The sequence below is a fragment of the Triticum aestivum genome, chromosome 5B (assembly GCF_018294505.1).
Source record: "Triticum aestivum cultivar Chinese Spring chromosome 5B, IWGSC CS RefSeq v2.1, whole genome shotgun sequence".
In the NCBI taxonomy this organism is placed as follows: Eukaryota; Viridiplantae; Streptophyta; class Magnoliopsida; order Poales; family Poaceae; genus Triticum; species Triticum aestivum.
In genome coordinates, this window is record NC_057807.1 from 219,610,569 (window position 1) to 219,682,657 (window position 72,089).

General features: G+C 44.4%; 3 protein-coding genes across 6 annotated transcripts; 2 read left to right on the plus strand and 1 right to left on the minus strand.

Moving 5' to 3' along the window:
* Positions 1-21,688: 21,688 nt before the first annotated feature.
* LOC123111078 (uncharacterized) lies at positions 21,689-22,452 on the plus strand. Its single transcript, XM_044531760.1, has one exon. It carries the CDS (start codon positions 21,829-21,831, stop codon positions 22,324-22,326), a length of 498 nt encoding a protein of 165 aa, XP_044387695.1. The 5' UTR covers positions 21,689-21,828; the 3' UTR covers positions 22,327-22,452.
* A 1,037-nt stretch (positions 22,453-23,489) lies between these two features.
* Positions 23,490-28,537, minus strand: LOC123111079 (cx9C motif-containing protein 4). Of its 3 annotated transcripts, XR_006454075.1 has the most exons (5): positions 28,377-28,537; positions 28,153-28,289; positions 25,802-25,933; positions 23,893-23,949; positions 23,490-23,732 (listed from the first exon to the last, which is right to left on the minus strand). XR_006454075.1 is itself a non-coding variant. In XM_044531761.1 (3 exons), exons 1-2 carry the CDS (start codon positions 28,236-28,238, stop codon positions 25,828-25,830), a joined length of 192 nt encoding a protein of 63 aa, XP_044387696.1. In that variant the 5' UTR covers positions 28,239-28,367; the 3' UTR covers positions 23,490-23,732; positions 25,802-25,827. The 3 variants fall into 3 exon arrangements, 1 of the variants encoding a protein (XP_044387696.1); XR_006454074.1 differs by lacking the exon at positions 28,377-28,537 and having other exon boundaries at positions 28,153-28,365; XM_044531761.1 differs by lacking the exons at positions 23,893-23,949; positions 28,377-28,537 and having other exon boundaries at positions 28,153-28,367.
* Positions 28,507-33,194, plus strand: LOC123111077 (histone deacetylase 14). 2 transcript variants are annotated; one of them, XM_044531757.1, is made up of 9 exons: positions 28,507-28,666; positions 28,866-29,143; positions 29,549-29,623; positions 30,051-30,152; positions 30,340-30,411; positions 31,672-31,728; positions 31,847-32,098; positions 32,190-32,371; positions 32,581-33,194. In XM_044531757.1, the coding sequence occupies exons 1-9, from the start codon at positions 28,624-28,626 to the stop codon at positions 32,879-32,881; spliced, it is 1,362 nt and encodes a 453-aa protein (XP_044387692.1). In that variant the 5' UTR covers positions 28,507-28,623; the 3' UTR covers positions 32,882-33,194. The 2 variants fall into 2 exon arrangements, with proteins under 2 accessions (XP_044387692.1, XP_044387694.1); XM_044531759.1 differs by having other exon boundaries at positions 28,538-28,666; positions 28,890-29,143.
* The last annotated feature ends 38,895 nt before the right edge of the window (positions 33,195-72,089 follow it).

Below are 72,089 nucleotides of genomic sequence, written 5' to 3' on the forward strand. Positions count from 1 at the left end.
ATTGGTTTTGGGTCTATCCACAGGTTGCTACCATCACTCTAGATTTCTGCATGCACTCCTTACAGAATCGCACTACGTTTAATTCCTATGCATGACAGTTATTGTAAACAATGGAACTGGACATGTAGAGCAAAAGAGACGAGCCTTATGTGGCAATAAAATTTCATGCAGACGTCGCTCCATGGTAGGTGCAAAGGCAGCCCCCCCCCCTCCACCCATTTCGGATTGTAATCGAGAGGAAGATATTTGTTCTGAGGAGATTCAGAAGGAGAATAGCAGTCCTATTTACCCCCTGAGGTCTTCGCTCTAACTTGGCATGCTGATGTTGGTTATATCATGCATATGGTGCCTTGCATTGCTTACTTTATACATCAAATATGTCATCTGCTTAGTTTAGACATCCTTTATGTGAATGCCATATGTTTAGTTTTTTCATCGTTTATGTGAATTATGCAACGCCATCTTGTTTAGCCAGGCATCATATATGTGAATTTTGCAATGCCATCCTACTTAGTTAGTCATCTTATATGTAAATTATATCAGGCAATCCTTTTTTCGTTACGTATTACATTTGTCAACGATGTTAGTACATTCAACTGCTCTTCGTGTGCATCAGCCATTTGACACGGTGTTGGAAAATTCTGGAGTGAAAACAAGGTCTTCAGAGCAGACTATGCTCTCTGACGAAGCGCATATCTCGCTGGTTACGGATAGCTCCTCAGAGGAGGATTCAGAGACACATGACCAGTCCTATCCCCCCCCCCCCGAGGTGTATGCTCTAACTTGGCAGGGTTATGTTTCTCATATCGTGTGTATCGTGTCTTGCATTGCTATGTCAGTTGATTAGTTTAGACATGCTTTGTGTGAATGCCACCTGTTTAGTGTCTAATTACCATATATGTGAATTATGCATTGCCATCTTGTTGCAGGACATTATATATGTGAATTATGCAATGCTATCTTGCAAAGGCATTATATATGTGAAGTATGCAATGCCATGCTGTTTAGCCAATCATCATGTATGTGAATTATATCATGCTATCATTTTTTTGTATTATGTGTTCCATTTGTCGACAACATTTGTATATTCAACTACTCTTCTTGTGCATCAGCCATTTGAAGCGGTGATGGACGTATCTGGAGTGAAAACAAGGTATTAAGAGTAGACAATGCTACCTGCTGAAGTAGACATCTTGCTGGTTACAGAGAGCTCCTCAAAGGAGGATTCAGAGACGGATGACCAGTCCTATTTCCCCCCTGAGGTCTATGCTCAAATTTGGCAGGGTTATATTACCCATGTCATGCATGTTGCATTGCATTGCTTAGTTTTTACATCATATATGGATTGCCATCTGCTTACTTGCTTACTATATAAATCATATATTTGAATTATATCATGCCATCATGTTTACATAGTACATACACAGCATCTATCTGAATTATGGCATGGCAACCCATTTAATAAAGACATCATATATTTATATCATCTCATCCTGTTTAGTGTTTACAGTCATCCTATTTTGAATTATGGCATTCTATCCGTGAATGTATGTGAATTATGGCATACCAACCTATTTAATAAACACATTATATACTTATATCATGCCATCCTGTTTACATAGTCATCATATTTTGAACTATGTCTTTCCATCTTTTTTAGTTAGCCATCATAATGTGAAATTGTGTCATGCTATCCTGTTTAGTTAGCCATCATATATGTGAAATTGTGTCATGCTATCATGTTTGGTTAGACAACATAAATGTGAGTTATTTCATGCCCTCTTTTATTCCCCACTATCCATTGCACCTGTCTATCATACAATGTCTGTACTTTCAATTAATTTTCTTATTTATCAACCATTTGAATTGGAGAGGGTGATGGCAGTATCTAAGGGAGTAACAACACGGTCTTTAGAAAAGATAGTGCTACCAGTTGATGCAGATAGAACCACGGTTGTACTTGCCCAAGAACCAGCTCCACCACACATAACCCAGACTCTCACAGATTGTACCCCTACCCAGTTGGACAGAGAACCAGCTACACCCCTTCTAACCCCAACCCCGGCAAATAGTAACCCAGTTCCAGTTGACACAGCACTGTCTCCACCACAGAGCACCCAAACACGAGCAGTTAGTAAGGGAACTGCAGTGCCCAAAGCACGAGGACCACCACTCCAAATCCCAACTCAACGCTTAAAGGAGAAGAATATTTGTTCTCAGGTCAGGTTCTGTAGCTATGGTTCATACTCCTTTGCTCTTGCCTTACTGTATTTACTCATACCAACTATTTTCAAATTTGAAGGATGGAATTGAAACTCCAATGGCGCAACAGGTATGTTTTAAACCTGTTTCTTTAACTAGTTTGCTGTCGTAACTTGCTCTATGTTGATTCTAGTTTCAATTGAATAAACAGTTATGTTCTCATGTCATGCACATTACAAGTGTTGTTATTGCTCTATAGTTTCCCACACTTAAATTCTATCTATTCTGCTTTGTCTTGAACCAATATTATTTGAACTGTGTCTCTATCTTGATTTGATAGTTTCCCACACTTATATTCTGTCTATTCTGCTTTGTCTTGAACAAATATTATTTGAACTGTGTCTCTATCTTGATTTGGCAACAAAAACTAGAATGATATAGACCATAAAATGACCATGGTACATAGATATATGTTTGTTTCATGTTGTTATCCTGTCCACTTTACTACTGAACTCATTTACCAAAAAGAATTTCGTATACAACATGGTAAACCTGTGGTGTGTTTGCTTGTTTCTCTTTTAGAATGCGGACAAAATATTGGAGAACAGTACCCCGTTATGCAATGGTAAAGGAAGTAATGCAGATAAGGTTCAAGATAGTGAGACATCCCTGTTGGTCTCCAAGAAAGCTGATAAAAACTATCTTGACGACAGTGAGAGAACCCAAAAGTCCTATCTTGATGTAGTGTTCGAGTTACTGGCCACTACCGCTGGCACAAGCTCTTCGAACTCGCTGCCTGAATCAGTTCGTTTTCTTGAGTCTCAACTTCAAGTTGAAAGACATCGATCAGATGTGCTGCAACAGGAAGCTAAAGGACTGAGGAAGTCCTTGCAGAATTCAGATGCATACATTTTGGTGCAACAGCAAGCGTTGGAGGATTTAAGCGCCAAATAAAAGAAAGTTAATAAGCTTGCTAAGCATCTTGCCAACATTATGGGTACCCAGGATATTGTTTCTTGAGATCTTCTGAAGTGGTTTCAGTTCTAGACTTGTTTTGCTGTGGCGTTTATTTGCGTTGGTCGCCAACTTTGACAACCAGTGTATATGTATGCTGCTTTGTTCCCTATATTTACACTGGTGGCGAACTTTGATGCCCAGTGGATGTAATATGTGTAATAGTCGTGATAGCCTAGCGTAAGTTTCTTGCTTATTTATTTCCTTGTTGTCTTGTTTATTTCTTTGCTTGTAGTGAGTGCAGTTCTTTTTCCGCGGTTTGCTAGTGGCCACAATAACCTATTTTTTAAAACTAGGCCACAATAACCATGGGCTACATATTTACTATAGTGACACTGGGCCTCCTACGGGCAGTAGAAACAATGGGCCTTCTACGGCCCGTAGAAACAGTGGGGCCCCTATGGGGCGTAGAAACAATGGGCCTTCTACGGGCCGTAGACACAATGGGCCTTCTTCGCGCCGTAGACACAATGGGCCTTCTACGGGCCATATCATCAATGGGCCTTCTACGGGTCGTATGACCGATTGGCCAAACATTGGCCAATAACAGACCGCATTATGGCCGTAAACGGGCTAGAGTTGGAATTGTCCATTCATGGGCCTACCATAACGGGTCGTCGTTAATCGGCCATATTTGATGATGCTATGAAAAGGGCGCAATGTAATAACGGGCCACAAACGGGCCGACTGTATCCACGGGCTGAATTTGGCCCACAAGCAAAAAATTACAGTAACGGGCCGTAAACAAACGAATGCTGGAAATGAGCCCAAGAATAGATCGGCCCTGAGAAGGCCGAAAGATAACATGGACTTGAAATGGCTCAATGGAATAATGGGCCGTTAATGGGTATAAAGTGATACACTGTTCATTACGGGCCAGTTTCACCACGGGACGTTAATGGGCCAAGAGTTACAAAGGGCCTCATATGGGCCGAAAGACGTCATGGGCCATACATGGGCCGGAAGTTAAAACGGGCTGGAATCATATTGGACGGCCCATATGATGCTACTGGGCCTAATTCGGATAGGTCATAACGGGCCCTGGGTTAGCGGGCTGTAAATGGGCTATATGCGAACAGGCCGTTAACAGGCTTTCCATGGGCCGGCCCGCCACCTTTTGACCAAGTCAAATGGGCCAGCCTTTTAATAGGAACGGGCCTCTGTTGGGCCGTGCCACATGTCGATGTATTATAGGCGCCTTCTGTCCAATGAGTGGATGACATCTGTCCCAACGGTGAGCCGACACGTGTTTCCTCCAGCCAATGATGATTTTACACATGGAAAATCCCCATTGGTCGGGGCTATTAACGGGTTATCGGATCCAAAACCGGACCCGATAGCTTAACAGCGTTCCGTTATGGTGGATGCCACGTGTCGGTCACCCTTGACGAAAGCACTTCTATGACGCATGATTTATCGTCACGGAAGTGGACACTTCCATGATAATAATTTTGGTAATGTCATGGAATACTTCTACGACAACACAGGTATGACTATCTTGATTTTGTCATAAAATCGTCATGGATGTACATGCATGATAGAAAACGTGACCTACTGTGACAAACAAGTATCATCACGGAAGTGTATTTTTTTGTAGTGCAAGCTTAATTCATGCTCGTCCTCGAGTAGGTAAATGATTAAAACAAATTTTGATGTGGAATGCTACCTAACATATTTACCAATGTAATCTCCTCTATTGTGGCAAGAATATTCAGATCTATAAGATTGAAAACAAAAGTTTAGTATTGACATAAAAATGATAAGACTTCAAGCATACTAACAAAGCAATCATGTCTTCTCAAAATAACATGGCCAAAGAAAGATATCCCTACAAAATCATATAGTTTTGCTATGCTCTATCTTCATCACACAAAATATTTAAATCATGCACAACCCCGGTTTCAGCTAAGCAATTCTTTCATACTTTAGTATTCTCAAACTTTTTCAACTTTCATGCAATACATGAGCGTGAGCCATGGACATAGCACTATAGGTGGAATAGAATGGTGGTTGTGGAGAAGACAAAAAGGACAAGATAGTCTCACATCAACTAGGCGTATCAACAGGCTATGGAGATGCCCATCAATAGATATCAATGTGAGTGAGTAGGGATTGCCATGCAACGGATGCACTAGAGCTATAAGTCTTTGATAGCTCAAAAAGAAACTAAGTGGGTGTGCATCCAACTCGCTTGCTCACGAAGACCTAGGGCATTTTGAGGAAGCCCATCATTGGAATATACAAGCCAAGTTCTAAAATGTTAAATTCCCACTAGTATATGAAAGTGACAACATAGGAGACTCTCTCTCATGAAGATCATGGTGCTACTTTGAAGCACAAGTGTGGTAAAAGGATAGTAGCATTGCCCCTTCTCTCTTTTTCTCTCATTTTCTTGTTTTTTATGTTTTTTTGTCCTTCTATTTTTTTGGCCTCTTTTTTTATTTTTTATTTATTTTTCGTCCGGAGTCTCATCCCGACTTGTGGGGGAATCATAGTCTCCATCATCCTTTCCTCACTGGGACAATGCTCTAATAATGAAGATCATCACACTTTTATTTACTTACAACTCAAGGATTACAACTCGATACTTAGAACAAAATATTACTCTATATGAATGCCTCCGGCGGTGTACTGGGATGTGCAATGAATCAAGAGTGACATGTATGAAAAAATTATGAACGGTGGCTTCGCCACAAATACGATGTCAACTACATGATCATGCAAAGCAATATGACAATGATGAAGCGTGTCATAATAAACGGAACAGTGGAAGGTTGCATGGCAATATATCTCGTAATGGCTATGGAAATGCCATAATAGGTAGGTATGGTGGCTGTTTTGAGGAAGGTTATGGTGGGTGTATGGTACCGGTGAAAGTTGCGCGATACTAGAGAGGCTAGCAATGGTGGAAGGGTGAGAGTGCGTATAATCCATGGACTCAACATTAGTCATAAAGAACTCACATACTTATTGCAAAAATCTACAAGTCATCAAAACCAAGCACTACGCGCATGCTCCTAGGGGAAGGGTTGGTAGGAGTTAACCATCGCGCGATCCCGACCTCCACACGAAGGATGACAAACAATAAATAAATCATGCTCCAACTTCATCACATAACGGTTCACCATGTGCATGCTACGGGAATCACAAACTTTAACACAAGTATCTCTCAAATTCACAATTACCCCACTAGCATGACCCTAATATCACCATCCTCATATCTCAAAACAATCATAAGGAATCAAACTTCTCATAGTATTCAATTAACTTTATATGAAAGTTTTTATTATATCCCTTTTGGATGCCCATCATATTAGGACTAAATTCATAACCTAAGAAAATTACCATGTTGTTTAAGACTCTCAAAATAATATAAGTGAAGCATGAGAGTTCATCTATTTCTTCAAAATAAAGCCACCTCTGTGCTCTAAAAAGATATAAGTGAAGCACTAGAGCAAACGACAAACTACTCCGAAAGATATAAGTGAAGATCAATGAGTAATTGAATAATTATGCAACTATGTGAAGACTCTCTAACATTAAAGAATTTCAAATCTTAGGATATTATTCAAACATCAAGCAAAACAAAATAAAATAAAATGACGCTCCAAGCAAAACAACATATCATGTGGTGAATAAAAATATAGCTCCAAGTAATGTTACCGATGAACGAAGATGAAAGAGGGGATGCCATCCGGGGCATCCCCAAACTTAGGCTCTTGGTTGTCCTTGAATATTACCTTGGGGTTCCTTGGGCATCCCCATGCTTAGGCTCTTGCCACTCCTTATAGTCCATCGAATCTTTACCCAAAACTTGAAAACTTCACAACACAAAACTCAACAGAAAACTTGTAAGCTCTGTTAGTATAAGAAAATAAAATCACCACTTAGGTACGTTGTGAACTCATTCTAAATTCATATTGGTGTTATATCTATTGTATTCCAACTTCTCTATGGTTCATACCCTCCGATACTACTCATATATTCATCAAAATAAGCAAACAACACATAGAAAACAGAATCTGTCAAAAACATAACAGTCTGTGGTAATCTGTAACTCCCGAATACTTCTGTAACTCCAAAAATTCTGAAATAAATTGGTAGACGTGAGTAATTTGTCTATTAATCTTCTGCAACAATAACCAACTTAAAATCACTCTTCTGTAAAAAAAATGACAGCTAACCTCGTGAGTGCAAAGTTTCTGTTTTTTACAACAAGATCACATTAACTTTCACCCAAGTCTTCCCAAAGGTTCTTCTTTGCACTTTATTGAAACGAAAGCTATAAAACATGATTAATACAGTAACATAATCATGTGAACACACAAAAATAGTAAGTGTAAATATTGGGTTGTCTCCCAACAAGCGCTTTTCTTTAATGCCTTTTTAGCTAGGCATGATGATTTCAATGATGCTCACATAAAAGATAAGAATTGAAACATAATGGGAGCATCATGAAGAATATGACTAGCACATTTAAGTCTAACCGACTTCCTATGCATAGGGACTTTGTGATCAAACAACTTATGGGAGCAACAATCAACTAGCATAGGAAGTCCAAACAAGCAAAACTTTAAAAATTTAAGCACATAGAGAGGAAACTTGATGCAACTCCTACAAGAATATATTCCTCCCTTGTAGTAATTTTCAGTAGCATCATGAATGAATTCAATAATATAACCACCACATAAATCATTCTTTTCATGATCTACAAGCATAGAAATTTTTGTACTCTCCACATAAGCCAAATTATTCTCATGAACAGTAGTGGGAGCATACTCAATAAAATAACTATCATGTGAGGCATAATACAATTGAAAATTAAAATCATGATGACAAGTTTCATGGTTATCATTATTCTTCAAAGCATGCATCTCATCACAGTAATCATCGTAGATAGCAACTTTGTTGTCATAATCAAACCTCTTCTGAAATAGTGGATTCATCACTAAATAAAGTCATGACCTCTCCAAATCCACTTTCATAATTATCACAGTAAGATTCAACACCCTCCAAAATTGTGGGATCATTACTTCCTAAAGTTGACACCCTTCTAAACCCACTTTCATCAATATAATCATCATAAATAGGAGGCATGCTATCATCAAAATTAATTTGCTCATCAAAACTTGGGGGACTAAAAATATCATCTTCATAAAACATAGCATCCCCAAGCTTGTGGATTTGCATATCATTAGCATAATGGATATTCAAGGAATTCAACTAACAACATTGCAATCATGCTCACCATTCAAATATTTAGTGCCAAACATTTTAATGCACTCTTCTTCTAACACTATGGCACAATTTTCCGATCCATCATTTTCAAGAAAAACATGATAAAGATGAAGCATATGAGGCAACCTCAATTCCATTTTTTTGTAGTTTTCTTTTATAGACTAAACTAGTGATAAAACAAGAAACAAACAGATTCAATTGCAAGATCTAAAGATATACCTTCAAGCACTAACCTCCCCAGCAACAGCGCCAGAAAAGTGCTTGATGTCTAGTACGCAACCTTCTTCTTGTAGACGTTGTTGGGCCTCCAAGTGCAGAGGTTTGTAGGACAATAGCAAATTTCCCTCAAATGGATGACCTAAGGTTTATCAATCCGTGGGAGGCATAGGATGAAGATGGTCTCTCTCAAACAACCCTGCAACCAAATAACAAAGAGTCTCTTGTGTCCCCAACACACCCAATACATGAAGGAAATATGCCCTAGAGGCAATAATAAAGTTATTATTTATTTCCCTATATCATGATAAATGTTTATTATTCATGCTAGAATTGTATTAACCGTAAACATGATACATGTGTGAATACATAGACAAACATATAGTCACTAGTATGCCTCTACTTGACTAGCTCATTAATCAAAGATGGCTATGTTTCCTAACCATAGACATGTGTTGTCATTTGATTAATGGGATCACATCATTAGAAGAATGATGTGATTGACATGACCCATTCCGTTAGCCTAGCACTTGATCGTTTAGTATACTGCTATTGCTTTCTTCATGACTTATACATGTTCCTGTAACTATGAGAATTATGCAACTCCCGTTTACCGGAGGAACACTTTGGGTACTACCAAACGTCACAACGTACCTGGGTGATTATAAAGGAGTACTACAGGTGTCTCCGAAGGTACATGTTGAGTTGGCGTATTTCGAGATTAGGTTTTGTCACTCCGATCATCGAAGAGGTATCTCTGGGCCCTCTCGGTAATGCACATCATTATAAGCCTTGCAAGCAATGTGACCAAATGAGTTGGTTACAGGATGATGCATTACAGAACGAGTAAAGAGACTTGCCGGTAATGAGATTGAACTAGGTATTGGATACCGACGATCAAATCTCGGGCAAGTAACATACCGATGACAAAGGGAACAACGTATGTTGTTATGCGGTTTGACCGATAAAGATCTTCGTAGAATATGTAGGAACCAATATGGGCATCCAGGTCCCGCTATTGGTTATTGACCGAGAATAGTTCTAGGTCATGTCTACATAGTTCTCGAACCCGTAGGGTCCGCACGCTTAACATTACGATGACAGTTTTATTATGAGTTTATAAGTTTTGATGTACCGAAGTTTGTTCGGAGTCCCGGATGTGATCACGGACATGACGAGGAGTCTCGAAATGGTCGAGACATAAAGATTGATATATTGGACGACTATATTCGGACACCGGAAGTGTTCCGGGTGATTTCGGAGAAAACCGGAGTGCCGGAGGGGTTACCGGAACCCCCCGGGGAAGTATTGGGCCTTAGTGGGCCTGAGGGGAGAGAGAGGGCAGCAGCCCAGGAGGTGGCGCGCCCCCTCCCATGGGGAGTCCGAATTGGACTAGGGGAGGGGGGCGCGGCCCCTCTTTCCCTCTCCCTCTCCCTCTCTTTCCTCCCCCCTTCCTCCTTCCTAGTTGGACTAGGAAAGGGGAGTCCTACTCCCACTAGGAGGAGGACTCCCCCCCTCCTTGGCGCGCCCCAAGGGCCGGCCGGCCTCCCCCCTTGCTCCTTTATATACGGGGGTGGGGGCACCCCATAGACACACAAGTTGATCTACGGATCGTTCCTTAGCCGTGTGCGGTGCCCCCCTCCACCATATTCCACCTCGGTCATATCGTCGCGGAGTTTGGGCGAAGCCCTGTGCTGGTAGAGCATCATCATCGTCACCACGCCGTCGTGCTGACGGAACTCAACCCCGAAGCTTTGCTGGATCGGAGCCCGGGGATCGTCATCGAGCTGAACGTGTGCTGAACTCGGAGGTGCCGTATGTTCGGTACTTGGATCGGTCGGATCGTGAAGACGTACGACTACATCAACCGCGTTGTCATAACGCTTCTGCTTACGGTCTACGAGGGTACGTGGACAACACTCTCCCCTCTCGTTGCTATGCTATCACCATGATCTTGCGTGTGCGTAGGAAAATTTTTGAAATTACTATGTTCCCCAACAGTGGCATCCGAGCCTAGGTTTTATGCGTTGATGTTATATGCACGAGTAGAACACAAGTGAGTTGTGGGCGATACAAGTCATACTGCTTACCAGCATGTCATACTTTGGTTCGGCGGTATTGTGAGATGAAGCGGCCCGGACCGACATTACGCGTACGCTTACGCGAGACTGGTTTCACCGTTACGAGCACTCGTGCTTAAAGGTGGCTGGCGGGTGTCTATCTCTCTCACTTTAGCTGAATCGAGTGTGGCTACGCCCGGTCCTTGCGAAGGTTAAAACAACATGAACTTGACGAACTATCGTTGTGGTTTTTGATGCGTAGGTAAGAACGGTTCTTGCTAAGCCCGTAGCAGCCACGTAAAATTTGCAACAACAAAGTAGAGGACGTCTAACTTGTTTTTGCAGGGCATGTTGTGATGTGATATGGTCAAGACGTGATGCTATATTTTATTGTATGAGATGATCATGTTTTGTAATCGAAGTTATCGGCAACTGGCAGGAGCCATATGGTTGTCGCTTTATTGTATGAAATGCAAACGCCCTGTAATTGCTTTACTTTATCACTAAGCGGTAGCGATAGTCGTAGAAGCAATAGACGGCATAACGACAACGATGCTACGATGGAGATCAAGGTGTCGCGCCGGTGACGATGGTGATCACGACGGTGCTTTGAAGATGGAGATCACAAGCACAAGATGATGATGGCCATATCATATCAGTTATATTGATTGCATGTGATGTTTATCCTTTATGCATCTTATCTTGCTTTGATTGACGGTAGCATTTTAAGATGATCTCTCACTTAATAATCAAGAAGTGTTCTCCCTGAGTATGCACCGTTGCGAAAGTTCTTCGTGCTGAGACACCACATGATGATCGGGTGTGATAGGCTCTACGTTCAAATACAACGGGTGCAAAACAGTTGCACACGCGGAATACTCAGGTCATACTTGACGAGCCTAGCATATACAGATATGGCCTCGGAACACGGAGACCGAAAGGTCGAGCGTGAATCATATAGTAGATATGATCAACATAGCGATGTTCACCATTGAAACTACTCCATCTCACGTGATGATCGGACATGGTTTAGTTGATTTGGATCACGTGATCACTTAGATAACTAGAGAGATGTCTGTCTAAGTGGGAGTTCTTAAGTAATATGATTAATTGAACTTAAATTTATCATGAACTTAGTACTTGATAGTATTTTGCTGGTCTATGTTTGTTTGTAGATAGATGGCTCGTGCTGTTGTTCCGTTGAATTTTAATGCGTTCCTTGAGAAAGCAAAGTTGAAAGATGATGGTAGCAATTACACGGACTGGGTCCGTAACCTGAGGATTATCCTCATTGCTGCACAGAAAAGTTACGTCCTGGAAGCACCGCTGGGTGCCAGGCCTGCTGCTGATGCAACTGACGACGTTAAGAACGTCTGGCAGAGCAAAGCTGATGACTACTCGATAGTTCAGTGTGCCATGCTTTACGGCTTAGAACCGGGTCTTCAACGACGTTTTGAACGTCATGGAGCATATGAGATGTTCCAGGAGTTGAAGTTAATATTTCAAGCAAATGCCCGGATTGAGAGATATGAAGTCTCCAATAAGTTCTATAGCTGCAAGATGGAGGAGAATAGTTCTGTCAGTGAACACATACTCAAAATGTCTGGGTATAATAATCACTTGATTCAACTGGGAGTTAATCTTCCTGATGATAGTGTCATTGACAGAATTCTCCAATCACTGCCACCAAGCTACAAGAGCTTCGTGATGAACTATAATATGCAAGGGATGAACAAGACTATTCCCGAGCTCTTCGCAATGCTAAAAGCCGCGGAGGTAGAAATCAAGAAGGAGCATCAAGTGTTGATGGTTAACAAGACCACCAGTTTCAAGAAAAAGGGCAAAGGGAAGAAGAAGGGGAACTTCAAAAAGAACGGCAAGCAAGTTGCTGCTCAAGAGAAGAAACCCAAGTCTGGACCTAAGCCTGAAACTGAGTGCTTCTACTGCAAGCAGACTGGACACTGGAAGCGGAACTGCCCCAAGTATTTGGCGGATAAGAAGGATGGCAAAGTGAACAAAGGTATATGTGATATACATGTTATTGATGTGTACCTTACTAATGCTCGCAGTAGCACCTGGGTATTTGATACTGGTTCTGTTGCTAATATTTGCAACTCGAAACAGGGACTACGGATTAAGCGAAGATTGGCTAAGGACGAGGTGACGATGCGCGTGGGAAATGGTTCCAAAGTCGATGTGATCGCGGTCGGCACGCTACCTCTACATCTACCATCGGGATTAGTTTTAGACCTAAATAATTGTTATTTGGTGCCAGCGTTGAGCATGAACATTATATCTGGATCTTGTTTGATGCGAGACGGTTATTCATTTAAATCAGAGAATAATGGTTGTTCTATTTATATGAGTAATATCTTTTATGGTCATGCACCCTTGAAGAGTGGTCTATTTTTATTGAATCTCGATAGTAGTGATACACATATTCATAGTGTTGAAACCAAAAGATGCAGAGTTGATAACGATAGTGCAACTTATTTGTGGCACTGCCGTTTAGGTCATATCGGTGTAAAGCGCATGAAGAAACTCCATACTGATGGGCTTTTGGAATCACTTGATTATGAATCACTTGGTACTTGCGAACCGTGCCTCATGGGCAAGATGACTAAAACGCCGTTCTCCGGAACTATGGAGCGAGCAACTGATTTGTTGGAAATCATACATACTGATGTTTGTGGTCCAATGAATGTTGAGGCTCGCGGCGGGTATCGTTATTTTCTCACCTTCACAGATGATTTGAGCAGATATGGGTATATCTACTTAATGAAACACAAGTCTGAAACATTTGAAAAGTTCAAAGAATTTCAGAGTGAAGTGGAAAATCATCGTAACAAGAAAATAAAGTTTCTACGATCTGATCGTGGAGGAGAATATTTGAGTTACGAGTTTGGTCTACACTTGAAACAATGCGGAATAGTTTCGCAACTCACGCCACCCGGAACACCACAACGAAATGGTGTGTCCGAACGTCGTAATCGTACTTTACTAGATATGGTGCGATCTATGATGTCTCTTACTGATTTACCGCTATCGTTTTGGGGTTATGCTTTAGAGACGGCCGCATTCACGTTAAATAGGGCACCATCAAAATCCGTTGAGACGACGCCTTATGAACTGTGGTTTGGCAAGAAACCAAAGTTGTCGTTTCTTAAAGTTTGGGGCTGCGATGCTTATGTGAAGAAACTTCAACCAGATAAGCTCGAACCCAAATCGGAGAAATGTGTCTTCATAGGATACCCAAAAGAGACTATTGGGTACACCTTCTATCACAGATCTGAGGGCAAGATTTTCGTTGCTAAAATCGGATCCTTTCTAGAGAAGGAGTTTCTCTCGAAAGAAGTGAGTGGGAGGAAAGTAGAACTTGATGAGATAACTGTATCTACTCCCTTGTTGGAAAGTAGTTCATCACAAGAACCGGTTCCTGTGACAACTACACCAACTAGTGAGGAAGCTAATGATATTGATCATGAAACTTCAGATCAAGTTTCTACTGAACCTCGTAGGTCTACCAGAGTAAGATCCGCACCAGAGTGGTACGGTAATCCTATTCTGGAAGTCATGTTACTTGACCATGATGAACCTACGAACTATGAGGAAGCGATGATGAGCCCAGATTCCGCAAAATGGCTAGAGGCCATGAAATCTGAGATGGGATCCATGTATGAAAACAAAGTATGGACTTTGGTTGACTTGCCCGATGATCGGCAAGCCATTGAGAATAAATGGATCTTTAAGAAGAAGACTGACGCTGATGGTAATGTAACTGTCTATAAAGCTCGACTTGTTGCGAAAGGTTTTCGACAAGTTCAAGGGGTTGACTACGATGAGACTTTCTCACCCGTAGCGATGCTTAAGTCTGTCCGAATCATGTTAGCTATTGCTGCATTTCATGATTATGAAATTTGGCAAATGGATGTCAAAACTGCATTCTTGAATGGATTTCTGGAAGAAGAGTTGTATATGATGCAGCCAGAAGGTTTTGTTGATCCAAAAGGTGCTAACAAAGTGTGCAAGCTCCAGCGATCCATTTATGGACTGGTGCAAGCATCTCGGAGTTGGAATAAACGTTTTGATAGTGTGATCAAAGCATATGGTTTTATACAGACTTTTGGAGAAGCCTGTATTTACAAGAAAGTGAGTGGGAGCTCTGTAGCATTTCTGATTTTATATGTAGATGACATATTATTAATTGGAAATGATATAGAATTTCTGGATAGCATAAAGGGATACTTGAATAAAAGTTTTTCAATGAAAGACCTCGGTGAAGCTGCTTACATATTGGGCATCAAGATCTATAGAGATAGATCAAGACGCTTAATAGGACTTTCACAAAGCACATACCTTGACAAAATTTTGAAAAAGTTCAAAATGGATCAGGCAAAGAAAGGTTTCTTGCCTGTGCTACAAGGTGTGAAGTTGAGTCAAACTCAATGCCCGACCACAGCAGAAGATAGAGAGAAAATGAAAGATGTTCCCTATGCTTCAGCCATAGGCTCTATCATGTATGCAATGCTGTGTACCAGACCTGACGTATGCTTAGCAATAAGCTTGGCAGGAAGGTACCAAAGTAATCCAGGAGTGGATCACTGGACAGCGGTCAAGAACATCCTGAAATACCTGAAAAGGACTAAGGATATGTTTCTCGTATATGGAGGTGACAAAGAGCTAGTCGTAAATGGTTACGTCGATGCAAGCTTTGACACTGATCCGGACGATTCTAAATCGCAAACCGATACGTGTTTATTAAACGGGAGCTGTAAGTTGGTGCAGTTCTAAACAAAGCGTCGTGGCAGGATCTACATGTGAAGCGGAGTACATAGCTGCTTCTGAAGCAGCAAATGAAGGAGTCTGGATGAAGGAGTTCATTTCGATCTAGGTGTCATACCTAGTGCATCGGGACCAATGAAGATCTTCTGTGACAATACTGGTGCAATTGCCTTGGCAAAGGAATCCAGATTTCACAAGAGGACCAAGCACATCAAGAGACGCTTCAATTCCATTCGGGACCAAGTCCAAGTGGGAGACATAGAGATTTGCAAGATACATACGGATCTGAATGTTGCAGACCCGTTGACTAAGCCTCTCTCACGAGCAAAACATGATCAGCACCAAGACTCCATGGGTGTTAGAATCATTACTATGTAATCTAGATTATTGACTCTAGTGCAAGTGGGAGACTGAAGGAAATATGCCCTAGAGGCAATAATAAAGTTATTATTTATTTCCTCATATCATGATAAATGTTTATTATTCATGCTAGAATTGTATTAACCGGAAACATGATACATGTGTGAATACATAGACAAACATATAGTCACTAGTATGCCTCTACTTGACTAGCTCATTAATCAAAGATGGTTATGTTTCCTAACCATAGACATGTGTTGTCATTTGATTAATGGGATCACATCATTAGAAGAATGATGTGATTGACATGACCCATTCCGTTAGCCTAGCACTTGATCGTTTAGTATACTGCTATTGCTTTCTTCATGACTTATACATGTTCCTGTAACTATGAGAATTATGCAACTCCCGTTTACCGGAGGAACACTTTGGGTACTACCAAACGTCACAACGTAACTGGGTGATTATAAAGGAGTACTACAGGTGTCTCCGAAGGTACATGTTGAGTTGGCGTATTTCGAGATTAGGTTTTGTCACTCCGATCGTCGGAGAGGTATCTCTGGGCCCTCTCGGTAATGCACATCATTATAAGCCTTGCAAGCAATGTGACCAATGAGTTGGTTACGGGATGATGCATTACAGAACGAGTAAAGAGACTTGCCGGTAACGAGATTGAACTAGGTATTGGATACCGACGATCAAATCTCGGGCAAGTAACATACCGATGACAAAGGGAACAACGTATGTTGTTATGCGGTTTGACCGATAAAGATCTTCGTAGAATATGTAGGAACCAATATGGGCATCCAGGTCCCGCTATTGGTTATTGACCGAGAATAGTTCTAGGTCATGTCTACATAGTTCTCGAACCCGTAGGGTCCGCACGCTTAACGTTACGATGACAGTTTTATTATGAGTTTATAAGTTTTGATGTACCGAAGTTTGTTCGGAGTCCCGGATGTGATCACGGACATGACGAGGAGTCTTGAAATGGTCGAGACATAAAGATTGATATATTGGATGACTATATTCGGACACCGGAAGTGTTCCGGGTGATTTCGGAGAAAACCGGAGTGCCGGAGGGGTTACCGGAACCCCCCGGGGAAGTATTGGGCCTTAGTGGGCCTGAGGGGAGAGAGAGGGCAGCAGCCCAGGAGGTGGCGCGCCCCCTCCCATGGGGAGTCCGAATTGGACTAGGGGAGGGGGCGCGGCCCCTCTTTCCCTCTCCCTCTCCCTCTCTTTCCTTCCCCCTTCCTCCTTCCTAGTTGGACTAGGAAAGGGGAGTCCTACTCCCACTAGGAGGAGGACTCCCCCCCTCCTTGGCGCGCCCCAAGGGCCGGCCGGCCTCCCCCCTTGCTCCTTTATATACGGGGGTGGGGGCACCCCATAGACACACAAGTTGATCTACGGATCGTTCCTTAGCCGTGTGCGGTGCCCCCCTCCACCATATTCCACCTCGATCATATCGTCACGGAGTTTGGGCGAAGCCCTGTGCCGGTAGAGCATCATCATCGTCACCACGCCGTCGTGCTGACGGAACTCAACCCCGAAGCTTTGCTGGATCGGAGCCCGGGGATCGTCATCGAGTTGAACGTGTGTTGAACTCGGAGGTGCCGTACGTTCGGTACTTGGATCGGTCGGATCGTGAAGACGTACGACTACATCAACCGCGTTGTCATAACGCTTCCGCTTACGGTCTACGAGGGTACGTGGATAACACTCTCCCCTCTCGTTGCTATGCTATCACCATGATCTTGCGTGTGCGTAGGAAATTTTTTGAAATTACTACGTTCCCCAACAATACAATGGTAAATTGTATAAGTGCACTAGTTCGGCGAAGAGATGGTGATACAAGTGCAATATGGATGGTAGATATAGGTTTTTGTAATCTGAAATTATAAAAACAGCAATGTAACTAATGTTAAAAGTGAGCACAAATGGTATTGCAATGCTTTGAAACAAGTTCTAGGGTTCATACTTTCACTAGTGCAAGTTCTTTCAACAATAATAACATAATCAGATCATATAACAATCCCTCAACGTGCAAAAAAGAGTCACTCCAAAGTCACTAATAGCGGAGAACAAACGAAGATATTATTGTAGGGGTACGAAACCACCTCAAAGTTATTCTTTCCGATCAATCCATTGGGCTATTCCTATAAGTGTCACAAACAGCCCTAGAGTTCGTAGTAAATAACACCTTAAGTTGCTTTATTTATAAAGCGGGGCGAAAGCCTTTTTCGGTAATAACACCTTAAGACACACATCAACCAAAATCCTAATGTCACCTAGATACTCCAATGTCACCTCAAGTATCCGTGGGTATGATTATACGATATGCATCACCCAATCTCAGATTCATCTATTCAAACCAACACAAAGAACTTCAAAGAGTACCCCCAAAGTTTCTACCGGAGAGTCAAGACGAAAACATATGCCAACCCCTATGCGTAGATTCCCAAGGTCACGGAACCCGCAAGTTGATCAGCAAAACATACATCAAGTGGATCAATAGAATACCCCATTGTCACCACGAGTATCCCACGCAAGACATACATCAAGTGTTCTCAAATCCTTAAAGACTCAATCCGATAAGATAACTTCAATGGGAGAACTCAATCCATTACAAGAAGGTAGAGGGGGAGAAAAATCATAAGATCCAACTATAATAGCAAAGCTCGCGGTACATCAAGATCATGCCATATCAAGAACACGAGAGAGAGAGAGAGAGAGAGAGAGAGAGAGAGAGAGAGAGAGAAGAGAGATCAAACACATAGCTACTAGTACATACCCTCAGCCCCGAGGGTGAACTACTACCTCCTCGTCATGGAGAGCGTCGGGATGATGAAGATGGCCACCGATGATGATTCCCCCCTCCGGCAGGGTGCCGGAACAGGGTCCTGATTGGTTTTTGGTGGCTACAGAGGCTTGCGGCGGCGGAACTCTCGATCTAGGTTTATTTTCGGGGGTTTCTGTATTTATAGGAATTTTTGGCGTCGGTCTCACGTCAGGGGGGGTCCCTGAGTCATCCATGAGGCAGGGGGCGGGCCCAGGGGGTAGGGCGCGCCCTCCACCCTCGTGGATGGCTTCGGACTCTTCTGGCCCAACTCTTTTACTACGGGGCCTTCTTTTGGTCCATAAAAAATCATCAAAAATTGGCACGTCAATTGGACTCTGTTTGGTATTCCTTTTCTGCAAAACTTAAAAACTAGGGGAAAATAGAAACTGGCACTGGGCTCTAGGTTAATAGGTCAATCCAAAAAATCGTATAAAATAGCATATAAATGCATATAAAACATCCAAGATGGATAATATAATAGCATGGAACAATAAAAAATTATAGATACGTTGGAGACGTATCACCCGACAAAACAATGTCTGAACGTCTCCTAAATTCTTCTATGCCCATGGTCGACTTCTTTCTCCATCGATAGGGCACGATTCCGCCAACATTGACGGCAGATGACCTCGTGCATGGCAGCCATGATGCCTGTTTCGCTGTGCTCCCCCGAGTGCCTGCTTGGAGCTACTCGCCACTCCTCCGCGAGCTGGTTTGGAGCGGCGAGTTGGTGAACCACGCGCCGGCTTGAAGCAGAAACTTGCTCCGTCGGGTTGAGCGAGGGAGGTGGAGCACTGAGTTCTCTGGCTTGTATCCGGCGGGCTCGGGGGAGGGGGGCACCCAGCCGGCTTTTATGCCGGAGAACTGCTCTTCTTGCTCGCCGGATACCATGGAGAGTGTAGAGAATATACTGCAAGGAGGAGAATGGGAGCAGAGCTGTGGTGCGATTCTTGCCCGGCGTCTGACCTCGTTTAAATAGCCGACTAAAGGGAGGAGCTTACCTGGCATTGTGTTTAATGTTGACCTGCTAGTGAATGGACGTGTGGTCGGAGTAGGTTTCTCGGCACAAACGTGGGTTTAATGGAGGCGTTTGAATGCGACGGGAGGCCTATTCAGCCAGGCGCGCAGCAGGTTGCGCCCTTGGCCGGCGCTATGCTTCAACGGCGGAGAGAGAGTGAGAGGTCGCGTCTGCTCTGGGCCGGCTTCAGTATGGAGCGGCTGCTCTACATCGACATGAATGTGAGCAGCTGGCGCCGGACGGGAATGCGTGCGGGCGAGGGGGGGGGGGGGTTGGGTGGGCCAGGGTGGTCACAAGCGGGTGTGGGTGTTGTCCGGACGCCCCCAAATCTCCCCAAGCTTGTCTCCGATTTATGGAAAAAAGTGTGTCCAGACCGTCGACCGCATCGATACAGGCCCGCGTTGGATGGCACAACAAGTCCAGACAGCGTTGGATGGCACAACGTATGCTGGTGGTTTAAGGGTCAGCGTTGGAGATGCCCTAAAGCTACACCACCGGCTGCGAAACAGTGTCTGAACGGCTCCTAAATTCTTCTATGCCCCTACCCCCACAAGAAGAACCATTCAAAAAAAAACATGTTACTTTGGGGTATTAGAACCTTCCCTTCTTTTTAGATATGCAATAGAGAACTCACATTTTCATTTTTGTCTGGGTGCGGCCATCGCGGTTGATGCTGGAGGGAGATTGTAGCATTTTATTTCGTAACTAAATTTGTGAATCTTGCATAGCTTACAAATGAACATCCTTTTTTTTGACGAGTTTCTACGAAACACAATTGTTTTACCCACTTCAGGCCTCCTTTGGTTTACATGAATTTTGTAGGAATTTAAAGGATAGGTCTTTTTAGAAATAAAAAAAATCCTTTGGAGCCCTTTGGTTTATATGAATGAATTTCTTTTCCTATGTAGGATAGGAACTAATCCTTCAAATTTCAAAGAAAAAAATATTAGTTTAGACTCAAATGGAAAAGTTTGTGCATCAAATGACATTTTTTTTCGAGCAAGGCTATCCAGACGACATTATTTGGACGATTTGCAGCCGACGATTGAATCCAGCCGTGCAATCTTGTTCACAGCAGAGCAACGGCCGGTGGATTCTTTAATTGTGCACAGATCGTCCAAAAGTTTATCGTGTGTGAAGCAATTTCGTTTTTTTTCTATAGAAACTGGGATACATGTCATCTCATTTCATATGGTTTTAGTAATCCTTTCCTATAAACCAGGTTTTAGTAATCTTTTCCTATAAACCAAAGGAGGCCTTATACGGTTCTGAATTTCTTCACAGTTTTCTTTATAAAACATTAAAATTACCATCTTGCTAAGTTTTGTCTAAAACATGTTCATAAGGTTCTGATAGGTGGCATATGTGGCAGTGGCGGTGGCACCCCGACCTTCAAATTCACGGCCACCTCGGACGCTGGCAAGGCGTTGCAGAAAAAGTAGACATCGAGAGAGAAAGAGAGATGGATTTCAAGCACTATTTACCTCTGCCCGATGCTCTGGCCTTCAGCAGTAAAGCCACACCATCGGCTGCCAAATACTGTCCTGAATGTCTCCTTCTAAATTCTTCTATGCTCTCCCTCTCCCCCCAAAACCATTCAAAAACACATCACTACCCCCAACATCACTACAGTTTATGCTGGAGCTTGGCTGATTCTGTTTCCCAACCAACACTCCACTTGATTTATTTTAACAGCAAAAAGAGAGAAAGCTTATTACTTTCAGGCTCAGTTATGTCTGAACTGCACATTCTCTAGGGCCCGATAATTTTTGTTGTCATGTCGAGCTCTAGCTGTATATCATGACCTTGGAATGTTGCAACTAATAAACATTATGCTTGCTGATTGGCGTCTCCTGATAGGCCAAGCTAATCAGGCCAATTAGCATAAAGCCAACCACCAAATTATAATACTCCCATTCGCCAACCATCACTTGAGCTTCAGAGATAAAGAAACAGCCGTAGACATACTCCCTCTAGCCTCTAGGCATTTGGAGAGGTAGATAAGAAGTTGCAACCTCCATTGGCAATTCCACAAATACATCATTCAGACATAGACCGAGAGTCGTCCATAGGTTCGTCCTACACAGACAAACACAGCCATGGTGGAGGACTTCACATTCCCTACCATGCCACCGGTGCCGTGCAGCGCCAAGAAGCTCCCTTTCCCTCACTTCACTTCGCCGCCGCCATGGTTCGTCGTCCCGGTCGACGCGGGAGCGTACGACCATCACCGGCGGTGCTTCTCGGCCACCGAGCAAGCCAACAACGACGTCTACCCGGGGCCGGGGGGGCGCTCCGAGAGGTTCGCCGTCATGGAGGAGCACAAGATGGACATGCTGTGGGAGGACTTCAACGAGGAGCTGGCCCGGGCGCCGCAGCCGTGCCCACTGAGCATGGAGTGGTCGAGTGAGGCGTGGCACGCCGGTGAAGGCGACGGAATACCATCCCGGTATGTGGATGTGGTGGCCGCCTCCGGTACCGGCAGCAGCGTGGTCCGGCGAAGGAGACTGAGCCTGATGATGATGCTCAAGCTGCTCAAGAAGCTCTTCTTGGCACGCAAGTCCAGCACCACCTCAAGGAAGACGCCACCAAACTGACAACAGTTTGGATGCGAGAATTACATAGATGCGTGCATAAATCAATCTCAGGTGTATATATAATATCGCATTGTCGATCGATAGATACATCTTTCTGAATCAATCTTCTAGCTTCTCACTTGCTTCTTTTCCCTCGTTTGCGCGGCTCTTCAGAGCTTTGTGCTGCTCAATTCTGGCTATGGGTTCTGTTTGAAATTATCATGGTTTGGCATGTTCATAGATTAGAAAACATTTCGGATTTCAGAACCTTAAGTTAGTTTGGAAGACTGAAAAGATGATTCACCCTTTCTTCTTTGGCATTCATCAACCATCATGCAAAACATGGGTAGTGCAGGCACCCACTAACAGTTTAGTGGAAATCATCATGGCAGAATTAATCGAGTCACCTATCACAATGGTTTTGCATCTGTGACTTGACACGGCAGCTAAACGGACAAAGAAGTCAGTTTGAACTAATGAAAATGGCATCAAGAGATTCCTCATCTTTCCACAAGGAAATCATCCCATCCTACTAGTGCTAGATTTTGCTAATTTATCATAAAGAAACAAAAACAGCTTTAACGAGATAAAACTTTATTCATTACAAATACAAAGGATCTCCAAAATACAAACCAGCCCCACTTGCGTAATTCATACTACTAGTGCTTAAGCGGATGATAAACACCCATGGAAGATAAGCAACAAGCCCAGGAATGGATATGTGTGGGGGACGCACCAACAAACTGGTTGTGGTTGGTCCCAACTCCCAAGTGGACAGCGAAAAACAGTTGTGCAGAATGTAATGCAGTCAGCTTGAGGTCATTTGCAATGCATACCAATCTGCACTTGCTTGGTAGGTATTGCATCACACAAGATAAGATTCTATTCTACAGGCTAAAGGTAGTTAGTCATGACAGAGTACCCAATTCACCAACGAGAGTAATACCATAATCAAATCACAAATAACCTGTGACTAGCCACAAATGCTAAGCAACAGGATAATGACATCATATGATCTGGCGGATTAACTGCTGACTGGAATCATATCCAACATCCTAATTGCACACTAGCTTGTAGAGGGAGCTAACTAACTATTACAGTATCAGTTGACCTTATTTCTGTGCATCGTGTTCATACAAACTTGTTTTTTTTTTGTACCGTAGAACATGCAGGGTGAACACTAATGCAATTCAAAAACACTTCCCTATCATAAATGCAGATTGGTGTACAACAAGGCCAGGGTTCACTTATTTTCTTGAATTACATCTGCACATGAGCATAAGAAATACAAAGGATAATACAGTTATACGGCAATATCAGTATCCCTCTTAAAGAGATGTGTTTGACAAACTCAGCACCGAACAACTAGCAGCCACAAGACCTTTCTGCAGGTTGAGGATGGCGCATTATTATTTCTCCCAGTCATACTGCAAGTAGGGAAAATAATAATAATTAAGCCAATCAAATTGATGAGCATGTGACTTCCTTTCATCATATCATAGCACCCATACTGAAACCAAATATGATAGGCTGGAGTCAACAGGATCCACTAAGTAAAGTAAACTTCAGTATCTACATATACTGTACCATGATGGATTAGAGAAACTGATATCCTGATTAACTCCCAAGCAGACCTAAAATTACCTGCAAAGACAAACATCCTCTGTCAACTAGATTACATTTTTTATTCAACCTTCAAATGAAACAGAAAACAGTTGTCAGTAGCATAATCAGCACACAATTTTGTATATAACATAATGGCTAGTCCACTCTATGGTCAAGTTGTTATGGTGCTTATCTACAGTCTCAAAATAGACCACAGTGCCAATAAGAGGTTGATTCTGCTTGCCGAATCTGACCATGTGCTGGTTTCACGCTGCAATTTAGTTATGTTGATTACGCTGACACTTCCATCAGTCTTGAAAGTATCATATTTTCCTCAACTTATATTTCTTTTTAGTGCATTCTTATAGTTCATCCACAAATATATCTACAATCTTTGGTTTCTCAAGGATATCTATACAGACCTGTAATGAGATGCCAAAGAAGACAAGCTAATGTTTACACCTGGAGATACATAGATGATAAATTATATTTTTAGCCTGTGCCTGGTCTTGATAGATTTATCACATACCAAAGTACACAGTGATAGAAAAAAGAAATTATCTAAACAAAGCATCTCCTTGTAACCAAAATAGACATTCCAAAAAGGACGTCATTGTAACCAAAGTAGAGATTCACAATGCAGCACCATCTAACAGGTAACTAATGTACACATAAACATAAGGGAGAAGTATATTTTTCGTCCCCCAACTCTTTCGAAAGTATAGAATTGGACCCTCAACTAGAAAACCAGCAATCTTTAGTCCCTCAACTTTTAAAACCGGATAAGTTTAGTCCCTCGTGTCACAACGAGTGGTTACCTACCGACGAAAGTGGTTTTGACTTAGCTGGCAAGTGTGGGCCCCACCTCATCCACCCATATTTGTTCACTTTAATTCTTATGGCAGCCGACATCACGCGGCAGCACCGGCGGCGGGCAGCGGCTAGGCCGGACGAAGGGCGGTGCCACCACGAGCGACGGCAGCTCAGTAACTGACTACGCGGCGTGACGAGTGGGATGAGCAATATCCGTCGCTGGTGTACTAGCTAATGTAGTTCTTCATGCTGTGATTTTGTTGTGCAAAGCTAGCCCTGTGCTAGCTCATCAATCAGGTCGCGTATAAAGCATCCTGATGCGCTTCTGGCCGGTGCGTTTGGCCCCGAAGCAATCAGCTAGATCAATTAACTCGCATACGTGAGCTAACTCTCCTAGTAGACCAGTCTGCTTTACTTTGCTGCATACGTGCGAGTGCATCGACCTGCAGCATGTCTACTACGAGCGGACCACATCACGCCAGCGCTGCAAGTCACCTCTCGGCGTCCATCAGACCGGCACCCGGATGGTCGCGCCATCAGCAAAGTCTAACAGGCATATGGTGCAGCCGGCTCGACAGACGCGTGGTGCTACTGCTCTGCTTGTGCGCCGGTGAGACTGCGGCGTAAGTGGTGAAGGGGAACGCGAGGGACCTCGGCAACGCGCAGCTTTCCCCTGCTCCTCAGTTTTTACACTATACCACTCCAGGATTGGCGGAAAACCACCCACAACCACACGAGGGACTAAACTTATCTGGTTTTGATAGTTGAGGGACTAAGTTTTGCTGGTTTTGATAGTTGATGAGGGACTGAGTTTTGCTGGTTTTGAACTTAAGGGACCATTTCTATACTTTTGATAAAATAGAGGGACGAAAAATATACTTTTCCCTAAACATAAACATAAAACCTTTCTTTTTCTGTAAGCGGGCTAATGATAAATTTATTCAGATAGAAACCTCAACCACACGATTCTGACTTCTATTTAGAATTTCTAGCTTCCAAGTGCTGATATAGAAACATAGATGGAATTTGTGAACTGCAGAATGTCAATAAATTTTGTAACTGTAAAGATAAATCTTACCTTTATTGAGTGATAGTCTTATTACATCACTTTGAAATGTTTTTGAGCAAGCCCGACAAAGAACCACAATGTGTTGATTTGTACTCGCATTGCTCACAACAAGATTGTAGTGACTGAATAACTTTCAAACACCTGTTAAAAAGCAAACATGATTAGCACTCCTAATTGGTAATGGGTTCTTCTGACAACTTGGGCATCTTCGCCTCATCCGCCCTTGGCGCATGGGCTGGAGGAGGTGGTGCCACAATGCTGCTCGGAGCAGCATTATTTGAGCTTGGGTGTTAACAAGGGAGAAGTAGTGCTTGTATTCTTATGAAAAATCTCCAAGAAACAAAAATTTCTTATGATGAATTAATAGGTGATGCAATCAAAACACCAACATATTATAAAATACTCCCTCCGTCCCATAATGTAAAACGTTTTTTTGACACTACACACGGAGGGAGTAGGAAATATTGATAATGCTGTCTAGCAATGGTCATGTGCTGATACGCAATAAGCACCGAAAAAATAAGGGCCATTTGCATTTCTGTCCCTAACTCGAACCACCTACTCAGATTTGTCCCTAATTTCAAAGCATGCTCAAATTTGCCCCTCTGCCGTTAGGTGCGCTTATAGAAATGCCCATCCGTGCCGTTTCCGTCCGGTCAAAGCTGTTTGACCGGTATCTGGCCGTTTCTTTGACAATTTTGCCCCTGTCTTCGTGTGTCACTTGCCGGTAGGACCCACTCCTTTTTTTTTGAAAAAAAACTTTCTCTCACCCCATCTCTCTCACACACACTTACATGTGGGTCCTAGCTAGACAAAAAAATATTTTTCTTTCTCTCACCTCTCTCTCCCTGCCGAACGACGGGCCGACGCCACTCTCTCTCTCAACTCCGGTGAGAGTGCCGAACGGGCGCCACCTCTACCGCTGGCCTCCCCTGACGCCGCATCCTCTCGCCCTCGTTCTCTTTCTGCCGCTAGCCTGCTTTCTCTCTCCCGCCCTTGAGCCCTCTCCCGCAAGCACGCTGGAGAGTGAGCTGTCGCCGTCGTCTGTCAAGAACGTGGCCAAGGGCAACCCCAAGCCCCGCCAACTCGCCGGGAAGCTCTTATGACATGAACGCATCCTACCAGCCTACTAATTCGACCAGAGACACCAAGGATTGAGCACTACAACGCATCTTCCCCGCCTCCAGTCTCGGATTGCCGCCTTCGATTCGACGCCATTGAGGCACGCCGGTCGATTCCGCCTGCTCCCCGGGCATCGTGATGTACCTAAGAAGACGTGGGCTTCCTCCACAGCAAGCGCCATGAGCTCGGGTTGTCTTCCCTGCGAGCTCCGAGCTCTGCCATGGCCGCCATCGTCGAAGTCCTCGCTCTAGCCTTCTGTTAGCCCGAGCGGCGTAGCCATCGTGATCCTAGTGATGGAAGATCCCCCACACAGCCTTTTTCCCTCTCCCTCCCGCTCGCATGGAAGCTCCCCCACTTGCGCCGCCCAGAGCCGCCGCGAGAATGGTCGCCGCCGTTTGTTCCGGCGACTATATGGTCCGACGACAATATCCCTGCACGCGGTAGATCGAGGGCTATCGCCTGGTCCTCTCGGTCGGCCTCCTTGCGGCCTCCCTGTGTGCCTCCGGCGTGGGAATTGGTCGTCGCCGGCGACCGTCGGCCTAAGCCACGGTTTTTAATTGAGGAAGCCTAATCCACTGTTAATTAAAAAATTATTTGAGACAATACTGATAAGCCAATGGCATGTGGGCCTAATATCTAGTTTGACTAGTCCTTTTCTATTTTTCATTTTAGTTTTTAGCTAGGACCCACGTGGAATGTGTGAGAGATAGGTTTTTTACCAAAACAATTGGAGTGGGTCCCATCCGTAAGAGACACAGGGAGACAGGGGCAAGATTGTCAAAGAAACGGCCAGATACCAGTCAACCCACTTTGACCGTACGGAAACGGCACGGAAGGACATTTCTATAAGTGCATCTAACGGCAGAGGGGCAAATTTGAGCACACTTCGAAATTAAGGGCAAATATGAGTAGTGGGTTCCAGTTAGGGACACAGATGTAAAAGACCCAAAAAATAAACATGGAGTGCCACAACAAGACTCAACTAAACACGCTCACGCTATCAGAGCAAATAAATAAATGTAGGAAGTCCACCGTGGCATGAGGTCATGATGGCTCCTAAATCCCAATTCTTCCTAGGTCCAGCTCCAATGCTTACCTAGGTTTCCCCAATCCCAATACCAGGACATGTCCAAGTGTCAGCTCGAATTCCCCAACCCCCCAGTTACTAGCCAGAATTATGCATGAATCCCTTGCAGCAATCGCAAGAGCCAAGAGAAGGAGAGAGGACGGGGCCGTACTTCTTGGAATCGAAGAGGTTCTTGGAGAGGCAGGCCTGGATGTCGCACGCCTCCTTCTTGCACGGCTCCTTGCTGGGCTGCGCCATCTCGCTCCTCCTCTTGCTGCCGCCGCTGCTCCGACGGCGGTGTTGGGGTTCCTTTGAGAAGAGAAATCGAACCAACAAGTCAAAGAATCAAAAAAAAAATTGAGACACGGTCAAAGAATCAATTGAAAGACGACAGACGGTGATTTTGTAGCCGAGCCGCTGGTTGGCCCGGCCCAGAGTGAGTGAGAGTGGGGTTGGGCTCTGCCCGGCCCATCCCGCGCTCCGTTGTGTGGCCAACCGAGACCCAGAGAGGTACTAGTGGCGATGGCGAGGCGACTAGCGAGAGGAAGAGGTTTTCCGGCTCCTCTTGTTCAACCGAGGGAGGATAAGAGGAGAGCGAGAGAGAGAGAGAGAGAGAGAGAGAGAGAGAGCTTCGACTGAGGTGATGGAGCTTCTGCGGATACCACTATCCCTACCGATTCTTGGAGGTAGGACGGTAGATCCACTTGCTTCATCGCTTGCTGATTCATGCTTCCACTAGTAGATGCCACTACCTGCTTGTGTAAATGCCCAGCCGTAACTAGGTCCCCACTTTACCAGAGTTCTTGGTATCCTTTTGATGCTCATCTAAGTCTGTTTTCTGTTTGTACGTGTATGGCAGTAACCTGACCTCTATAACATATTTAGACAGCTGCCTGCCACTTCTCTCAGGAAGTGTGTTTCCTTTGCTCAGACAGTACTGTGTCTATGGAACACATGATTCCCTAACCTGGAGCAGCTTACAAACCACCAGGAGAAAGCAGAACCTGAATGGGGGTCGGTGGTCTGCACAGTGTGCGACGAGTCACGATGGAGCTTCTGTCTCACATGTAAATGGTGCTCCAAAGGATTCGCCTTTGCCGGATAGTTTGCTTCGTGATGCTCGCATCCTCTATTGTGCATCTCCTGCCATGGGTCATAACAAGGTAAGCCATCTCCAATGCTTTGCTGCTTTCACATCCACGTCACAAGTATTATATATATGTAGATGCTGGGTGATTTGAGGTATGAAATTTTGATCAAACTGAGGGGAATAAAGGTTATAGCGTTTAAAATACAAATGATATCCTATCAATTGTTTGTCGATTGGGCTCCTAATCCAACTATGTTTTGCTACTTCAGTCTGTTAAGAGAATAAGTTACTGTCGAGCTATATTATATACAATCCTTGCTTAGGGACATCCTGGTATCAAATCATACTCTGTAAGTTGTGTGTCCAAACTCCAAAGTGTAAATTATGTAAAATAAATGGTACATCGTAGCATAATCATGACATGTCAAATTGTATTGTCTGATTTATATCCTAATATACCCAGTATAATGGTATTTAGGAAGCACATCCAGAATCAAACAAAAGAGTGCCAGCAATAGTTGATGCTCTCGAAAAATTGGAGCTTACACCAAAGGTATGTAAGCAACAAAAAAAACTTTGCCTTCTTATACCTTTTGTGATATTATATTTATAAGTTTTTAACAGATGTATTTTTCCCCTTGTCTTTTAAATTTGTCTGTGCATATACTTCAGTTAAAAGTGGCACGCTCTTTTTTTTGTCAAAAGTATGCAGTTGCATGTCCTTGCATGCTAAAAATGGACTATAGAGATAGGTAAACAACAACAAAGAAAAAGATACTCCCTCCGTTCCATATTAGCTGTCGCTTGTTCATAATAGAACGGAGGGAGTACAGTTTAAGTGTTTTCAGTTAAATTCGATAAGTTTTGCATATTTCTTTCTCATATCCTCATCTGTACTGTATCACATCTCACTGAAAAAATCAATGTTCTAACATGAGCTTGTAACTATATGACATCTTTTTTTTATTTTGTGTATCCAGCATCGGGGTTCACAGGTTCTTGAAATCCAAAATTTCTACCCTGCTTCACTTGATGATGTTGCACGAGTTCATTCAAGAACATACATCACTGGACTTGAAAAGGTAATTGCCATCAAGCGTTTTTGTTGTTGTCGTAGTCCTACTTTGCAGAGAAGAAAAAGAAGAATTCATAGCAATTGCTTCTGATCTGCATTACCTTTTCCCAACTTAATAGAAAATTAAAATCTTGTTAGTTGAAAATATATCAAATCGACTATAAAAAATAGCTTTAAAGAGATCACTATTGCAGGCTATGAGTAAGGCTTTGGATGAAGGTTTGATATTCATCGAAGGAACTGGACCAACATATGCTACACAGACTGTAATGCTCTATGCACTTTCTTAATTCTTTTTCTTTTTTCTAAGCCTTTCAGAGGCAGTCTTCTGTGCACTTTACTGTTTCATGAATGCACTGCCAGAGGCTATACTTATAAACCTTCTATTTTCAGTGCTCTTATACTGATGGTATGATTCATTCCTATCAAATCAAGAGAAATTTTGGTCTTGCCTTCAAAAAAAAAAAGGAAAAAAAATGTATTATCTAGTGACCTGGTGATTAGTTGAGGTCTTGATATTCATGCTGTGAATGTTAGGTAGAGCTGCATAGCTTGCTGCCTGTAAACATGTCACCTAGCAACTCAGAACTATTCTGGCACCTCTCAATCTCTCAGTGCAAGTTGAAAGGAACATTAGGACAAACCATTGTTTAAACAATGTAACAAATACATTATTTAATCTATTGAAATGAACAGAGTTTCGCTTATGCGATGGAGCATTTTGTGCCCCTTTTTTATAAACAAAATGGAACAGATAGTGAAATTATTAGTCTTACTTATGATAGAGGAAGTCCAAGATGATATTGTTGTGTACAGTGTTAATAAGAGAATGACTTCTTATGATAAGATTATTTGAATTATTTCTCAAAGATAGTTTGTGCATTCTTTGACTAGGAGGATAGTTCATACTTTCCTTTGACCAGGAGAGAGTTCTTAGTTTTCTTTGACCCGGCAGATAGTTCGTACTTTACTTCCTTAATTCATATTATGTACAATTGCACTCATCAACATTTAGATATTCCTTCTCTTTCTCTAAGTAATTTCATAGTTCATACTTTCCCTTGACCAGGAGAATAGTTCTTAATTTTCTTTTAACTCGGCGGATAGTTCATACTTTACTTGCTTAACTGATACTCCCTCCGTTCCACAATGTAGCGCATATAAATTTTTCTAGAAGTCAAACTTTATAAACTTTGACCAAGTTTGTAGAGAAAATCATATACATCTAGAATACCAAATACGTGTGCTTAGATACATCACAACACATACTTTCATATTATATACATTTGGTATTGTAGATATAAATAGTTTTCTCTATAAAATTGGTCAAAGTTTATAAAGTTTGACTTTGTAGAAAATCTATATGCGCTACATTATGGAACGGAGGGAGTATTATGTACTCCCTCTTTCCCATAATATAAGACGTTTTTGCATGTCTCATATTATGGGACGGAGGGAGTACAATTGTACTCATCAAAATTTAGATATTCCTTTTCTTTCTCTAAGTAATTTCATTGTTTATGTAGACTTTCACAGAATCACTTCTTTCAGCTGGTGCTGGAATTACATTGGTTGATTCAGTGGTAACTAACTTTCTTCCAGTTGATTTCCTCGGTGGTTTCAGTGTGTTTCTGATTTCATGATTTAGTAAATTTTCCTTTGCAGTGCTCGTTTGCCAAGAAATGTTGTATGTTTTCCTAGGTTGCAGCATCAAAGCTGGGCCTAAGTCCACCTCTTGGATTTGCGCTAATAAGGCCACCCGGACACCATGCTGTTCCTGAAGGTCCCATGGGCTTTTGCGTCTTTGGGAACATTGCAGTTGCAGCTCGGTACGCTCAGTGTCAACATGGATTGAAGCGAGTAATGATAATAGATTTTGATGTTCACCATGGCAATGGCACATGTGATGCCTTTTATGACGATCCAGACATCTTCTTCCTCTCAACCCACCAGGTCCATCAGACTATCACCTTACATACTCACTGCTGACTTATTTTACCATTACCATGATAGTCATTTTCTTTTCTGGATTTGGTGTATGTAGCTAGGAAGCTATCCCGGTACTGGTAAGATGAATCTAATTGGTCAGGGCAGTGGCGAAGGAACAACGCTGAACCTGCCATTGCCCGGTGGCTCAGGTGACTACTCAATGAGGTGCGCCTTTGATGAGGTCATTGCTCCATCTGCGCAGCGGTTCAAGCCCGATATCATCCTCGTTTCAGCTGGGTGAGTTCCTCAGAACCACATTATTATCTTGAGAACAGAAACATGCCAAAAAGGAAAGTTAAGATTCTCTGGAGTTGTTCAAATACACGGTGGCTTCTCATTCTGAATCTCAATCATGTAGACACTGAAAATTGTTTATAGTATTATTATATCTAAACTATTGATGTTCCACAAATACACGAAGTTGACTCCACCCGCCCTTCTATCAGCTACGACGCGCACGTGCTGGACCCTCTAGCGGGTCTGCAGTTCACGACGGGCACGTTCTACATGCTGGCGTCGAGCATCAAGCAGCTGGCCAGGGAGCTGTGCAGCGGCCGCTGCGTCTTCTTCCTGGAAGGTGGTTACAACCTGCAGTCGCTCTCCAGCTCTGTGGCTGACACCTTCCGTGCGTTCCTCGACGAGCCCAGCCTCGCTGCTCAGTTCGACGACCCGGCAATGTTGTACGAGGAGCCGACGCGGAGGATCAAGGAGGCGATCGAGAAGGTCAGGCATCTTCACTCGCTGTAGGTTACGCGCCGGGAGATGAGGTGTAGACTCTACTGCTTGCAGCGCACGCACCATGAAATCAGATCACGTGTTGCATTTGCAGGTTCAGAGAGTGGGTGTGTGTGTTTGAAACATCTGCTTGCTGGTCATACACACTTGGTTAACTGCTGTCAAAAGCATTGATTTATTAGGGATCCTACACACATAATACAACTGAGTGTGCAACTGGGTCATACATAGAATTGTGTGTGCGTGCGTGTGTATGTATTTATTGTGGATCCTGCGTGTATATAATACTGCATTTTGCCCTTCCAAACAAAAATTACGTTATCTATCTCTAACTCCTTATATCTATCTTTAAACGCTACTATACTTGTAACAATCTGAGCATTATCGATGATGGAGAAGATCACTAGAGCAAGAGATGAAGTGGAGGCCGGTGCGTAAACTGATGTTATCATTCTTTGCTTCCGCAAAGATGTTAACGAGTGGCCACCATCAGGCACAAGGAGTGTTGATGTCGCATTAGATTTGTCTCTGAATTGTTGAGTGCAAACGGCTCTTGGAATTATGGTCTGTTGCAAAATTATTTCATGCCGGCCGATGTAGTTGAGATTATTAAGATTCGAGCTTCACCTAGGCAGGAGGCCTTGGGGACCAGGCAAGTATGGAGTTTTTACAGTAAATAGTGCTTATCAATTAGCCTTTGAAGAGGTGTACAGAGATACTGCTACATGGTCTAGTTCTAGACCGGATGGACGCCGTGATTGCTGGAAGTTGATTTGGGCTTGTGAGGGTTTTTTTTTTTTTGAAAAAACTTCCAATCTATTCATTTTCAATCATGGCAGTACAACGAACACCGAAAATAAAAATTACATCCAGATCCGTAGACCACCTAGCGACGACTACAAGCACCAAAGTGAGACGAAGGCGCGCCGCCGTCATCGCCTCTCCATCGCCGGAGCCGGGCACAACTTGTTGTAGTAGACAGTCGGGAAGTCGTCGTGCTAAGGCCCCATAGGACCAGCACCCCAGAACAGCAATCGCCACCGATGAAAAATAACAAAGATCGGAAGGATCCAAACCGAAGACACACGAACGTGGACGAACAACGACGAGATCCGAGCAAATCCACCAAAGATAGATCTGCCGGAGACACACCTCCACACGCCCACCAACGATGCTAGACGCACCGCCGGAACGGGGACTAGGCGGGGAGACCTTTATTCCATCTTCAGAGAGCCGCCGCCGTCTCGCCTTCCTGAGTAGGACACAAACCCTAACAAGATTGAAAAAAACAACCCTCCCGCCGGCCCTTGCCAGGATCCACCGCGCCTCCATGGCCCTAGGGCCACCGGAGACGAGGCTGTTGGGGAACGTAGTAATTTCAAAAAAATTCCTACGCACACGCAAGATCATGGTGATGGCATAGCAACGAGAGGGGAGAGTGTTGTCTACGTACCCTCGTAGACCGTCAAGCGGAAGCGTTATGACAACGCGGTTGATGTAGTCGTACGTCTTCACGACTCAACCGATCCAAGCACCGAACGTACGGCACCTCCGTGTTCAGCACACGTCCAGCTCGATGACGTCCCCCGGGCTCCAATCCAGCGAAGCGTCGGGGATGAGTTCCGTCAGCACGACGGCGTGATGACGATGATGATGTTCTACCGGCGCAGGGCTTCGCCTAAACTCCGCGACGATATGACCGAGGTGGATTATGGTGGAGGGGGGCACCGCACACGGCTAAGGAACGATCCGTAGATCAACTTGTGTGTCTATGGGGTGCCCCCCTCCCCCGTATATAAAGGGGGAGAGGAGGAGGGGGCGGCCAAGGGGGAGGCGCGCCCTAGGAGGGGGAAACCTACTCCAAGTAGGTTTGCCCCCTCCCTTTCCTATTCCAAGAAGGAGGGGGAAGGAAGGAGTGGGAGAGGGGAAAGGCAAGGGGGCGCCGCCCCCCCCTTCCTTGTCCTATTCGGACTCAAGGGGAGGGGGCGCGCCTCTTGCCCTGGCCGGCCCCTCTCTCTCTCCACTAGGGCCCAACAAGGCCCATTAGTTCCCGAGGGGGTTCCGGTAACCCTCCGGCACTCCGGTTTTTCTCCGAAAACACCCGGAACACTTCCGGTGTCCGAATATAGTCATCCAATATATCAATCTTTATGTCTCGACCATTTCGAGACTCCTCGTCATGTCCGTGATCACATCCGGGACTCCGAACAACCTTCGGTACATCAAAACTTATAAACTCATAATAAAACTGTCATCGTAACGTTAAGCGTGCGGACCCTACGGGTTCGAGAACTATGTAGACATGACCTAGAACTATTCTCGGTCAATAACCAATAGTGGAACCTGGATGTTCATATTGGTTCCTACATATTCTACGAAGATCTTTATCGGTCAAACCGCATAACAACATACGTTGTTCCCTTTGTCATCGGTATGTTACTTGTCCGAGATTCGATCGTTGGTATCCAATACCTAGTTCAATCTCGTTACCGGCAAGTCTCTTTACTTGTTCCGTAATACATCATTTCATAACTAACTCATTAGTTACAATGCTTGCAAGGCTTAGGTGATGAGTATTACCGAGAAGGCCCAGAGATACCTCTCCGACAATCGGAGTGACAAAACCTAATCTTGAATTATGCCAACTCAACATGTACCTTTGGAGACACCTGTAGAGTACCTTTATAATCACCCAGTTATGTTGTGACGTTTGGTAGCACACAAAGTGTTCCTCCGGTAAACGGGAGTTGCACAATCTCATAGTTGCAGGAACTTTGTATAAGTCATGAAGAAAGCAATAGCAACATACTAAACGATCAAGTGCTAAGCTAACGGAATGGGTCAAGTCAATCACATCATTCTCCTAATGATGTGATCCCATTAATCAAGTGACAACACATGCCTATGGTTAGGAAACATAACCATCTTTGATCAATGAGCTAGTTCAAGTAGAGGCATACTAGTGACACTATGTTTGTCTATGTATTCACACATGTATCATGTTTCCGGTTAATACAATTCTAGCATGAATAATAAACAATTATCATGAAATAAGGAAATAAATAATAACTTTATTATTGCCTCTAGGGCATATTTCCTTCAGTCTCCCACTTGCACTAGAGTCAATAATCTAGATCACATCACCATGTGATTAACATCGATAGTTCACATCATCATGTGATTAACACCCATAGTTCACATCGCCATGTGACCAACACCCAAAGGGTTTACTAGATTCAGTAATCTAGTTCACATCGCTATGTGATTAACACCCAAAGAGTACTAAGGTGTGATCATGTTTTGCTTGTGAGAGAATCTTAGTCAACGGGTCTTTCACATTCAGATCCGTTATGTATTTTGCAATTTTCTATGTCTACAATGCTCTGCACGGAGCTACTCTAGCTAATTGCTCCCACTTTCAATATGTATCTAGATCGAGACTTAGAGTCATCCAGATCGGTGTCAAAACTTGCATCGACGTAACCCTTTACGACGAACCTTTTGTCACTTCCATAATCGAGAAACATATCCTTATTCCACTAAGGATAATTTTGACCGCTGTCCGGTGATCTACTCCTAGATCACTATTGTACTCCCTTGCCAAACTCAGTGTAGGGTATACAATAGATCTGGTACACATCATGACATACTTTATAGAACCTATGGCCAAGGCATAGGGAATGACTTTCATTCTCTTTCTATCTTCTGTTGTGGTCAGGTTTTGAGTCTTACTCAATTTCACACCTTGTAACACAGGCAAGAACTCTTTCTTTGACTGTTCCATTTTGAACTACTTCAAAATCTTGTCAAGGTATGTACTCATTGAAAAAACTTATCAAGCGTCTTGATCTATCTCTATAGATCTTGATGCTCAATATGTAAGCAGCTTCACCGAGGTCTTTCTTTGAAAAACTCCTTTCAAACACTCCTTTATGTTTTGCAGAATAATTCTACATTATTTCCGATCTACAATATGTCATTCACATATACTTATCAGAAATGCTGTAGTGCTCCCACTCACTTTCTAGTAAATACAGGCTTCACCGCAAGTCTGTATAAAATTATATGCTTTGATCAACTCATCAAAGCGTATATTCCAACTCCGAGATGCTTGCACCAGTCCATAGATGAATCGCTGGAGCATGCACATTTTGTTAGTACCTTTAGGATTGACAAAACCTTCTGGTTGCATCATATACAACTCTTCTTTGAGAAAACCATTAAGGAATGCAGTTTTGACATCCATTTGCCAGATTTCATAAATTGTGGCAATTGCTAACATGATTCAGACAGACTTAAGCATCGCTGCAGTTGAGAAAATCTCATTGTAGTCAACACCTTGAACTTGTCAAAAACCTTTTTGCGACAAGTCGAGCTTTGTAGATAGTAACACTACTATCAACGTCTGTCTTCCTCTTGAAGATCCATTTATACAATATGGCTTGCCGATCATCGGGCAACTCCACCAAAGTCCACACTTTGTTCTCATACATGGACCCCATCTCAGATTTCATGGCCTTAAGCCATTTTGCGGAATCTGGGCTCATCATCGCTTACTCATAGTTCGTAGGTTCATCATGGTCTAGTAACATGACTTCCAAAATAGGATTACCGTACCACTCTGGTGCGGGCCGTACTCTGGAAGACCTACGAGGTTCTGTAGTAACTTCATCTGAAGTTTCATGATCATCATCATTAGCTTCCTCACTAATTGGTGTAGAAATCACTGGAATTGATTTCAGTGATGAACAATTTTCCAATTCGGGAGAAGGTACAGTTACCTCATCAAGTTCTACTTTTCTCCCACTCACTTCTTTCGAGAGAAACTCCTTCTCTAGAAAGGATCCATTATTAGCAACGAATGTTTTGCCTTCGGGTCTGTGATAGAAGGTGTACCCAACAGTTTCCTTTGGGTATTCTATGAAGACGCACTTCTCTGATTTGGGTTCGAGCTTATCAGGTTGAAAACCTTTTTCATATAAGCATCGCAACTCCAAACTTTAAGAAACAACAACTTGGGTTTCTTGCTAAACCACAGTTCATATGGTGTCGTCTCAACGGATTTAGATGGCGCCCTTTTAACGTGAATGCAGCTGTCTCTAATGCATGATCCCAAAACGATATTGGTAAATCGGTAAGAAACATCATAGATTGTACTATATCCAATAAAGTACGGTTATGACGTTCGGACACACCATTATGATGTGGTGTTCTAGGTGGCATGAATTTGTGAAACTATTCCACATTGTTTTAATTGAAGACCAAACTCGTAACTCAAATATTTGTCTCCGCGATCAGATCGTAGAAACCTTATTTTCTTGTCACGATGATTTTCCACTTCACTTTGAAATTCTTTGAACTTTTCAAATGTTTCAGACTTATGTTTCAACAAGAAGATATACCCATATCTGCTCAAATCATCTGTGAAGGTTAGAAAATAACGATACCCGCCGCGAGCCTTAACACTCATCGGATCGCATACATCAGTATGTATTATTTCCAATAAGTCAGTTGCTCGCTCCACTGTTCGGGAGAATGGAGTCTTAGTCATCTTGCCCATGAGGCATGGTTCGCAAGCATCAAGTGATTCATAATCAAGTGATTCCAAAATCCCATCAGCATGGAGTTTCTTCATGCGCTTTACACCAATATGACCTAAACGGCAGTGCCACAAATAAGTTGTACTATCATTATTAACTTTGCATCTTTTGGTTTCAATATTATGAATATGTGTATCACTACGATCGAGATCCAATGAACCATTTTCATTGGGTGTGTAACCATATAAGGTTTTATTCATGTAAACAGAACAATAGTTTATTCTCTTACTTAAATGAATAACCGTATTGCAATAAACATGATCAAATCATATTCATGCTCAACGCAAGCACCAAATAACATTTATTTAGGTTCAACACTAATCCCGGAAGTATGGGGAGTGTGCGATGATGATCATATCAATCTTGAAACTACTTTGAAGACACATCGTCACTTCACCCTTAACTAGTTTCTGTTTATTCTGCAACTCCCGTTTCGAGTTATTACTCTTAGCAACTGAACCAGTACCAAATACCGAGGGGTTGCTATAAACACTAGTAAAGTACACATCAATAACATGTATATCAAATATACCTTTGTTCACTTTGCCATCCTTCTTATCCGCCAAATACTTGGGGTAGTTCTGCTTCCAGTGACCAGTCCCTTTGCAGTAGAAGCACTTAGTCTCAGGCTTAGGTCCAGACTTGGGCTTCTTCACTTGAGCAGCAACTTGCTTGCCGTTCTTCTTGAAGTTCCCTTCTATCCCTTTGCCCTTTTCTTGAAACTAGTGGTCTTGTTAACCATCAACACTTGATGTTCTTTCTTGATTTCTACCTTCATCGATTTCATCATCATGAAAAACTCGAGAATCATTTTCATCATCCCTTGCATACTATGGTTCATCATGAAGTTCTACTAACTTGGTGATGGTGACTAGAGAATTCTGTCAATCACTATCTTATCTAGAAGATTAACTCCCACTTGATTCAAGCGATTGTAGTACCCAGACAATCTGAGCACATGCTCACTAGTTGAGCGATTCTCCTCCATCTTTTAGCTATAGAACTTGTTGGAGACTTCATATCTCTCAACTCGGGTATTTGCTTGAAATATTAACTTCAACTCCTGGAACATCTCATATGATCCATGACGTTCAAAACGTCTTTGAAGTCCCGATTCTAAGCCGTTAAGCATGGTGCACTAAACTATCAAGTAGTCATCATATTGAGCTAGCCAAACGTTCATAACGTCTGCATCTGCTCCTGCAATAGGTCTGTCACCTAGCGGTGCATCAAGAACATAATTTTTTCTGTGCAGCAATGAGGATAAACCTCAGATCACGGATCCAATCCGCATCATTGCTACTAACATCTTTCAACACAATTTTCTCTAGGAACATATCAAAATAAACGTATGAAAGCAACAACGCGAGCTATTGATCTACAACATAATTTGCAAAATACTACCAGGACTAAGTTCATGATAAATTTAAGTTTAATTAATCATATTACTTAAGAACTCCCACTTAGACAGACATCCCTCTAATCCTCTAAGTGATCACGTGATCCAAATCAACTAAACCATAACCGATCATCACGTGAGATGGAGTAGCTTTCAATGGTGAACATCACTATGTTGATCATATCTACTATATGATTCATGCTCGACCTTTCGGTCTCCGTGTTCCGAGGCCATATCTGCATATGCTAGGCTCGTCAAGTTTAACCTGAATATTCTGCGTGTGCAAAACTGGCTTGCACCCGTTGTAGATGGACGTAGAGCTTATCACACCCGATCATCACGTGGTGTCTGGGCACGACGAACTTTGGAAACGGTGCATACTCAGGGAGAACACTTCTTGATAATTAGTGAGAGATCATCTTAAAATGCTACCGTCAATCAAAGCAAGATAAGATGCATAAAAGATAAACATCACATGCAATCAATATAAGTGATATGATATGGCCATCATCATCTTGTGCTTGTGATCTCCGTCTTCAAAGCACCGTCATGATCACCATCGTCACCGGCGCGACACCTTGATCTCCATCGTAGCATCGTTGTCGTCTCGCCAATCTTATGCTTCTACGACTATCGCTACCGCTTGGTGATAAAGTAAAGCATTACAGGGCGATTGCATTGCATACAATAAAGCGACAACCATATGGCTCCTGCCAGTTGCCGATAACTCGGTTACAAAACATGATCATCTCATACAATAAAATTTAGCATCATGTCTTGACCATATCACATCACAACACGCCCTGCAAAAACAAGTTAGACGTCCTCTACTTTGTTGTTGCAAGTTTTACGTGGCTGCTACGGGCTTAAGCAAGAACCAATCTCACCTACGCATCAAAACCACAACGATAGTTTGTCAAGTTGGTGTTGTTTTAACCTTCGCAAGGACCGGGCGTAGCCACACTCGGTTCAACTAAAGTTGGAGAAACTGACACCCGCTAGCCACCTGTGTGCAAAGCACGGCGGTAGAACCAGTCTCGCGTAAGCGTACGCGTAATGTCGGTCTGGGCCGCTTCATCCAACAATACCGCCGAACCAAAGTATGACATGCTGGTAAGCAGCATGACTTATATCGCCCACAACTCACTTGTGTTCTACTCGTGCATATAACATCAAACCATAAAACCTAGGCTCGGATGCCACTGTTGGGGAATGTAGTAATTTCAAAAAAATTCCTACGCACACGCAAGATCATGGTGATGGCATAACAACGAGAGGGGAGAGTGTTGTCTACGTACCCTCGTAGACCGTCAAGCGGAAGTGTTATGACAACGCGGTTGATGTAGTCGTACGTCTTCACGACTCAACCGATCCAAGCACCGAACGTACGGCACCTCCGTGTTCAGCACACGTCCAGCTCGATGATGTCCCCCGGGCTCCAATCCAGCGAAGCGTCGGGGATGAGTTCCGTCAGCACGACGGCGTGGTGACGATGATGATGTTCTACCGGCGCAGGGCTTTGCCTAAACTCCGCGACGATATGACCGAGGTGGATTATGGTGGAGGGGGGCACCGCACACGGCTAAGGAACGATCCGTAGATCAACTTGTGTGTCTATGGGGTGCCCCCTCCCCCGTATATAAAGGGGGAGAGGAGGAGGGGGTCGGCCAAGGGGGAGGCGCACCCTAGGAGGGGGAAACCTACTCCAAGTAGGTTTGCCCCCTCCCTTTCCTATTCCAAGAAGGAGGGGGAAGGAAGGAGTGGGAGAGGGGAAAGGCAAGGGGGGCGCCGCCCCCCTTCCTTGTCCTATTCGGACTCAAGGGGAGGGGGCGCGCCTCTTGCCCTGGCCAGCCCCTCTCTCTCTCCACTAGGGCCCAACAAGGCCCATTAGTTCCCGGGGGGGTTCCGGTAACCCTCCGGCACTCCGGTTTTTCTACGAAAACACCCGGAACACTTCCGGTGTCCGAATATAGTCATCCAATATATCAATCTTTATGTCTCGACCATTTCGAGACTCCTCGTCATGTCCGTGATCACATCCGAGACTCCGAACAACCTTCGGTACATCAAAACTTATAAACTCATAATAAAACTTTCATCGTAACGTTAAGCGTGCGGACCCTACGGGTTCGAGAACTATGTAGACATGACCTAGAACTATTCTCGGTCAATAACCAATAGTGGAACCTGGATGTTCATATTGGTTCCTACATATTCTACGAAGATCTTTATCGGTCAAACCGCATAACAACATACGTTGTTCCCTTTGTCATCGGTATGTTACTTGCCCGAGATTCGATCGTCGGTATCCAATACCTAGTTCAATCTCGTTACCGGCAAGTCTCTTTAATCGTTCTGTAATACATCATTTCATAACTAACTCATTACTTACAATGCTTGCAAGGCTCAGGTGATGAGTATTACCGAGAAGTCCCAGAGATGCCTCTCCGACAATCAGAGTGACAAAACCTAATCTTGAATTATGCCAACTCAACATGTACCTTTGGAGACACCTGTAGAGTACCTTTATAATCACCCAGTTACGTTGTGACGTTTGGTAGCACAAAAATTGTTCCTCTGGTAAACGGGAGTTGCACAATCTCATAGTTGCAGGAACTTTGTATAAGTCATGAATAAAGCAATAGCAACATACTAAATGATCAAGTGCTAAGCTAACGGAATGGGTCAAGTCAATCACATCATTCTCCTAATGATGTGATCCCATTAATCAAGTGACAACACATGCATATGGTTAGGAAACATAACCATCTTTGATCAATGAGCTAGTTCAAGTAGAGGCATACTAGTGACACTATGTTTGTCTATGTATTCACACATGTATCATGTTTCCGGTTAATACAATTCTAGCATGAATAATAAACAATTATCATGAAATAAGGAAATAAATAATAACTTTATTATTGCCTCTAGGGCATATTTCCTTCAAAGGCAGACCTACATCGGCGCCGGCGAGAGGCATGAACCCTAACTTTCTTTCTTGGAGGAGGAGAAGAGGAGATATCTTTTGATTTGGGCTTGTGAGGTTCCTCCTACGGTTCACAATTTTGCATGGAGATTAACGACGAACTCCACGTGGTAGAACAAACACACTAGAGGGCTGGAAATAGATGATTTATGTCATGTGTGTTTAGTTGAGACTGAGGATAATTTTCACCTGTTTTGTCGCTGCACTCATGGACGCGAGTTATGGAGGGTCATGGCGAAGGTGTGGATGCTACCGGCTCTCTCTTCCGTCCAAAATACTGGTAGACAGTGGTTATTTCATATGCTATATCCGCTACCTGGTATTGAGCGCTCTATGTTACTGATGACTCTCTGGCGTGCTTGGCATATTCGTAATGAAGTGGTACACCATAAACCACCTCCCCCTATGGAAGCATCTAGAACATTCCTTGTGAGTTATTTGGACTCTTTGGTTGGTCTTAAAACTGAGCTATCTTCCGCTTCGTCCAAAGGGAAAGTGGTTATTTCATACGACAAATCGGTGCATCAATCACATGCGATAATGATGCAAGAGGTACAACCTAAGTGGTGTCCCCCGGTTAGTGGTTGGGTTAAATTAAATAACGATGGTTCATTTGATGTGGATGGTACTGCTGGTGCGGGTAAGGTTCTAAGAGATGTCAAGGGCAAGATCATATTCTCATCATGTAGGGTGCTATTTTCATGCCGTGAGGCTCTCGAAGTTGAATTATGTGCGTGCATGGAAGGTCTCTCTTTCGCCCTACAAAGAAGTGACTTGCCTATCATAATTGAGATAGATTCTATAGTTGTTGTCAAGTTGATCCAAGGCCGGGAAGAGGATAGATCAATCTACGCTTCTCTCATCAAGGAAATTAGGCATCTCTTGTCTCTTCGTGATTGTTGTATTACTCATGTTAATCGTACTCAGAATAATGTTAGTGATAGTTTAGCTAAGTTTGCTAGAGATGAGGGCAGAACTATGACCTGGTTAGGGTCTGCCCTGAAGTTGCCTTGTCTTTAGCTTTTGATGATTGTAAGGATCTTGTGATTGAATAATACAAGTGTTCACCCGCAAAAAATACCTAAACCAATTTTTTATACTCCCTTGTTCCATAATGTGTATATAGATTTTTTAAGTCAAACCTCGCAAACTTTGACCAAGTTTGTGGAGAAAAACATTTCATCCAAAATACCAAACATACATCATTAGTATCATAATAAGATGCATTTTCATATGTAAGCTATAAATGGTTTTATTTATAAAAGTTGAGTGATGAAAATGCGCTCTGTATTGATTCAATCACAGCCGATACAACTTATACACGGAGGAGTCGTAACTGAGCGCTCGAGAGAAGTGGCACGCAGGCCAGGGCGTGAGTCACGATCCTAAATACATGGAAACAGTATGTGTACATATACAACAGGACATGCTAACCCCCCCCCCCAGCCGGAACACCATTCGGTTGGACGTTGAGGCTGGCTTGAAACTCATGGAATACCTGTGAGGGAAGGCCCTTGGTGAACAAGTCCGCAAACTGAGAACTTGATGGGACATGGAGGACGCGAGCTTCACCAAGTGCCACACGGTCACGAGTGAAGTGGAGGTCAATCTCAATATGCTTCATGCGCTGATGTTGGACGGGATTGGTTGCAATATATGAAGTGCTGATGTTGTCACAATAAACCATTGTTGCCCGAGAGGGAGGCCATCGAAGTTCATGTAGCAGTTGTCGCAACCAACACGATTCGGCGGCGCAGTTTGCCACATCATGATATTCAGCCTCTGCACTCGAACGCGACACGGTCGCTTGATGTTTGGATGACCAGGACAACAAGTTCTGCCCGAGGAAAACGCAAAATCCGGATGTGGACTTGCGTGTGTCCGGGCATCCAGCCCAGTCAGCATCCGTGTATGCCACAAGATCATGCAAGGAGGACTTGTATAGATGCAAGCCGAAGTGTGAGGTACCATGGAGATATCAAAGAATACGTTTAATGAGTTGCATGTGTGAGCCACGTGGTGCATGCATGAAGAGACACACTTGCTGAACCGCATAAGAGAGATCCGGCCGAGGGAGGGTGAGGTATTGGAGAGCTCCAGCAAGGCTGCGGTATAGAGTGGGATTGGCCAAGAGTGCACCGTCACTAGTGGACAGTTTAGACTATGTGTCGATGGGGGTGGAGACAGGCTTGCAGTTGAGCATGTGGGCATGGTCAAGAATTCCGAGAGCATATTGTTGTTGACACAAGAACAGGTCGGAGGTGTTGTGAGTGACATTTATGCCCAAGAAATGGTGAAGCTCGCCTAGATCGGTCATGGAGAACTCTTGTTTGAGGGCATGGATGACGCGGTGGAGTGTATGTGGTGTGCTCATGGTGAGGATGATATCATCCACATAGACGAGGAGATAGGCAATGGAGGAACCATGGATGAGAATGCAAAGCGAGGAGTCGCTCTTGGAAGTGAGAAACCCAAGGGACAAAAAGAAGGACCAAAACCTGTGGAACCAAGTGCAGGGAGCTTGCTTTAAGCCATAGAGAGACTTAAGAAGGAGGCACACATGATCGAGGTGCGAGTGGTCCACAAAACCGGCGGGTTGAGCACAATATGTTGTCTCCTTGAGGTCACCATGGAGGAAAGCATTCCTGACATCGAGTTGGTGAATGGGCTAGGAGCAGGATGTGGCAATGCTGAGCACAACTCGAATGGTGGCTGGTTTGACCACCGGGCTGAACGTCTCGTCATAATCAACACCCTCGCATTGAGTGAAGCCACGAACCACCCAACAAGCCTTATAACACGCCAAAGTACCATCGGTGTTGAACTTATGGCGGAATATCCACTTGCCAGTTACCACATTGACACCTGCAGGTTTGGGAACCAAAGACCAAGTCAAATTCTTAATTAAAGCATCATATTCCTCATACATTGCATGTTGCCAATTTGGGTCCATGAGGGCAGAGTGGTACATGGGAGGTATAGGTGAGATGGAGGTAGACGTGGTGTTGGAAAGGAACAGGCATTTGGGTTCGCAAAAACTGGACTTGCCCCGGGTTTTCATTTGTGGGAATTTTAATGCGGAGCATCCTATGGACATCACCATGTCAAGAGTTCATTCGGCAAGTGACACGTGCGGCATCTGCTTCACATACATAAAGGTGAATCATCTCCTTTACACGTGTTCACTTGACCCCTTCGAGGATGGTATACTACTTGACACCCCTCTCGTGTGCATGCATAGGTATTGTCGGAGCTTCAAGGACGAGGAGGAGTGCAAGAGCCAAGGATGACCTACACCATCTGTGAGGGAAACATGGAAGAGAAGGAAGAAGAAGCATGGACAAGCTTCTGGAAAGCCCGAAACTTCCGGCCGCTGCCCGGAACTTCTGGCCCCCGGAACCTCCGGCCATCCCGGAACTTCTGGCCCTGCTGCACCGAAGCCGTCCAAGAGTGTGCCAACTCTCTAGATAGCCCGGACCCTGCCTGGACCTTTGCCCAAAACCTCCGGCGCCCGAAACTTCCGGCCCTGCCTGTGCACAAACACTCGGGCCGAAGCCCATTTACCCTTTCGCCCCTCACTTACCCCTTCGTGGCTACCACCGTTGGAAATATGCCCTAGAGGCAATAATAAATTAGTTATTATTATTATATTTCCTTGTTCATGATAATCGTTTATTATCCATGCTATAATTGTATTGATAGGAAACTCAGATACATGTGTGGGTACATAGACAACACCTTGTCCCTAGTAAGCCTCTAGTTGACTAGCTCGTTGATCAATAGATGGTTACGGTCTTCTGACCATGGACATTGGATGTCGTTGATAACGGGATCACATCATTAGGAGAATGATGTGATGGACAAGACCCAATCCTAAGCCTAGCACAAAGATCGTGTAGTTCGTATGCTAAAGCTTTTCTAATGTCAAGTATCATTTCCTTAGACCATGAGATTGTGCAACTCCCGGATACCATAGTAATGCTTTGGGTGTACCAAACGTCACAACGTAACTGGGTGGCTATAAAGGTACACTACGGGTATCTCCGAAAGTGTCTGTTGGGTTGGCACGAATCAAGACTGGAATTTGTCACTCCGTGTGACGGAGAGGTATCTCTGGGCCCACTTGGTAGGACATCATCATAATGTGCACAATGTGACCAAGGGGTTGATCACGGGATGATGTGTTATGGAACGAGTAAAGAGACTTGCCGGTAACGAGATTGAACAAGGTATCGGGATACCGACGATCGTATCTCGGGCAAGTACTATACCGGTAGACAAAGGGAATTGAATACGGGATTGATTGAATCCTCGACATCGTGGTTCATCCGGTGAGATCATCGTGGAACATGTGGGAGCCAACATGGGTATCCAGATCCCGCTGTTGGATATTGGCCGGAGAGTTGTCTCGGTCATGTCTACGTGTCTCCCGAACCCATAGGGTCTAGACACTTAAGGTTCAATGACGCTAGGGTTATAGGGAATAGATATACGTGGTTACCGAATGTTGTTCCGAGTCCCGGATGAGATCCCGGACGTCACGAGGAGTTCCGGAATGGTCCGGAGGTAAAGATTTATATATGGAAAGTTGTTGTTCGGGTTCCGGGAAAAGTTCGGTTTTTCCGGTATTGTACCGGGAAGCTTCCAGAAGGTTCCGGAGGATTCCGGAGGGGTCCGGAGGTCCGGAAAATGTTCCACCACATCCAATACAGCAGCATGGGCTGTAAGGGGGCGCCCTAGCCTTAATGGGCCAGGGGCACCAGCCCCCCCAAGGCCCATGCGCATGGGAGAGGGGAAACCCTAAGGGGGAGGCCCTCCACTTGACTTGGGAGGCACTCCTCCCACCCTTGGCCGCCGCCCCCAACCCTAGATGAGATCTAGGGGGGCTGGCCCCCTCTATCCCCACCTATAAATAGTGGAGGGGTGGGAGGGCAGCCGCACCCAAGTCCTGACGCAGCCCTTCCCCTCTCCCAAGTCCTCCTCGTCTCTTGCGGTGCTTGGCGAAGCCCTGCTGGAGTGCCACGCTCCTCCACCACCACCACGCCGTCGTGCTGCTGCTGGACGGAGTCTTCCCCAACCTCTCCCTCTCTCCTTGCTGGATCAAGGCATGGGAGACATCACCGGGCTGCATGTGTGTTGAACGCGGAGGTGTCGTCCGTTCCGCACTAGGATCATCGGTGATTTGGATCACGACGAGTACGACTCCATCAACCCCGTTCACTTGAACGCTTCCGCTTAGCAATCTACAAGGGTATGTAGATGCACTCCCCTTTTCCCTCGTTGCTAGATTAGTTCATAGATTGATCTTGGTGTTGCGTAGAAAATTTTGAATTTCTGCTACGTTCCCCAACAGTGGCATCATGAGCTAGGTCTATGCGTAGTTATTATGCACGAGTAGAACACAAAGCAGTTGTGGGCGTAGATGTTGTTAATTTTCTTGCCACTACTAGTCTTATCTTGCTTCGGCAGCATCGTTGGATGAAGCGGCCTGGACCGACCTTACACGTACGCTTACGTGAGACAGGTTCCACCGACTGACATGCACTAGTTGCATAAGGTGGCTAGCGGGTGTCTATCTCTCCCACTTTAGTTGGAGCGGATTCGATGAAAAGGGTCCTTATGAAGGGTAAATAGAAATTGGCATATCACGTTGTAGTTTTACGTAGGTAAGAAACGTTCTTGCTAGAACACCTATAGAAGCCACGTAAAAACTTGCAACGACAATTAGAGGACATCTAACTTGTTTTTGCAGCAAGTGTTTTGTGATGTGATATGGCCAAAGGATGTGATGAATGATATATGTGATGTATGAGATGATCATGTTCTTGTAATAGGAATCACGACTTGCATGTCGATGAGTATGACAACCGGCAGGAGCCATAGGAGTTGTCTTTATTTTTGTATGACCTGCGTGTCATTGAAGAACGCCATGTAATTACTTTACTTTATTGCTAAACGCGTTAGCCATAGAAGTAGAAGTAGTCGTTGGCGTGACAACTTCATGAAGACACGATGATGGAGATCATGATGATGGAGATCATGGTGTCATGCCGGTGACGATGATGATCATGGAGCCCCGAAGATGGAGATCAAAAGGAGCAAAATGATATTGGCCATATCATGTCACTTTTTGATTGCATGTGATGTTTATCATGTTTATGCATCTTATTTGCTTAGAACGACGGTAGTAAATAAGGTGATCTCTCATTAAAATTTCAAGAAAGTGTTCCCCCTAACTGTGCACCGTTGCGAAAGTCCGTTGTTTCGAAGCACCACGTGATGATCGGGTGTGATAGATTCTAACATTCACATACAACGGGTGTAAGCCAGATTTACACACGCGAAACACTTCGGTTGACTTGACGAGCCTAGCATGTACAGACATGGCCTCGGAACACAAGAGACCGAAAGGTCGAGCATGAGTCGTATAGAAGATACGATCAACATGAAGATGTTCACCGATCTTGACTAGACCGTCTCACGTGATGATCGGACACGGCCTAGATGACTCAGATCATGTAATCACTTAGATGACTAGAGGGATGTCTATCTGAGTGGGAGTTCATGAGATGAACTTAATTATCCTGAACATAGTCAAAAGGTCTTTGCAAATTATGTCGTAAGCTCGCGCTTTAGTTCTACTGTTTAGATATGTTCCTAGAGAAAATTTAGTTGAAAGTTGATAGTAGCGATTATGCGGATTAGGTCCATAAACTGAGGATTGTCCTCGTTGCTTCGTAGAAGGCTTATGTCCTTAATGCACCGCTCAGTGTGCTGAACCTCGAACGTCGTCTGTGGATGTTGTGAACATCTGACACACACATTTTGATAACTACGTGATAGTTCAGTAATGTTAAACGGTTTAGAGTTGAGGCATCGAAGATGATTTCGAAACGTCGCGAAACATATGAGATGTTTCGAGGGCTGAAATTGGGATTTCAGGCTCGTGCCCACGTCAAGAGGTATAAGACCTCCGACGAGTTTCTTAGCCTGCAAACTAAGGGAGAAAAGCTCAATCGTTGAGCTTGTGCTCAGATTGTCTGAGTACCACAATCACTTGAATCAAGTGGGAGTTGATCTTCCAGATGAGATAGTGATGTTTCTCCAAAGTCATTGCCACCAAGCTGCTAGAGCTTCGTGATGAACTATAACATATCAGGGATAGATATGATGATCCTTGAGATATTCGCGATGTTTGACACCGCGAAAGTAGAAATCTAGAAGGAGCATCAATTGTTGATGGTTGGTGAAACCACTAGTTTCAAGAAGGGCAAGGGCAAGAAGGGATACTTCATGAAACAACAAATCAGCTGCTGCTCTAGTGAAGAAACCCAAGGTTGAACCCAAACCCGAGACTAAGTGCTCCTGAAATAAGGGGAACAGCCACTGGAGCAGAATTACCCTAGATACTTGGTAGATGAGAAGGCTGGCAAGGTCGGTAGAAGTATATTGGATATACATTATGTTAATGTGTACTTTACTAGTACTCCTAGTAGCACCAGGGTATTAGATACCGGTTCGGTTGCTAAGTGTTAGTAACTCGAAATAAGAGCTACGGAATAAACGGAGACTAGCTAAAGGTGAGCTGACGATATGTGTTGGAAGTGTTTCCAAGGTTGATGTGATCAAGCATCGCATGCTCCCTCTACCATCGAGATTGGTGTTAAACCTAAATAATTGTTATTTGGTGTTTGCGTTGAGCATAGACATGCTTGGATTATGTCTATCGCAACATGGTTATTCATTTAAGGAGAATAATGGTTACTCTGTTGTAGCGACCCGAGTTGCATAAAGTTTCTGGGTTGGAAATATTTTCCAAATGAAATTCAAATATTTTCAACACCCCTTGTCATTTAAATAAATGGAAGAAGTCATGTCATCTTCTCTCCAGGGTTTTGTGGTGAGAAGAATTTGAACTCACGAAGATCAGAAAATAAAATGAAAGTTTGGGAAAGTCCTTTTATTCTCTCTCATTTAACTTTCAAAAGTTTTAAATTTCACTCAATCAATCACACAACAATCAAACAATCAATCAATCTATCTATTTATTATAACATTCCAAAATTTAGAATTTTGGGATGTTACAAACCTACCACCCTTAAAATGAATCTCGTCCTCGAGATTCGGAGAGGCTAGAAATAGGTTAGGGTTTGGGGGTCTTCTCAAAATCCATCGATCGTCTCCGGGGTCTCGGGTGCTACCACCCTTAGAAGCATGGTTACGGTTCCATCAAAACTCATATACTCCATCCTTATTGTTGACAGTGTCGGTCTTCCCAGAATCTTCAGTATAATTCCTTCTCTGGCTCTTCCGGTAGCGGCTTAACCTTTTTCCTCAATTCTTCGGTCCTTTCATCTTGGTTAGGTTATTCCGAGACTGGGTCTTCTTAGCTGACGGGTCTGGCGCCAATACTAAACAACTATCGATATCTCCTGGTGGTCAACAATTTATGGTTTCTCCTGTAGGAAATGGGTCTGGGCTAAACCTCACCGTATAACCTACGATTGGCAACAACTGCCTTGTACAAGGGAAAAATACTTATACCATTCTAAGGTTTAAACAAGGTTTTGATCTTCGTCTCTCTACTATAGGTAAGTCACTCAGATTTACAATCCCATATAGCAAGGCGAATAATAAGAGTAAGTCGGTATGGTGATCAATCCATCCCGCACCCAAATCATTACCTTGTACATGGTTTAGCGAATCTCGCATTCTAACACTCGGTCATCCTCACAAGCATTGCAGAATTTCTCTTGTCGTCAAACCAAGTTCGTATAAATCCATTGATTCTGCAAGCCAAACAAACATCTATCGGTCCTTCACAACTCTCAGGTTTTATGTTACTCCTATAAAATCATCGGTTGATAAAGGCATATCCTCTTCCAAGGGTTTTTCCTTTAGCAAGAATGTGTTTGCTTCTTGGCAGGTCCTGGTACCTATGGGTTATGGTCCATCTCATCACTTGCAAACCTTGAAATCATCCTCGGGGCAACCAATCATTATTCCAACATCTAGCTTCCTAGCATACTTAAAATCCATCCCATTGTAATGTCGTCCTTCCTTCTATTGGCACCAAAGTAGGACATGATTACTCAGACTCATCATGGAATTTCCATTGATCCATATTTCCAACATCATGCCTCGTTTATATCCAATAGTAATTCATCTCTTCATCCTCGCGGGATATCCCACATACCGAGATAAAAACTTATACTTATGAATTCCATACTCCACTTAGTGGAACATCATTATCCTTTCCAGGGTCAACCGTCCTTACAGGGGAATATTGGCCATTTCTGCATGGCACTTCTTAAACTGGGAAACGTGAAACACATCATGAACTCCTGACAGTCCTTCGGGTGACTCCAACTTGTTGGCCACTTCTCCCATACGCTCCAAACTCGCTATGGTCCTACAAATCTCGGGACTAACTTTCCCTTAACTCCAAATCGTTTAACTCCTCGCAGAGGGGACACGCGAAGACATGCTCTGTCTCCAATTTCATAGACTACCTCCTTGCGTTTTTGAGTCTGCATAACTCTTCTGCCTGGACTGAGCTACCTTCAGTCTATCTCGAATCAAATTAACATTCTTTTCTGACTCCTTGATCACATTTGATCCAAACAACTGACGGTCTCCAACTTCATCCCACATCAACGGTGTCTGGCTCCTTCTCCCATACAAAGCTTTAAAAGGGGCCATCTTCAAACTAGCTTGGTAACTGTTGTTGTATGAGAACTCTACGTAAGGTAGATTATCATCACTACTAGATCCATAATCTAGCGCACACGCTCTCAACATGTCCTCCAGAATATGATTGACTCTCTCAGTTATCCATCTGTTTGCGGATGAAAGGCTGTACTGAACTCTAGCCTAGACCCAAAGTGTGGTGCAGCTGATTCCAAAACTTTGAGGTAAAATGTGTTCCTCTATCGATGGTCCTCGGAACTCCATGCAGACATACATCCTGGTCAAATATATCTTGGCCAACTTCGCACTTGTATAGGTGGTTTTCACTGGGATAAAGTGAGCCACTTTGGTCAAGCAAATCAACTACTACCCAGATAGAATCATATCCAGTTCGGGTTCCGGGAAATCCGGTAATGAAATCCATGCCAAGCTTATCCCACTTCCATTCGGGTATCGGCATAGGCTGTATTAATCCTGCTGGCTTCTGATGCTCTGCTTTTACTCTCTCTGACATACATCACCTACGACTACATACTCCGCAATATCCTTCTTCATACCAGTCCACCAGAAATGCTCCTTCAAATCCAAATACATCTTGGTGTTTCCATGGCGAATCGAGTATGGTGAGTCATGAGCCTCCTGAAGTATTTACTTCCTGATCTTTGCATTATTGGGAACATATACACGGTCCTCGAACCATAAGGTGTCGTGCTCATCCTTACGAAAACCTTTGGCCTTTCCTTTGCTCATCCTCTCTTTTAACTCAGCAATCTCTTTGTCATCCTTCTGGGCTTCACGTATCTTTCCCAACAATGTAGACTTCCATTGCTGCAACAAAACCTTTGGGAACAATCTCCAACCGAAGTTCCCTGAGATCCTCGGCTAACTCCTTTGGAAATCCTCCGCTTATGAGGGTATTCGTCCTTGTTTTCTTTATGGTTGTGTCCTATTTCTCCACAAAGCTTGCATGCACAAGGTTTCTTCATATCACTTCCATAAGGCTTCAACTTCTGGGACACAAACTAAGACTTTAGCAAAGTCAACTTAAATTCCTTCCAAGTGGTTACTCCTTGCCATCCATTGATGTTTTGGTACATCCTCCACCAAGTTGCAGCACCTCTTTCAAAGCACCGAAGAGCATGCTGGGTCATATCCTTTCCGGCTATAGAGTTATTCTCCATATGATCGTCCATGTTTCGAATCCATTGGTCCATCTCCAATTGACTCATCGGTCCAGAAAATATAAGCTCATCTCCATTCATCCTCTATGGGGTCCATGGGTTTTGGGGTGGGATAAGAGAGATCGAGAGGCATGCACACAATACAAACAATAGTTTTGAAAAGAGAGATTTTATTTGTGGCTGTCGGAAAAACATCAAACAATTGACAGCTCACAATCGTCGCATCTAACGTAAGTATAAAACAGGGGTTTGGTCTTCTAATGGTCTATAGATCTCAACGTCATCAAACTCTTCAAGTCTTGGTCATGTCTCCGATAGCTTCTTCTGATCATGCTTGTCCTTCTCAAGTTCTTTTGCCAAATCATCTCTATTGACGCGAAGCCTCTCATGACATCCTTTAATATTTCTGGGGTTGCATTCCAAACTTCTGGGTTTCAACATCCTTGGCATGAACCATGGTCCTAATGTCCTTTAGTTCCCGACGAATCTCATGTATCTCGAGGTTTTGCTCCTCCAGCTTGGCTACTCTCATCTTCAGGGTCCTGAGTTCTTCATGAAATACTTCCTTGTCAAAATACTGTTTCTTGTAGGTCCATCTTAACTTCTTGATGTAACACTCCAGATCCTGGTGATACACCGACTAAGGTTAAAACTGCATCCTTTGCTGACAGATGCTCCATCAGCCTTCTACCTTCCAATTCTTCCATGCATCTGCATGCTTAACTCAGCACGGTGACAATGGCATAAGAGGGCGATAACATCTTGGATAGCCGTGCTTCGGCTCTTGTCATTTCCATGAGCTATCATTCCATAGTTGATATCTCCTGCCTTGGGGCTTTCTTGGCAAAACTTTGAGTTCTAATGCTCCATGTTCTGGTCGTCCTCCGATACCCCTTGATCTCGGGTATTGACAGCTTCCATAGTCTGTCAAGTTCCATAAGTGTAGCATTCCTTGGTCATACCAAATCTGGGAATTCTTCAGAGCCTTCGAATTCTCCTAGTTTTCAGAGTCTTCAAGCATCGTAGTTTCCATCATTAAAATGCACGGTAAAATCTCCTTTATTCCGTAGTGGTTGTGATTGTCCTGATATCTTGTACTCCTTGGAGTGGTCTCATCAGTCGAATCTTCGAGTGGTCAAAAGGGAAAAGGGGTATGGTCTCACTAAAAGGGAATATTTGAATAAGCTCAGAAGAGAAGAGAGGTAAAAGATTCTTTTTGAAAAGAAAGTTGTAGAGAAAAATCTTTCCTATGGTCTTGCCAGTTTCTAGGGTCACGTCCTACAGTCAACATGTGCTCTGATACCATCTTTTAGCGACCCGACCCGAATGGGTCAAGTCTCTGTGCTTACGTGTCATCCCTGGATCGGTATGCTGACACACACAGTACTCGAGGATTTATAGCAGAGGTAAATCACATGTATAAAATAACGTAAATACTATTACCTCAATCCAAAATAGCGGAAGTAACAAGGTTGTGGATTCCCATCAACACCAACGGCAAAGTTGAGTATAGGAAATCGTAACCCTAATGTATCACTTACTCGTCGTAAGATCCTGCAACATGAGACATTGCAGCCACAAAGGGTCAGTACATTGAATGTACTGGCAAATTCACACCATAGAGCAATGATGAATAAAGGCTATCACTACATGCATATTTGGCTGGTGGAAAAGCTCTATGGTTATAATGTTTTTTTGCGAAAAGCCAATTTTTCCCTACTGCAAAGGAATAAATTCATTTAACTATCATGGTGGTTGTTAAACATTGAGAATGGTTGACAACATTCTCCATCCCAATTAAAAGTACTCATTAAAACCCAACAATATTCATTATAGTAACATGATGAGATTCACATGATAATCAAGTACTAGATTGTCACGCCCAATATGCGACCCTATCCAAAAGGAACTCGAAGGTCCCACCAAGGATAGACCCGCATATTGGGACGCTTTTGCAAGGTGGATATCATTACATCAACATTACATAATAGATGGGGATACATACAAGAGGCATACAATGCCACACGAATACAACATCATCATACATTAGAGCACTATCCGACTATGGATGAAATACAAACAGAAACCCAAACGACATCCACCCTGCTAGCCCAGGCTGCCGACCTGGAACCTATCCCCTGATCGAAGAAGCAGAAAAAGAACTCAACGCAAGCAAGCATCGCTCTCGCGTCATGATCATCGCACAACCTGTACCTGCAGCTGTTGTTGTAGTAATCTGTGAGCCACGAGGACTCAACAATCCCATTACCATGGGTATCAAGACTAGCAAAGCTTAAAGGGAAAGGAAGGGGTAAAGTGGTGAGGTTGCAGCAGCGACTAAGCATATATGGTGGCTAACCAACGCAAATAAGAGCGAGAAGAGAACAAGCAGAACAGTCGTCAACTAGCAATGATCAAGAGGTGATCCTGAACACCTACTTACGTCAAACATAACCCAGAAACCGTGTTCACTTCCCGGACTCCGCCGAGAAGAGACCATCACGGCTACACACGCGGTTGATGCGTTTTAATTCGGATCTGGTGTCAAGTTATCTACAACCGAACATTAACAAATTCCCATCTGCCAATAACCGCAGGCATGGCTTTCGAAAGATTACACCCTGTAGGGGTGTCCCAACTTAGCCCATGATAAGCTCTCGCGATCAACGAAGGAATAGACCTTCTCCCAGGAAGACCCGATCAGACTCGGAATCCCGGTTTACAAGACATTTCGACAATGGTAAAACAAGACCAGCAAGACCTCCCGGCGTGCCGACATCCTGATAGTAGCCGCGCGTATCTCGTCTCAGGCCACGACCGGATGAGCAGTACGTACAACTAGAACCAGCCCTCAAGTTTCCCCGAGGTGGCGCTGCAAGTGGCTCTAGTTTGGACCAACACTTAGACAAGCATTGGCCCGGGGGGGCTAAAATAAAGATGACCCTCGAGAGAGCGACTCCCAAGGGAAAAGTAGGTGGTGGTTAGGCAAATGGTAAAAGTCAATGTTGGGCCTTGCTGGAGGAGTTTTATTCAAAGCGAACTGTCAAGGGGGTCCCATAAATCACCCGACCGCGTAAGGAACGCAAAATCCGGGAACATAACACCGGTATGACGGAAACTAGGGCGGCAAGAGTGGAACAAAACACCAGGCAAAAGGCCGAGCCTTCCACCCTTTACCAAATATATAGATGCATTAATAATATAAGAGATATTGTGATATCCCAACCAAAATCCTGTCCACCATGGAGAAATCTTCAACTTCACCTGCAACTAGCAACGCTATAAGAGGGGCTGAGCAAAAGCGGTAACATAGCCAATCAACGGTTTGCGTAGGAAAAGTGTCAAAGGTTAGAGGTTCATGGCAATATGGGAGGCTTGATGAGCAAAGGATATGATGCGGAGCATCCCACGTTCATCCCCATGTACACTCCGACTACTCTCCAAGCCCTAAGGATACATAAGATGAGACCTCGACTAGGCGCCGTTGGACACAAGGTGAATCCGTTTCTAAATGCTTCCCCTTTCCATTCGCGTGAGACATGGTTGCTACCTAATGCAAGGACCCTACACATGCCTAGGTACCAAGGAGACCCTCTCGGAGATGCTCGGAATGATGGACAAGTCCCCAAGTACAAGTATGAAGGGGCACGACAAGAGGAACCAGAGAAAGGCTACAGGGCCCGGACATCCGGCCAGGCCCCGGACATCCGGCCTCTCCCGCGAGCCCGGACATCCGGCCCTAGCCCGGAAATCCGGCACCAACGACAGAAGACACCCATAGGTTGGCCACTTCAGCCCGGACATCTGGCCCGAGCCCCGGACATCCAGCCTCCCATGAAGCCCCGGACATCCGGCCTCTTCGCCCGGAAATCCGGCTCCGTCTATCCAGAGAGCATCCATGCCAGCACCGCCAGCCCGGACATCCGGCCCCTCCAGCCCGGACATGCGGCACCTCACGAGAGCCCGGACATCCGGCCCCCAGTCCGGACATCCGGCGCCTGCCTGCGCGTAGAGTCGGGCCAAAGGCCCAGGTATCCCTTCCCCACTTACCCCTTCGTGGCTAAGACTATATATACTCCACCACCCCCTCCTAGTTACAGTTAGCATTGGATTAGCTCATGTTTGTGTGAGAGCCTTTGCTCATCCACTTGGATACTTCTCCTCGGAGATCAGGACCTCTACGGAGAAGATCCCCAAGCGGATTCAGGACCCCTCTTTAGGGAAGAACATCAAGGCCTCCTTTTGGAGATGAACGGTTCCTTTGTATCCTTACCTTTGTTGACTTTGTATCTTGTTGATCTCTTATGTGTGTGGTGATCTAGCACTTGTGTGATCAATTCCTTGTTGGTTGAGTGATTCTCTCTCGTTTCCCCCGTGTTTTCCCTCTGTGCTTCCGCGTGTTCTTCGTGATTCCCCGTAGGATCCACTCCAAACGTGAAAGATCGACGCTATAGGGTTCCACCCTACATCATTATGGTATCAGAGCCACGTTGATCACGTTTTTGGAGCCCATACCCCTCTATTTCTAGCTTGATTTTGTTGATTTCGTCCTAAATCCGAAAATCCCCACCAAAAATAGCCCCCAAATTTTTTTGTGATTTGTTGGTTTGATGATGTTTTATTGATTTTGATCCGTGGATTTGCTTGGTTTCAAGTGGATCTAGCATCTCCCCAAGTTTCCCCATCTTTCCTCCACAAAATCCATCAAATTTTGCTCTTGAAATCATCCATTTCCGCCCCAAATCGAGTTTCGAAGTCCAAATCCCGATCTGGAATCGTCGGGCCGGAAATCCGGGCCTCAAGCCAGACATCCGGGCCCCAAGCCGGACATCCGGCTCCTGGAGTGCATTTTCGCACAAGGTTCTGGACATCAGGTCCCGGAAATCCGGCCCGAGCCCCGAATGTCCGGCCCCTGTCATTTCAGTTTTTTCCATTTCACCGTTTTGGCCATAACTAATTCATTCGGAGTCCGATTTTGACGTTCTTTAGCTCGTTTTGAAGCTATTGGCATCCCCCATCCCATAAAAATACTACCACCACCATTTGACTCCATCAAATTTTTGAAAATTTGGCAAGTTTGCCTAGGCCTTCCACCATATCATCCGCATAGCCACCACCGACTTCCGCAACCTAACCAATTTTGTTCCCCATAGCATTAGTGGTTGCTTGAGTAGTGATTCGAGTATCCTAAGGTGTTTTGGCTACTTAGGGACGATTGCTTCTTCATCAACCACCACCACCACTTCCGACAACCCAACTTAACCCAACTGTTGATTGAGCTTTTTCGAGTTGTGGCTTGTGTCTCCTAAGGTGTTTCGGCTACTTAGGGACGGCAACTTCAACTTTGACACGTGTATAGCCCGTCATCCCACCTCCGCATTGCCAAGTGCAAACCACCACCGCTCTCTACTACCACCATTTTGACATTTGACGTTTGAGATTTTGAGTTCGCGGTTTTTTCGTTTCCTAAGGTGTTTCGGCTACTTAGGGACGAGTCTCCATCATCTTGGTATCTACACCAAGAACACCACCACTCATTATTGCAAAGGACGGTAACCTCGACGACACCTTTGTATATTCCCTTGCAATTGCATTGTTAACCCCTAGCCCATTTTGCGTTACTTGCCTATCGAGACTAGCCATTTGAGTATTGCCGGCAACGTTACTTGTGCACATTAGTGGTCCATACATTCCATTGCATACATACCATATCATATTGGTATCATATCATCCATCGTGCCTCAAGTTTGTTCCCGCATATACACAATTGCTATCTTGGTTTGTGCATTGTGCAAAGTGGCCATAGAAAAAAAAGAGAAAAAGCTTTTAAGCAAAAAGAGAGCAAAGAGCTCGTGAGCAAGTGCCATAACATCATACCCCATTGAACATAAGAGCCATACCAAAATCTACATCATATGATATCATGCTTGAGAGAAACACCGGGAACCATACATACATAGCATACTTGGGATAGAAGAATATCCATTTTGCATCTTATAGGTTGTGCACAAGTGCCGTATCCGCCTATTGAGCAATCGTGCTAGCGTCTCTCTTGAGTTGTGCAACACGAGCGTTTTCCGTGGATTCCACATTTTGTGCTCACTCCTTGGTTGCACGACCCCATTTATCTATCCATGTGTGTGTTTCCGTGTGCCATTCTTTGCTATTGGTCCATTTGTTTCACTTGCGAATTTGTGAATCTTTTTCAACATTATTGACTCTTGCTAACATTTTGCATTAAATTTTTGTGCCACTATCCTCACCGAGCTCCACTATAAGCCTTACTTGTGTAGGTGTGAGAATCGACAAGGATCGGTACCAATAGTGCTATTTCATTGTCCACATTTGAGTGAACTTGATTCATCTTCAACTTTGGTCAAAGGTACATTGGTATTAGTTCTTCTCTTTCTCCCACTCATATTTGCTCGAGTCTTGTGATGGATAGGCAAGGCATTTCCTCTCCGATCTATGACAACAACGACGGCGTGAACAACTACATCACCAAAAGGTCCATCTTCGGACTACAACGACAAATGCAAGGCGCACAATCAAGATTGCAAGAGCGCATTGAGAACATCTCCATCGACATTTTCCACTTCGAAGCAAGAAAAAGGGACTACATCGACAACAAGCTTGCCGCACAAAAGGAGGAGCAAGATGCGAGGATGGAAGAGATTCGGGCCTTGATCAAGTCTTCTTCCACTTCATCATCCTCAAGACGACGACGGTCAAGCCACAAGTCTTCGGAGCATGAAAAAGATGAAAGTGCAAATCGTCCTCGTCCACATCTACATGGCGACCACCATCACGCTCGTGATCAACATCGTCATGAAGGGCAAGTCACCTCCAAGCATCATGTGCACGACGACGAGGAACAACATCTACTACGAGCTCAAGCACGACAACGACATCATCATCATGAAGATGCTCCACAAGCGCAAATGCACAAGTCCCAACAAGACCTACTTCACGCCAAGTCCAAGCTTCAAGAGCACAAAAGAAGACCGCGAGACGACCACTACCAAGACGGCGCTATGACTACATCAACCACTTCGGCATCTTCGCCAAGTGTTCTCAAGGCATCTTCGCCTTTGGACGTACGGCATCTTCGCCTACTTCCCACGAGTACGCCTACTTTGACTTCATCAAGTACTACGAGCGAGGGCGACACTTCCATCTTCGGAAGCCCCTTAAGGAAGATGGCCGAGCATGGGAAACTCCCTTCGGTCATGGAGACGAGCTATGAGGTGCCACATCAATGGGCCTCCAACACCAAGACGGTGACAAGAAGGTCGAGCAAGGGCCATCCCCTTCGACCACGGCGATAGGAGTTGAGCATGGAGACATTTGCACCTACATCTCTCCGACACCCACAAATGTCGAGATGCCCCAAGTGCCATGTGAGGAGAGCCACCACCCCATGAGTGACATGAGTGACTCCACCATACGTGACATTGAGAGCATTTCCTATGAGAGGATGAGTGTGACCACCACTAGCCCCACACATGAGAGCATGGCACACATCCTATGTGAGGTTGAGCGCCATTCGAGTGACTCCACCAACCATATGAGTGAGAGCATTTTGAGGAAGTGAGTGAGCCACTACACTTAGTGAGTGAGGTAGTTGACACGGCTTGTGAGGCCACTATGATTTCTAACGACTTAACCTCTACTCCTAGTGTGTTTTCTTCTTTGGTGCTAGGTCTCCTACATGACGACACGCCTATCCTCGACGAGTCCATCCCTTCAATGGAGAAACCGATGGCCATGGTGGACGATGATACACCCCCCACATGGTTCCATCAAGATGAAGATGACAATGAGACGATCCTCGACACCTCACCTACAACACATGAGCGTTGCTCCAAAGGTAACATAGGTGATGGTGCTTCTCTTGTCCCACTAGTGGACACCCTTGACAACGATTGCTACCATGATGTTGACACACCTATTGCCATGCTTCATGCTAGTGAAACTCCTTCATGCCTTGACTTACCTATTTATGATGAATATGATGATGAGCATGTTGAGTTGCCTAGTTGTGATGCTATGCTCCATAGGATATCATGTGAAAATTCTATTGGTCACTTCATGTTTGACAATCCATTGAACTTGTCATATGCTATGAGTGAGATCTCCCATATTGCTTCATTTCAATATCAACATAGTAACTATGCATGCCCCATTAAAATCAATCCTATTTGCACTTATGGCATAGATGACGAGATGGTGGTCATTGGCTTTTGTTTTTCATGTGATGATATTGCCATGCTCCCTTTACATGATTTGCGCAATTCATCCGCTATGCCATGCCATGATCACATTGAACCGAATATGCATTGTTTTGGATGCTGTCAATATTCTCCACGTGATGTTGCTACTCATGCTCATGAGGAGACCCCCATAGTTTCCTCATACATATTAGGAGATCTTGATGCATTCCATACTTTGCATGGTTCACATAATTGCTTGCACCATATGCATTCCATGAATAACAATGCTCTAGATATTTCTCATGATGCATTACATCCTTTGAGTCTCCATTATGCCATACATAATAACAAACCTCTCATGATGGATGACATGTTTCTATATCACGCATCTCATTTATTTGAGCATTGGCTATTTAGTGCTAACCGACACGTGCATGTGTGCCTCATGATGGATGATGTGTACATATACCATGCACACACAATTTTCTCTTTGTATTTGTTTTGTGTAGGTACTCATGTATACTCGTCAACCTCTCAATCCCAAGAGTTGTCGAAACGAGCTCTTGAGAGAAACGATGCTTTGGGATCCCGTGGACTATCCTTACCACCATTCCCTTCGCGCAAGGACTACGCGCATCTCTTCTACTTGGCGCTCACACGGCTATGGGCTATTTACCACTTGTCACCTTATGCCCATACTATTGTGTTCACTTTGCACGTTATGCTTGCTTCTATGCCTTTACCATGCAATTGTGACCCTTGCTTGCATATACCCATGCTTCACCATTATGATACTTCTATGTGTATTTGCATGCTTGGTGGAGATCCTTGTTGCTATTGCCATGTTTATCATGTGCCCCATACTATTGTTGCTTGTTGTGTTGGGAGAGTCATGATGCCCTATTGCTATTTACATATGGCCTCTCACCAATGCATTCATGCCATTCTACTCATATCTTGCTTTCATGTTTGCGATATGTCATGTCCATTATTCATGCACACTATTTGCACACATGACATGCTTGCCATTATTCCTCCTAGTATGTTGCATCTTCGCACTACTAGCTTGCTTGACTTGATTGCTATGATTGCTTGTTGGTTGCATCACCCATGTTCCACTATTACTTGCTTTCTTGGGTTGATGACATATATGCTCATGCCTCTCACTTGATTTGTCATGATCATTGTCTCTTGTCTCCATTAGTTGCCTCTTTCATATACACTTGTCTTGAGTGCAACCATGCTATGATTATTGATCTTGGAGACTTGGACACTATACTTGTGATGCATGCTTGTTTGATTGAGCCTATTGCATTTGGATGTTCTTACATCATATGCCTCCATACTTTGAAATGCTCCCTTGTACTTCCTTATGATGAGCATGATGCATACACTTGTTGGGTATATTACCACTCGAATGATAGGTTTTGCATGTCCGCTAACCTCATTTGTTTTTCCGAGTGTTTGTCATGTTCTTTCATTTTGAAGGATTCACAAGGCATTACCGTCATGAGACATATTGGTTATGTGAAGGCATACATGATGTGCAACTCCAACATCTTCCGGAACATTCATAAGGTGAACTCCTTCCCTTTGAGCCATCCTCAAGTTTGCATATTGGATGGGTCACTCTTTCATTGTTGTCTCCTTCTTGTTGTCTACATGATACATCTCGCGAACGGAGGAGCGACATTGGAGATTGGCTCTATGGACCTTCACATTGAGGAGCGCTCGCACTTATTGGATGCACCTTCGGAATTCCACTCATGCCACGACATCGAGCATTGGTACACCAACACCTCCATATTTGTTGATTGTGCTCATACATGTCATGCTCGATGGACATACCATACTCACCACAAGTTTGCACCCTATGCATGGATTGACTCACATTATGCTTGCCTTGTTGCATCTATTTCCATGACATCCATGATATACGAGCTTGTGCACTTCCTAAGCAAATTTGTTGTGATCCTCCTTGATGGCATATTCATACATCATGATCATATTGTCCACCATCAATTGCATGATAGCTTACACATATTGAGCATCCATTGCCATATTCATGCTATTGATGAACCGTCTCACTATGACATCATTTTGCACCGTGGTTGCATTGATCATATTTACAACACATTTGTGTGCACAATGATTGCATTTCCTCCCATTAATGATTTGCATCTCATTCTAGATCATCTTGATAAGCTTCATGCGCTTTGTCACGACCAACCTTGCCGCACGGACTCATTCGACATGATGGACACTTTGTGCGCGCTAACCATTGTATTTCCGAGTGTTGCTTGTGTTTGCTCTTTTTGCATGTCTATCACTCCGGCGACACCTTGGACTACTTGGATTGCGCCATGTCTTCAACTTCGTCCAACTACAAGTCCGTCCACGACTACCGTTTCCATGGTGATGAGGATCACGATCCGAGGTCGGATCTTTCACAAGGGGGGGGGAGATGATGCGGAGCATCCCACGTTCATCCCCATGTACACTCCGACTACTCTCCAAGCCCTAAGGATACATAAGATGAGACCTTGACTAGGCGCCGTTGGACACAAGGTGAACCTGTTTCTAAATGCTTCCCCTTTCCATTCGCGTGAGACATGGTTGCTACCTAATGCAAGGACCCTACACATGCCTAGGTACCAAGGAGACCCTCTCGGAGATGCTCGGAATGATGGACAAGTCCCCAAGTACAAGGATGAAGGGGCACGACGAGAGGAACCAGAGAAACGCTACAGGGCCCGGACATCCAGCCAGGCCCCGGACATCCGGCCTCTCCCGCGAACCCGGACATCCGGCCCTAGCCCGGAAATCCGGCACCAACGACAGAAGACACCCGTAGGTTGGCCACTTCAGCCCGGACATCCGGCCCGAGCCCCGGACATCCAGCCTCCCATGAAGCCCCGGACATCCGGCCTCTTCGCCCGGAAATCCGGCTCCGTCTATCCAGAGAGCATCCAGGCCAGCACCGCCAGCCCGGACATCCGGCCCCTCCAGCCCGGACATCCGGCACCTCACGAGAGCCCGGACATCCGGCCCCCAGCCCGGACATCCGGCGCCTGCCTGCGCGCAGAGTCAGGCCAAAGGCCCATGTATCCCTTCCCCACTTACCCCTTCGTGGCTAAGACTATATATACTCCACCACCCCCTCCTAGTTAGAGTTAGCATTGGATTAGCTCATGTTTGTGTGAGAGCCTTTGCTCATCCACTTGGATACTTCTCCTCGGAGATCAGGACCTCTACGGAGAAGATCCCCAAGCGGATTCAAGACCCCTCTTTAGGGAAGAACATCAAGGCCTCCTTTTGGAGATGAACGGTTCCTTTGTATCCTTACCTTTGTTGACTTTGTATCTTGTTGATCTCTTATGTGTGTGGTGATCTAGCACTTGTGTGATCGATTCCTTGTTGGTTGAGTGATTCTCTCTCGTTTCCCCCGTGTTTTCCCTTTATGCTTCCGCGTGTTCTTCGTGATTCCCCGTAGGATCCACTCCAAACGTGAAAGATCGACGCTATAGGGTTCCACCCTACATCACGATAGGTAACGCCGCATAGCGATAGAACGAAGTAACTAGCATAGCAATGATAGTAGTGAGATCTAGGGTAGCGGTCATCTTGCCTGAAATCCCGCAAGGAAGAAGAACGAGTCCATGAAGAAGACGAACGGATGAAGCCGAACCAACCGTAGACGAACGAATCCTCACGATCGCAACGAAACAGGAACTATCGAAAAGAAGCACACAACAAGGTAAACACACCACACAAGAACATGACATGATGCACGAACAAGCATGATGCATGATAATTCTAGATGAGGCTACTCATGGCAAGAGATGATGCAAACAAGAGCAACACATCAAGACAATTTTAAATGAGGCCGGGAACAACATATAACAATTCCGGTAAGTCCTCATATGCAAATTTCGAAATTGGTCCAGATCTGAATAAACATTTAGTTGAAGTTGTTAAACAGCAAGTTAAAGAGCACCAAGAGGATCTACACGAAAATCTAGTCAAGTTACATATAAAGTTCATTAGATTCGGAGCTACGGCCTAGAAGATATGAGCAAAAGAAGTTAACCATGGCATTGATGCAAAATGCACCCAAACATCAAGCAAACACACCAAAACAAGGAGGCAACATGATGATATGAAGCTACATGCAAAATAAAGCAAGTTTCATATAGAGCACACTCAAAACGGGGCAACGGTGCAACACATGCACTCTATGCAAGTCATAACAACAAAATGTCCATAACAGCAAGTAGGCATATTGCAAGCATCAAAACAACAAACTACAGGACCTCAACATAATAACAAAAGGCATGGGCATGATGTAAAGGTAAAGCATAACAAAACATGAACACTGAGCTATCTCCAGAAATCACTAGAACATGCTTAAAATGACATGGTAAGATTACAAATAATAACAATTTCAGTCATTAGCAGAAATAACATCAGGTTGCAATGTTTAGAGCTATCAAACAACATGTTACAGGAATTTAGCATGGCAAACAAAGGCATGGCATGAATCTACTAAATGCATAGAACAAAAGTCCCTTACTTACCAAGAGTCAAAAGGATCAGAAGATATGATGGCACATATGTAAACATGGCAAGTTATATTACAGATTCAAACATGGCAGAAACAGAATTATGAAGGCATGTAGATGAGCTTGAACCACTCACTACAGAGCAATACATGGCATGGCAAGGCAACCAACAGTAAGAAGACATATTTATGAGGCTAAGCATGGCAAGAGCAAGTTCATAGGGTGCATGGAACACTAGCAAAACACATGGGAACAAGTGAACTTAATGTTAACAGGCTGACAACAACATTATGAAGCAACTTTGGAGCATGAAAACAATAAGCTACAGCAATCTATAAATACAGCCAGGGGTATAAATGGATAGATCATAACATGTAGATCAAAACATGTTTATAGAGCATCTCCAGATTATGCATAGAATGATTACTAGCAACATGTTTATATAGCATCACGAAATAACAGATTCAGCCTAGCAAAACAGCAACATCATGAACCCTACTTAACAAGCTCGATTCACTCACCACAAGTCATTGCATGACAATATAAGCATAGCATCATCAAGAAGACATGTTTAAGAAACAAACTAAGTCAAGAGCAAGTCTATAGCATGCAAGGATCAACTATAGCAACCTTGGCTAAATTGAATAACAAGTAAACAATCTGCCAGGAAACATTTTGAAGCAAAAGTAGAGCACTCAAATGACAGGCTAGACTACTCCATAATTGCAAACAAGGGCATGAATGGATATACAATAACCATATGCTCAAAACACCCTTACTGAAGTATCTCTAAATATGCATGGATCTCTCTGTAGCATCAAGTTTACATGGCATAAAAATAACAGCAGAACAGGGACTGAAATCAGCAACAGCAAGTATTCTACTTAGCAAGCTCGATGCACTCAACACACAAATCACAAAAATACATGGATAACACCTCTGGAAAGATGGCATGGCATAGATCAAAACACATGTAGACATCAACCTCATAGGATGCACACATCCATCATGGCAAAAATGACAAATGAGCAAGTTATAATAGTTTCAGCAGATTAACATCACTTATCACTCTTCCAACAGCATTTAGGGCATCAAGATGAGCTCAAATGAATATGATGCAATGGAATGAAATGATCTACTCGTCGAGACTCAATTTGACATATTACACGCACGAAACGGAGCTACGGATGCAGAGATATAGCAGGTCAAACATGGCATGATTATACTGGAATATTCGGGGACTTAGAGAAATATCAGGGGTCAACCTTCGGGGTGCACGGATTCTGAGGCGGCCAGATCTCACCAGAGAAGACGGCCGGAGTCGAGGGAGAGGCCGGAGGAGCTCGGGGTCGGCCGGATCCGGTCCGGCCCGACCGGATCTGGGCGCGGAGGAGGCCGGCGGCGAGCGGGGCGGCCGGGGCGCGGGCGGCGCGGCAGGGAGGCGCGGGAGCGGCGGAGGGGCGCGGGGTCGCCGGCGGTGAGGTGGCGGCGCCTGGCGGCGGCGACCGGCGGCGGGGCAAGCGCGGCGCGGCGGCGGGGCTGGCCGGCGCGGGAGGAGGCGGACGCGGGAGGCGGCGCGCACCGGAGGTCGCCGTGGGCGGCGTGCGGGTTCCGGCGGCGGGGCGGCGGAGGCCGGGCGCGGAGGCGGGCCGGTGGCGGGAGGCTGCGGGCCTCGCGGGCGGACAGCGGCGGCGGCGCGGGCTCGCGCGGGCCTGATCTGGGTCCCGCGGGCCGCGCGGTGGAGAGAGGAGAGAGAGGGTGAGGTGGCAGCCGGCGATTGGAGGAGGGAGGCGGCGGTGCTGACGTGGCGTCTCGCTATTGGTCGGGCGACGTGGCTGGCTGGACGTGTCCGGCCGGGGGCGGACGCGTCCGGCGGCTAAGAGGGAAAAGCTAGGGTTTCGGGGGTAAATGATCCGAAAATGGAGAGGGGAAGACGTTTTTATAGGTGGAGGGAGCTAGGAGAGTCCAAATGAGGTGCGGTTTTCGCCCACACGATCATGATCGAACGACCGAGAGCATGGAGGAGAGTTAGATGGGTTTTGGACCAGTTTGGAAGGGATGTTGGGCTGCAACTCAAAGAGGGCTTTGCGGTTACCCGGTTAACCATTGGAGTATCAAACGACCTCCAAATGACACGAAACTTGACAGGCGGTCTACCGGTGCTATAACAAGGCCACTTGGCAAGGCTCGGGCCATTCCGAGAATGTTTAACACTCGCACACGAAAAGAGAAAAGAAGGGGACGCCGGGTGACATAGGAGTGCCGGATTGCAAAACGGACAACGGGGAAAATGCTCGGATGCATGAGACGAACACGTATGCAAAATGAAATGCACATGATGACATGATAAAATGCAACACGCAAGCAAATGACATGGCAACGACGGCGAATAACTGGCGGACATCTGGCGCATCGAATCCGGGGCGTTACAACACTCCTCCACTAACAAGAGATCTCGTCCCGAGATCTTAGGACCGAGACGGAAGGAAAAAGGGATGAGGTGAAACAAGGACTCAAGAGAAGAAGCAAAGAATCGAGATCACTCGAGAAGAAGAGAGGAACGACGAGAATGACGAGAATCGAAAGCTCACGGAATCAGATAGACTATGAAAGCTCTCCGGTTGAAAAATGGAAAGAATAGAACAAGAACTTGAGAGGATGGAATGACACTTGATGAAATCTTGAAGAATGAATTAAATCATGAAGAACCACCATGAAGAACTCCGGTAACAAAAGGATGATGAGATAGAATAAAGGATGAAAGAATAAGATGAGCCTTGCGATGATTTAGATGGAGGTTCCGACGAGATGGCCGAGGAAATTGAACTCCGGAAAAGAAAAGATGAAAACACTTGGAACTAGAATTTATTCATCCAGAACAAACTCCGAAGGAAAAGATTACTCGCTTGGATGAAATAAGAATAAGATTTATTATATGCTTATCCTTCATCAAATTAAATTGATGACAAGCAATGGATTTTTGCATATTACTTATTCTTCTTTAAAAGAATTGAGAAGTGACATATTGCAAACTTGAGAAGGTCTTCATGAACCACCGGTAGGATTCGAAAGAACGGATGAAATAATATGATACTCAAAGAAATAGAATCTTGAATGAACCCCCGTAAGAATTTGGAAATGACTGATAAAAGAGAATGAATCACCGGGAAGGAATTAGAAAAACCAATAAGCTCGAGGGGATTTAGATGCAAAAGAACAAAGAGATCATGAGCTGATTAAAGAACACTTGAACGGAGCACCGGGATAAATAGAGAATGATAACTGGAATGATGGCCTCCGGTGAAAAGAAATGGAAAACAACTCCTGACATACTCCGGATGGATAAGAAAAGAATATCTGACAAACGGAATAATTCGAGAGGATAACATGAAGCTAGAACCACGAAACTTCAAGAGAAAGGGCAAAATTTAGAGGAAAACTCTTCTGCGATCAACGAGAAACACCACCGAAATTACTGCGATACTCCGGGAGAATGAAAACCGAAAAGGTTGAGCCAACAATGAAATGATTTGAAATCGATCTTGAAAAGGCATCTGACTGATGAAATTCATTCTTACGTCAGACTTGAAAAGAATTGAGAATAACTCCGGGGAAATTAGAAGAGTCAGGTAAGATCCCGGGAAAAGACCTGTGGGTTAGGGCCCACTAAAGAGATAACACCGTTGGAAAGGATTGTTGAACAGATAGATGAAGCACCAGAACAATTGAAATATTTGAATGAGGTGACAACCTCGAATTAATTGGAACACAGACGAATCTTCTGAGATATCTTGAACACTCCGGAAGGATAAACTGGCGAGAGGCGAATGAGCAGTGAAAACACTTGATCGAAAGAAGAGAATATGATCACCCGAAAAACTTGAATTGAGTCCACCGGAAAAGAGATGAAGAATGTCGAACAAGACGAGAATTCACCGGTTGAAATAGTTGAGGAAAGACTGAAGAGGCTCCACACGAATGAAATTGATGCTCGAAACAGACTCAGGCTCCGGGAAGAAGAGGGTGGGAGGGCGGGAAAACAAATGCAACTTGGAAGGGGAAATCGACGAACAACTTGAAGAGAAAACACCGGTTGAAATCATTGAGGAAAGAAGGCAAAGACTTCGCACGAGTAGGATGTATACTCGATTAGACTCCGGTTCCGAGATGAAAAGGGGTGGGCGGGTGGGAAAATAAAACAACTGAGGATTGAACGCAAAGATGAAGAGGCTCGAGTCAACTTGACGAGAAATGCACCGGATAAAAGAGCTGAGAACCAACGATCGGAAAACCAACTGCGTGATCCCAAGGAAAAATTTGAAGGGGAAGAGGAATAGTTCAAAACACCTACGTCAAGATTCCTGACCAGAGCGACGAAGGGGGCTGAGGAGAAAAAAGAATTCCTACTCTCCGATATAACTAGACTCCGAAAACAGTTTTCTTCTAGACTCAACAACGGCCAAACTACACGATCAATCAAGGGGGCTCCTAACGTCGGTCGAGGCTCTGATACCAACTTGTCACGCCCAATATGCGACCCTATCCAAAAGGAACTCGAAGGTCCCACCAAGGATAGACCCGCATATTGGGACGCTTTTGCAAGGTGGATATCATTATATCAACATTACATAATAGATGGGGATACATACAAGAGGCATACAATGCCACACGAATACAACATCATCATACATCAGAGCACTATCCGACTACGGATGAAACACAAACAGAAACTCAAACGACATCCACCCTGCTAGCCTAGGCTGCCGACCTGGAACCTATCCCCTGATCAAAGAAGCAGAAGAAGAACTCAACGCAAGCAAGCATCGCTCCCGCGTCATGATCATCGCACAACCTGTACCTGCAATTGTTGTTGTAGTAATCTGTGAGCCACGAGGACTCAGCAATCCCATTACCATGGGTATCAAGACTAGCAAAGCTTAAAGGGAAAGGAAGGGGTAAAGTGGTGAGGTTGCAGCAGCGACTAAGCATATATGGTGGCTAACCAACGCAAATAAGAGCGAGAAGAGAACAAGCGGAACGGTCGTCAACTAGCAATGATCAAGAGGTGATCCTGAACACCTACTTACGTCAAACATAACCCAGAAACCGTGTTCACTTCCCAGACTCCGCCGAGAAGAGACCATCACGGCTACACACGCGGTTGATGCATTTTAATTCGGATCTGGTGTCAAGTTATCTACAACCGGACATTAACAAATTCCCATCTGCCAATAACCGCAGGCATGGCTTTCGAAAGATTATACCCTGCAGGGGTGTCCCAACTTAGCCCATGATAAGCTCTCGCGATCAACGAAGGAATAGACCTTCCCCCAAGAAGACCCGATCAGACTCGGAATCCCGGTTTACAAGACATTTCGACAATGGTAAAACAAGACTAGCAAGACCTCCCGGCGTGCCGACATCCTGATAGTAGCCGCGCGTATCTCGTCTCAGGCCACGACCGGATGAGCAGTACGTACAACTAGAACCAGCCCTCAAGTTTCCCCGAGGTGGCGCTGCAAGTGGCTCTAGTTTGGACCAACACTTAGACAAGCATTGGCCCGGGGGGCTAAAATAAAGATGACCCTC

Excerpts from the sequence above, each read along its gene's own strand:
- LOC123111078 (XM_044531760.1), top strand. The coding sequence starts at position 21,829 with ATGGTGGAGGACTTCACATTCCCTACCATGCCACCGGTGCCGTGCAGC.
- LOC123111079 (XM_044531761.1), bottom strand. The coding sequence starts at position 28,238 with ATGGCGCAGCCCAGCAAGGAGCCGTGCAAGAAGGAGGCGTGCGACATC. Across the intron at positions 25,934-28,152 it reads AACCTCTTCGATTCCAAGAA|GTGTTTGAAAGTTATTCAGT; the intron begins GTACGGCCCCGT and ends GCTTTTTAACAG.
- LOC123111077 (XM_044531757.1), top strand. The coding sequence starts at position 28,624 with ATGGAGCTTCTGCGGATACCACTATCCCTACCGATTCTTGGAG. Across the intron at positions 29,144-29,548 it reads CTGCCATGGGTCATAACAAG|GAAGCACATCCAGAATCAAA; the intron begins GTAAGCCATCTC and ends AATGGTATTTAG. Across the intron at positions 32,099-32,189 it reads TCTTCCTCTCAACCCACCAG|CTAGGAAGCTATCCCGGTAC; the intron begins GTCCATCAGACT and ends TGGTGTATGTAG.